This window comes from Perissodus microlepis, chromosome 3 (genome assembly GCF_051167445.1).
Source record: "Perissodus microlepis isolate ML-2025 ecotype Zambia chromosome 3, ASM5116744v1, whole genome shotgun sequence".
Classification (NCBI taxonomy): domain Eukaryota; kingdom Metazoa; phylum Chordata; class Actinopteri; order Cichliformes; family Cichlidae; genus Perissodus; species Perissodus microlepis.
Window position 1 is genome coordinate 22,850,071 of NC_140463.1, and position 71,411 is coordinate 22,921,481.

The 71,411-nt window shown below is 40.8% G+C and overlaps 5 protein-coding genes and 1 pseudogene across 5 annotated transcripts; 2 read left to right on the forward strand and 4 right to left on the reverse strand.

Moving 5' to 3' along the window:
* Positions 1–355: 355 nt before the first annotated feature.
* Positions 356–4,887, reverse strand: LOC146390544 (butyrophilin subfamily 2 member A2-like). Its single transcript, XM_084923607.1, has 6 exons — positions 4,745–4,887; positions 2,703–3,041; positions 2,316–2,529; positions 2,033–2,097; positions 1,739–1,852; positions 356–1,486 (listed from the first exon to the last, which is right to left on the reverse strand). The coding sequence occupies exons 1-6, from the start codon at positions 4,848–4,850 to the stop codon at positions 1,068–1,070; spliced, it is 1,257 nt and encodes a 418-aa protein (XP_084779733.1). The 5' UTR covers positions 4,851–4,887; the 3' UTR covers positions 356–1,067.
* A 763-nt stretch (positions 4,888–5,650) lies between these two features.
* Positions 5,651–15,045, reverse strand: LOC146390545 (butyrophilin subfamily 3 member A2-like). The gene is made up of 6 exons (XM_084923609.1): positions 14,863–15,045; positions 12,362–12,700; positions 11,817–12,030; positions 11,560–11,624; positions 8,770–8,886; positions 5,651–8,654 (listed from the first exon to the last, which is right to left on the reverse strand). Exons 1-6 carry the CDS (start codon positions 14,912–14,914, stop codon positions 8,152–8,154), a joined length of 1,290 nt encoding a protein of 429 aa, XP_084779735.1. The 5' UTR covers positions 14,915–15,045; the 3' UTR covers positions 5,651–8,151.
* A 19,775-nt stretch (positions 15,046–34,820) lies between these two features.
* Positions 34,821–36,374, forward strand: LOC146390546 (uncharacterized). The gene is made up of 2 exons (XM_084921871.1): positions 34,821–35,666; positions 36,093–36,374. Exons 1-2 carry the CDS (start codon positions 34,968–34,970, stop codon positions 36,372–36,374), a joined length of 981 nt encoding a protein of 326 aa, XP_084777997.1. The 5' UTR covers positions 34,821–34,967.
* Positions 36,375–42,470: 6,096 nt separating this feature from the next.
* LOC146390547 (uncharacterized) lies at positions 42,471–43,177 on the forward strand (annotated as a pseudogene).
* Positions 43,178–46,056: 2,879 nt separating this feature from the next.
* Positions 46,057–47,106, reverse strand: LOC146390548 (uncharacterized). The gene is made up of 2 exons (XM_084921895.1): positions 46,387–47,106; positions 46,057–46,293 (listed from the first exon to the last, which is right to left on the reverse strand). The coding sequence occupies exons 1-2, from the start codon at positions 47,104–47,106 to the stop codon at positions 46,057–46,059; spliced, it is 957 nt and encodes a 318-aa protein (XP_084778021.1).
* A 14,463-nt stretch (positions 47,107–61,569) lies between these two features.
* LOC146390549 (uncharacterized) lies at positions 61,570–64,169 on the reverse strand. Its single transcript, XM_084918229.1, has 2 exons — positions 63,464–64,169; positions 61,570–63,015 (listed from the first exon to the last, which is right to left on the reverse strand). The coding sequence occupies exons 1-2, from the start codon at positions 64,118–64,120 to the stop codon at positions 62,896–62,898; spliced, it is 777 nt and encodes a 258-aa protein (XP_084774355.1). The 5' UTR covers positions 64,121–64,169; the 3' UTR covers positions 61,570–62,895.
* Between the last annotated feature and the right edge of the window lie 7,242 nt (positions 64,170–71,411).

Below are 71,411 nucleotides of genomic sequence, written 5' to 3' on the forward strand. Positions count from 1 at the left end.
CAACAACATCAACATTTAACATCAGCCTTACAACAGGCTTTCTAAAGGAGTTTTCCATACACAGAGGAAAAGCAGCAGCTTCTTCCAGAATTGCACGATTATCTCTGTAATCCAGTCACATTTAAGCCCAGATGATAGACCACTCCAAAACCTTCATTTGTTTTACTTACTTTTACTCTGCTGCAATGTGAGGAATATTTAGCCCATTTCTTTCTGAGGTTTTGGAAAAAGAAGAAAACTGAACTGGCTACAAATAGTTCATTTTTACCTTGAATCGTTTGATATGAATTCAAATATGACTGCTTTAAGTGAATACTGAAGAAAACTTGCTTTAACCAGAATTAATCGACAGCTGTAGATTCACAAGAACAACTTTTATTGTTCTTAACATTACAGTTTGTTTTATAGGTGTGTGTGTTTATATCAGAATGTCACAAACAGTTACATGATACATGACGTGGTTTTCACTGTCACTGCTGTCCGTGTCGGAGTTTTACTTTGGCTGGAGCTCAGCCAGCTTCATACTCACATGCACAGCAATCCAGGTGAAAATAATGCAAATCGTGTGGTTGCAGCTGTTCCAAGAACAGTAATCAACAAGTTAAAACAGCACTATTACATAATACAATAATTACAAAAATCAAAAAAGATTACAGCAAAGCTCTAAATACATATCCCAATATATTACACAAAATTAATGTGGATAAAGTTTGAATTGAGGTGCCTCTCTTATAAAACCGTATTACTACCTACGATGATAATCAAGAAAAGCAGATATTGTGACAGGCTGAAAGGTTCAGCACATTAAAATGACAACTTTGACTGTATTTCAAAACAAAAACTATCAAATAAGTATTTAAAACGTTGGTATGTTTATAAAATGCAATGCTTTTCTATAAAACTCACTTGGATGGCGTCCTGAAATAAATGACAAATCAGTTAACAGGGAATTCAGCTGCAATAGCAAATACTTAGAGGTCAACTCCCGCCTCACTGACAGCATGAGTCCATTTCAAACGCCGACCTCAGATATTTTTTTTTTCATTTATCTGATTATGAAACGTTCCTCATTTAGTTTCAGGTCCGATCTCCATCAGCGGCTCTGAGTCTTCAGAGATGGTGTTTCTGTGCTGAACACGTATACTGCCTCTCACAGACCGACGAGTGGACGAACGGCGAAGACGCTCATGTGGAATGGACAACACTGGAAGTGAACTGCTGTTATCACTGTTTCTTTTCATCTCACCGCTGGTGTCCAGATGTGATGAATCTTCTTCTGTGGTCTGTGAGGAGCTGACAGATGTTGTCAAGGCCTCTGGTCTGGGGTTGTCGTTGTTGTGATGAGACTTTGGAGAGGAGGGGATCGTGGGATTTGAGATGCTTGATGAGGATTTGGAGTAATTTGTACAGTCCCTTGTCTGGATGACTGAACTCTGCCTTTCATCATTTGTACCATGATTATCGAGACTCCATTTTTGACTTCTCACTGTATGAACACAAAAAAACAAAAATTATTGATATCTGTTTCATTCCTGACATTTCGTTGTTCTTATTACACACACACACAAACTGTTATGACAAAGCCAACCTAAATTCAGGCTAAAATCCAGGTGCTTCTTACCATATGTATATTTTTTCCTTTTATTTTTTATTATTTGTTTTGCTTTTCCTTCACTTGTTTGATGATTCATTGAACTGAATTAGCAGTTTTAAAAATAACGCCTAGAAACTGACTTACCAGGGCAGCTGTGTTTCTTCACTAAATGCACAATACATGAACAGATGACAGTGGCTGTTAAGGTGGTTAAAACTGTAATTACAATGGTTACAGTGAAGGATCCCTGGTATCCATCTGTAATGACAAAAAAAGAGATTGAACCTGAAAAAGCATTTCGATAAAAGAGGAGGAACCTGCATAATTTCATAGCTGCTTTATCAGCACATTTTACCACTCAATAAATGTTGTGTGTCTGAATAGCTAATGGATAGTGAAGCATAGACACAGCTAATCCAGGTGTTTGATTAAAGCTACCTGGCAGGTAAATCTCTGAGTCCCTCGTCTGATGTATCTCCGGCTGGTGGACCCTGCAGGTGACCCTGGGACCAAAACACACACATTTACATCTTATTCAAAATGTGCACCAGTGGGGTTAGCGTGAGAAGGCATCAGTTGAAAGATGTAATTACACACTAATCAATGTATATTTACAAGTACAACTTTTTTTGAAGTAAACAAACTAAATGATCAAGATAAAAATTCTCCAACACATCATTTAGAATATAAACTTTTGGTAAGTTTTAATTTGATATTAAACCTGTTGGTAGCAGTCTGCAGAAACACTCTTCCTTTGACCGTGAAGCATCGTGAAGACTCTTCATCTCTCTTTGGGTCTTCGGCACTGATCTCATTTCCCTGATTGTCAAGAAATGTAATCTTAGGCTCAGGGAACCAGCACTTAGCTTCACATTGCAGAGTCAGTCCACCTCCAACACCAGGAACAACTGAGAGTTTCGGCTCAGAAACGGCACCTGCAGAAATATTAATTATTCACATTGTAGCCTTTGAACTTTCCAACCAACAGTGTTATAAAATATATCAGTGTGGAAACCTTTCAAAGAATATATATATATATATATATATATATTTATTATAGAAATCATTAAAGAGATTAAATGCAGCTCTGATCTTTGAGTGGACGTACCTACAAACAGCTCCAGTGTTGTGATTACTTTTTTCTTCTTCCTGATAATCGCACACTGGTATTTTCCACTGTCGCTTATCTGCAGGTTGGATATCACCATTGACAGGTTTCCGTTGTGAAGTTCGTGCCTGATGAGGTTTGTTCGGTACCGAAACACTGGATTCTTCATCTCAAAGGTTTCACACCCATCTCGGTACAGGAAGGCAATATCTGGAAGTGAACTCTCCTTAGTCCATTCCACTGTTGGGACGTCTCCACTTGGGGTGATGTTGCAGGGCAGGAGGACAGTTTCACCTGCAAAGGCCACGATCTTTGGTACGACAATCGCTGAGGGTTTTCCTGTGGATAATAGAAATAACAAAACACAGAGGAACTAATTACTGTGTTTATTCAAAGAACTGAGTCTACTAAAAAAAATGTTTGTGTGTGTGCAGCAGCAACCTCATTATTGCTTTATGCTTTAAAACTTGCTCAGAAAGCATTCATACAAATATCAGGTCTCATCACAAGTGTTTATTCTCACGATACAATATAGTCCAACAAATCTGAAGTTTTCTTCTGTTTGTGAAAACTGTGAGACTCTAAAATAAGTACAGACTGTGTTGTAGGTCAGTGATAAGCCGTATGTGTAATTTCATTTATATATTTGTAATAGCTAACCTCTTCACCACAGATTACCCAAGCAGGAGTCTCTGTGGCTGAAAAACGAGGCCAGCGCAGAAATGCAGCCTACTGTCGCTATTGTGGCAAATTAATGCTGGTTACAAAAGTGTGTCAGTCCCCACAGACTGCACATTTACATGCCCAACTTTACCATATAAGAAAAGCATGTTTTCAGCCTGTATATAGCGAGAAATTACAACAGCTAAAGGTGCTTTAGAGTGTAAGAAACTGGGAGCTGGTTCCACAGAAGGGCGGTCTGAAAGCTGAAGGCGCTGCCTCCTCATTCTGCTTTAAATATCAGACGAACCACATGTCTGAGAGCGATGTTAATCTGTTAGTGTGATGTGGTGTCTTTAAGATAAGATGTCTGTTTTGTCTGAAATAAGGAGGAGACAGTTGCAGTCTCTGTGGATAGTTTATCCCTGCATAACGTCAAACGAAAAATCAGACAAAATGTCATAATAATTTTTCCAGCAGTAGACTCACAGTTCCAGGCAGGTAAAACGTCATGCACAAATACACTGAAACATTTCTGTGTACGTGCAAGTAGTAAATTTACTTCCATTTTTGTTTTGTTGCCTTTTTTATAGCATGCGCAACAAAGGAAATCCTGTCATGTGAGGCAGATTCTTAAACTTCCTGCATAACGTGAGTCAAATAAATGCAGAACAAACATTTGTAGGAAACTTTGCAATAAAACTGAGGGACAGTTATAAAGAAAACACATTTTTTAGCACAAAACCACACTGTTAATCTCTGCTGCAACCGTGACAGCAAAATCACCGATAAACGTACACAAAAAGTACTCTGAAAAAAAAGTTACTGTACGGGTGTCACACATTGCGCACACTGATGTCACAGTAAATCGCTGTATTTTGGAAACTGTGGTCATTTGCTGTTTGCACACAAACATCAGCAGCAGTGTGATTTCCCTGCTGACTGCAGTCGGTGCTCTACAACAGAAATGATCCAAAAATAAACTTTGGAAGTTAGTGAACTTCAACTTGAACTGAGAATTGAGGAACTGGATGTCAATTTAGTCGAGTCATGTCGGTCAAAATGAACTTCCCCTAAACGTAGAAATGAACTGCAACATTCAGATTGTGAGAAACATTTGATGATATCACTCAGCGTTTCAAGTTTAAACACAGAGAAGCTCTTTAAATGACTGACACACAGATTTTGAGCTTGTTTCCTCAAAATGTAAACAAATAGTCTCCACGTGCCGAACATCCTGCTTTTATCGTCAGATATTCGATACAGAATAATACAGAAACTTTAGCAAAGGCATTAAAGGTAGACAGATACACACTTTTACAGCGACTCCGTGTTAACATTTGTAAAGTGACTCGCTGAAAACATAAATCCATAAATCTCACCTGTACAACAAGATGAGGACAGGACAGCGGCGAGCAGGAGCAGGCGGACAAACCACAGCGACCTGTTCAAACAGGCATCAAAACAAACTTTGTTGACTTCGTCCATGGTTCCTCTTCAGAGAGCAGGTCGACACAGACGAAGCGGGACAGTTTCGACTGTTGTAGTTCAAGTCGCAAACCGAGAAGAAGGCGGGATCAGGGCCATGTGAGAATTGCATCATGTAGTCTGGTAATTTTACACATTTATAGCGCTTAGTAGATCAACAATCAAAGTACTTCTTCTTATACAGGTAGGTTTCCTTACATCATCTATTATAAGCTCATTAATAATCATTAAATTGAAATTAGCTTTGTAATGCTGGATGGTATAGCGCTTTTCTACTATACCTGACCACTCGGAGGCTTTATATAGTACAATATATTGTACTATATGACTCATTCATCCATTCACACAGTCATACACGCAACTTTTTTAACACCTAAGTGCTTTCGGTATTTCTGTCTGCTTTCTGTTTAAACGCTGGTTCATCTCTTGATTTTGGAGCCTTATAATACTTGAATGATTTATAGGTCAGTGTTAAGTAAGGTCAGTTTCTTATAGTTTGCACATCTCTTGTTGACCAGCGTGCTGCGACTAAAGGAGATGTCCACATTTTAACTGGCTTATGAACATGATACATTTTCTATTATTCCAGAAAACAATTATTGAGTCAATCTCATTAACATTATACCAGTGCAGCTGTTCTGCTATCAGCAGCTTGAACTTAGTGTGAGGCTTTAATTGAACTCACGGGCAAAGCCCTGTGCAAACCATGAGTCTGACTCTGAGGTAAATCACTGCTATAAAACAATACAGTGAAACTGAGCGAGTGAAACTGAAATAAGAAACAACACAGACACTGAAACACTGAGAAGTGTGACACCACTTTTCTCTCTCACACATTTCTCTGTCAGCTAATTAAACAGATGCAGTAAATGTTGACAAATGATTTCTTAAAATTATTGTATTCATGATTAAAGTATTGTTGTGTGAAACAACTAAAACAAGGTTGGTTGGCACACAGAGAATGAACGGCCAGATTTAAATAATATAAGCAGTAAATTCACAACAGAAAGGGTTAATATTTCAACCAAATAACATTTTGTATCATGTTAGTGAGTGTGAGTGTGAGCACTCTCTCTTCCACTCGGTGTCAGCCTGACATCTACTGACAATATTGGCTTAGTGTCCAAAATGCCCACTGCAGTCCAGCTTTAATGTCCACTGAGGAGTTTTTGATGGGCGGTCATAGAAAGAGAGATTCTATTGTTACCTCATTACTACTGCCTTTAGAATAATAGGCAGTGGTAATAAGGTGCCATAAATTCATTTTCTGACATGATGCTAAGCTCAACTTAAAAAATGTCCATTTAATTTTTTTGAAGTGCCTTAAGTTCATTTTCTACATAATCTACATAATAGTTATTTCCTGGAGAGGACTGAGCATATAAGACTGTGAGTCAGACCAAATCTCACCCTTTTTTTATCCATTTCATACTAAATAACTTCAGTGGGCTCATTGTTTTGTCCCTCAAAGACAGCTGTCAGGACTGAGTATGAAAATCTGAGAATGAGGTTTGCAGTAAAACTTTACGTTAGAGATTCCTGTTTATTTTTCCTTAAGTTCTGTAGTTTCCAGCACTCCTACAGCACCTGTCTGTCTCGTACAGTGTCCTCCTTGGTCTTGAGGCTGTGCTGGGAGATGCAGAAAACCTTCTTAGAATGGCGTGTAATAATGTGCCATCCTGGAGGAGCTGAACTACCTTTCTAACCTTTGCAGGGTCCAGGTACACTAGCAGTAGTGAGGCTGACCTTAGCTGAATGCGAAACAGTCAGAAAAGATGAAGAAGGAAAAATATCAGCAGCCTCCACCTGAAAAAAACATTCCTGTTTTCCAGTTGACTCTGATTAACGACCTCCTGCTACTTAACTGACCAAATTAATATCTCACAAGTTGAACTCACTTGATGCTAAACTCAGGTTAAAAAGTGTCCCTTTAATTTTTTGGAGCACTGTAAATGTAAAAAAAAAAAAAACCTAATAAAACACACAGCACCCTTAGTCTCTAAATGTGGAAGACCTCAATCCTTACAGAGTCAAAGATGATCAAGTGTTTGATCCTATTAATATAATAAAACTTCAAACTTTTCAATCTTTGTTCCACAGCCAGCAAAGCTTTTAATAATATACTGCTCATAGACAGGAAGCACTCTGATTTTATTTAGTCTCCTTTTAATGTACAAAGACTGCAGAATGATCCATTTGTTTAACAAATTTAATTTTTATACTAGGAAGCTGTACAAAACCCCACCAGTCAAATCTCTGTAGTCAAACACAAATGCAAAATAACATCATTTATAAACATCACATTAAAGAGAAAAGTGCGAAACAATAAGAATTTCATTCCCAGCAACAAAGTCCCAGGAGTGAAAAGTAAACACTTAAAGCATCTGTGCTTTCCATCAAAGTGATGGAAAAGCAGTAAGGCTGCAGTGACAGAGGTTCTGAATATAATTCACACTTTCATATTATTGTAGGGTCTTTACAGTATAAAGCACCTTGAGTCAATCTGTTGTTGTGATTTGACACTATATAAATATAAAATTAATTGCTTTGAACTGAGACATTCACTGTGGCTCAAGTAAAAAAAAATATATGTAGTGGTAGTGGTAAAATGCTATTCATCTTAAATGTTTACATTTCCTATGGCAGTGTTTGATTTTATTTGTTCATAAAGTATGAACAAACTTTATGGAAATGGGGATAAATCACTGATTTGTGTGTGAAACACACATACACACAACAGATTTGTGCCTACATGCTGTTAATAAATTTGTAAATGAGGGTCAATCTGACCCATAAACTGCGACTGAATGTCAGCGTCTTGCAGGAATAGTGGTGGTCAACAAGCACTTAATCCAACAGGTGTAACTGAGAAAATACTTTAAAAAAATTAAAGGTCTGTGGAAGTTAAGACTATCAAAATAAGTGTTTATAACAAGGTTATTTCCCCAACTTATTGCAAGTTTCTGTTTTATAAATAGACTGCACTAAAACTTTTCTTGTGTAAAGTCTACTACTTGTGTAGTAGGTATTAAAATATAGATAACTCAAGATCAACTCAAGCTGCAAATGTTTAGAGTAATCTCCTCTGATCTTAGCTGCTCAAAGCTGATGATTCAGCCGGCTTTAGCGGCTCAGTGGGAAGAATTTTGTACACGTACATTACTTTTCCTTTTTTTGTTTTCAAACCACCCAAACTCCGATCTAACTGACAGCTTTTACTAAGATTCAATCACTAACCTGAGATGTTTTGTTTCATTTATACAAATATAAAAGCTGTCTGATCACATTTGGTTATCCCTCTTTATCCAATCAGCGGATTGTCATCATCTTCTGATAAATCTGCCAGGACACCGTAGGGGTTGTTGGAAATGCCTGAGAGAGTATTCCTGCGTGGAGACTTTGCAATGACATTACGAGGCCGTTTCTCAGACAGACTCATCGAACGGGGAAGAGGTTTGTCTTTTGAATCTGGAGGAGGATTGAATGACGCAGCACCATTAGTTATTGAGACAGCAGAACTGCTGCCGTGACTGCTTCTTCTCATCTGTGGGCTGTGTGCCGGATTTTGTCCTGAAGCGACAGGACTGTTGTTGTTGGTTGAGGATGTTGGCTTAAGGGGCTTGCTGTGGTAGGAAGACTTTGGTGGGAGTGGGATGTCACGCTTTGAGGTGCCTGGTGAGGATCTAGGGTTATTTGTAGACTGGCTGGACTGTTGTGCTGGACTCTGCCTGGATTTGAGGTCTTTCAGCTCTTTAGTTAATCGTTTGATCTCATCTTTCTCCAAGCTTGATTTTTGTCCTCCCACTGGAGGAACACAAAAACATATACAGTTAGCACTTTCTCCACACAAAGACAAAAGTTAGTGAATGAAATAGTACTTCGTAATAGTTAAACATAGAGCCAAAAAAAACTGACTTACCAGACAAGTAACCTCTCTTGACTAAAAAGAGCACAAGAGCACAGATTAGTGTGCACACTATGATGGTCGCCACCACAGCAATTGCGATGATTCGAGTGGAGGATTTCATGCATTCATCTGAAATGATTTTTTAAAGAAGATCAAGCATGAACAATGGGATAAAAAATAAAAATCATAGTTTGTTTTCTAAGCTGCTTTTAACTGAAATGTTACCAGCAAAGGTTTACATATCAACACATAGTAATATAAATATAAAAATATGACCTAGTCTTTACCAGGTTTGACAATAATTTAATTACAAAACGTGTCTTTATTTATTTAACAAAAATAAGACAAAATGCAAAAGCAGTCTGTGGGAAACCAAAGTATGCTCTTAATGCCTTCATAGGAATTAAGAGGGTAAGTAGCCAACTGCTCCTGATCAAATGCACTTGATTAATTGATCGTAAGCAATAAAAGTTTGCAGGTCTGGAGCATTCAAGTGTGTGCTAACACAATGCAACAACTCTGCCACAAGTAGACATCCCAGCAGATTCACCCCAAGGTCAGATTCATGCGCAAAAAAAAAAAGGACTCCAGCAATGAGCTTATTGAGGCAACTGTTGTTGATCATTAATCTGGGATTAAAAGGCGATTTGCAAATAAACTTAAGTCCTAATTTGACAGTGCAAGAGATTATTGACAAATGGGAAAAGTTCAGGACAGCTGCCAGTCTAACAGGAGTAAACGTCCCTGCAAATTCACCCCAAGGTTCAGATGGTATAATTTGGGTCATGCAATGGGATAATGATCCCCGACACAGCAGCAGATCTACCACAGAATGGCTGAAAAAGAAAAGACGTTGCAATGGCCCGGTCTAAGTCCACAAACCCAACTGACTCAAATGCAGTGGTGGGACTGTAAGACAGCTCTGGATATACAACTGACACAACATAGTGAAGGAGAGTGGACCAAAACTCCCCCACAACAGTGTCAGACACTGATAAAGTTATACGAAGAGCAATTACACCAAGTTATTGTTCTAAATGTGGTTTATAAGCTACTGATTCATGGACTGTACGTTGTTTCACGCTGCTTATGAGTCTTAATTTCTGTTAACATGTCATGTTGCTGTTTATCTCTGGTTGTATTTAAATACTTTTAGAAATATTAAAATAAATAATTAGAGATTGTTTATGTGTAGTCCGTATACATGAGGCCAAAGCAGTAATGCAATGTTAGAAGATATATTAACAATTTATACATGTTTGTTTCTTAACCTCCAAAATATACTTAAGATTGATGGTAGAGATGGACCGATCCGATATTACGTATCGGTCCGATACTGACCCAAATTACTGGATCGGATATCGGCGAGAAATAAAAAATGTAATCCGATCCATTAAATATCAAAAAAGCACCTCACAAAACTTGCTACACGGCGTAACTCGGCTCATAACCGTAGCACGTTGCAGCAGTATGCATCACGTGATAGAGCGGCTGTGTGTATTTGTAGCCTTGCTAGCAATCCAGCATTTCATCTCCGAGGAAGTTATCCCAGAGAGAAGTAAAGCAAGTGTGTAAGTTCATCTCTAAATGTTTGTAAAGCATTCCCACGTTAATCTTAACAACCGATATATGGAGCCACTGCCTCTCTCTCTCTCTCTCCTGCTGCTACTTCAATCGTGAAACTGCTTAATGATCAGCTGATCGGCTTTTCTGTCGGGAGTCCGTCTCTCTTCTTTGTTTTTGGCCCACTTCTCACCAGAAAGAGGAAACCAGCGGCTGAACAACAGCAGCACTATTAAGCTTGATAAGCTGTTGTTAGAATTTATTTAATATTACTTTCTACACCAGGATCTTTTTCTACCTAGCTGACGGCTGGTAACTGTGCAGGGCCGGATCTAGCAAAGTTTAGGGCATGAACAGGGGGGGCACAAAGACATACTTTTCTTTCTTATTCTCATTTAAAATGTCGAGCTTTTAATAAATAATTATCTGACTCTTACACCCAAAGTTTTAATCTGATGTAAAATATATAGAAGTCCATTACTGTATATAGTAACTGTTAAGTCTAATATACCCTAGTAAGCTATAGTACTTTTTCCTTTGGGAAAGTACCATCTGTGAATTCTGCAATTCTGTTGAAGAAAGATGTTGAATCTATTTAATTATTCTTGAAAAATAATTTATTTCTGTGCATTTTTCCACACTGCATCAAATTAAATTTGATTACATCGATTAAGCATCATGAGGTGGAGGGTGGGGGGTGGTTCCCTATTTGTTTTTGCTGGGAGCTTGCAACCCTATTAGTTAGGTTGCTTAATATTTCTGCTAAGTACTCTTTAAAATACCAGAATAGGGAGGATGGAGTAGGTTTAAGTTTATTAGATTGATCAGTGTTGCTGAACTATGAAATATTTTGGGCGCAGTGTATTTTTTACATACAGGTATAACAGAATAGCTTTAGTGTTGTTATTTATTTAAACTTGAGTATGAACTTATACAAAATGCAGCAAGATATTAAAAAAACGTTTTATTGATTAAAAAACACTATATCGGATTCATATCGGTATCGGCAGATATCCAAATTTATGATATCGGTATCGGACATAAAAAAGTGGTATCGTGCCATCTCTAATTGATGGTTATTTACTGAGATTCAATAAGTAATAGTCTAAATATAAATTATTTATTCATCGTTCTATATTCTTTGTGTCACTGAACAGCTGGATGGATTATAAAGCATATGCATTAATAATAATGTTTGTAATGCAGCTGATGCAGATGTTTGTTAAAGCTCTGGTGTACCTGGTATGTAAATCTCTGACTCCCTGGTTGTGTTTATCTCAGGCTGGTGGACTCTGCAGGTGACCCTGTGATCAAAAGACACATATTTAAGCTTTATTCCTTTGTTTTTCTAGAAAAATAAGAGTGTGTGCACATGAAAAATCTTCTGAAAAACATATCCCACTTAGCCTAACTAACTAACGCAGATTAAGCCATTCTCAGAGATCTTTTAGAATATAAATTAAATTCAGGCTTGAAAATTAAAATTGAATTGAAACCTTTTGGTAGCAGTCTGTAGAGTCACTATTCTTGTGACTGTGAGGCACCACTGGGATCCGTCATCTCTCTTTGGGTCTTCAGCACTAATCTTATTTCCCTGATCATCAAGAAATGTAATCAGAGGCTCAGGGAACCAACACTTAGCCTCACACTGCAGAGTCAGTCCTCCTCCCTCATCTGGAACAACTGAGAGTTTCGGCTCAGAAACAGCACCTGCAAAAGTAAGAATTATTCAGGTTGTTGTCTGTGACCAAAATTTCAGTTCAAATGTTATTAGAAAACTGTGGGAAACTATTAGGAAATCTCATCCGAGCTTTAAGAGAGATACATGACTAAAGAATCTGCATTTGAACCCAAAAGAGTCTTTGTCACAAATGATGTGGGTGAAAATGCCCTCTGTTACTGCTGCTTAGAATAAAGAATGAAATCTGTGAGATGAACTTCTCAGGGTGTTTAAAGAAACCTAAGCATGTGCAGATCTCCAAAGTGAAGAAAGGGACTTTGAGGGGGGTTACATGCAGCTCTAAACTTTGAGTGGACGTACCTACAAATAGCTCCAGTATTGCAATGACAGTTTCCTTGTTCTTTCGAATCGCACACCGGTATTTTCCACTGTCACTTGGCTGCACGTTGGATATCACTAATGACAGGTTTCCATGGTGAAGTTCATCCCTGATGAGGTTTGTTCTGTACCGAAAGACTGGATTCTTCATCTCAAAGGTCTCACATCCCTGCCGGTACAGGAAGGCAAATGCGGACAGATCATCCTTACTCCACTCTACTGTTGGTACATCTTTACTCGCAGTGGTGCTGCAGGGCAGGAGGACAGTTTCACCTGCAGAGGCTACGATCTTTGGTACATTGTTTGCTGAGGCCGCTGTTCCTGTGAAGAGAAAAAGGTATAAAACATGGAGTAGGTCATTACTGGGTTTTAAAAAGAGTTATCCTAACACCTTTTATCTGTGTAGCAACAATATCGTTACTCATCACACAAACCTTTTTATTCAATTTAAAGCATGTACATTTATAGGGCACAGCTTCTTATTAGTAACCCAGAGAATAGCATATTAGTCATACATAAGAGGCGTGTTTGTATGAGTAATCCCTGTGGCTTCAGACGCCACTGAACACTTAGTTTAAGGCAGTTTCTCTGCTTGGCTCTGTTTGATGTTGGAGAAAACTGACTAAAATAGATCAAGAAGCTGCAAATAAGGGATATTTTGTGTGGAAAGGTGCTAAAACACTTCAATAACCAAACCATGAAGATAAAACTCAGAATTGTAAACCCTCTTTAACTTTTTTAACTAAAAGAGGGACTACAAATCTGCTAGTACCGCCCCCTACACATAAGAAAGATAAGGGACCACCAATCTGCTCTAAACACATATCTGTATTAGAAAGAAAGGATGTGGAAATGATCTTTCAAGGGTTATTTTTTTCTCTGGTTTGTAAATCGTTAAAGCGATGTATAGTCACGCACATGTGCAGTGAGGATACGAAAAGTACATTTACGTCTGTTCGATGTCGACTACTTCTGCACTTTTGTCCTTGTGAAACTGCTGAACTCTCTGGAGTTTCACAAGTCTGTCTGCACAGCACGATCACAAGCTGAGCAGAGACAAACATTTCCAGCTACCTTCAACTTCTTCAACAGAACTGGGAGACAATTACAGGATGCAACATGAGTAATATGACAGGTCACGTTTAGTAGGAAGGGGGAGGTGTGTTTACCAAACATGCCACTGATATACTCTAAACATCCTGTGAACTTGACCCTGAAATCTAAAGGATAAAACTCGGGCAGTGTTTCAGCAACAAACATATGTTGAGCTTTGGTAGATCACGACTTTAACTGTTAAGTCAACATTCAGAGCAAACACTGTCTAACTGTCCTGCACACGCCCATAAAAACCAGAGCAGTCACATACATACAGTACAAGAGAGTACAATGTTTTTTCTATATTGTTATGGTGTCATTGTCCTTAGGATAAGCTAATCTGTATTTAATCATATACTGAGTTTATGTTCTTATTATGTTTGTTCAATCTGCTATTAAAACAATGTTACTTTCTAATCTCTGCGAATAATAAAGACTTTACTAGCTTATCTTTTCTTATCTTAATCGGTTTCACACTTGGCAGCAAGAATTGCAAACAAGCGTTTGTGATACATTCATATCCGATTAACATGCTGTGACGCAACCAGCTGTTCATGCTGGGAAACCCTCCAGTCTGACGGGATTAAAACAAAACGCCAAACAAAGGTGGGCCACAATTCCCCCACGGCGAAGTGAAACTCTCCCTGCCAGTCATCGAAAGCTAAACACTTCCTGTTTTTACCTTTTGATCCTTTTGACAAATGCAAACATCTGCTCACTGAAGTCGATGCTAACACATAATAGACGACACAAGATCACACTCATGTTAGCAGCATTAACACAGAACCAGCAGGGACAGACCTTTAAAGCCTTAAAGCCCGACTTCACAGTCGTAACTTTTAAACACAGGCCTGTGAGATCGTTATCTCTGTTTCTCTGATATACCGACTTCTCTTTTCGAAACATAGCGCTGTAGTCTCGCAATTATGGGATGTTTTATGATCTTATAAATTGTGTCTTTTTTTCTCAGACTAATTAGGAGATGGGTTTTTCCCGCCCTTACCTTTTCTCCCCTTCTTTACACTCTTTTTGTTGCGCTTCTGTAAAGTTACATTGTCACTCCTCAATAATAACCTATACCTTGCCTGCATTTTTGGAGAAGTACATCGACTTACACATTAACAATTCGTTTTTTACTTTGTTCGGTAATTCCATCTAATGGCAGCTTTACGTGAATCAACTGAAGTACGAAGAAACCTTAAAAACCTGACTATTCAGACAACTTCTGCTTCCTGAACGGGTTAGTTTTGACCGAGCAGCTGCTGCACGGAGATCGTCCCCGGCAGCTTTTATAACAAATATATTAATGCCTGGTTTGGAAACTGGAGAGTGGAAAAGCCATCCACACCCGAAACACTCTTGTACGCTCGCCTTTATCCAAATCCTACCTGTGCAAGAAGAGTGTGAGGCGACGAGCAGCAGGAGCACAGAGATACTCATGGATGAAACACAGAAAAAGTGACCTGCTGGTTCCACGGGATTTTAAAAAAGGAGGTAAAAAAGAAAAAAAAGGTCCCAAACTTTCTTAAACTCTTTCGTACATCCTCTCCAGGGAAGAGCCTGAAGCAAAATGACGAACTACAGTTTGGCAAAACAGGAAGTAGGAGGGTCGGTAAGAATTTTACCATATGTTTTTAAATTGTATTTATTTATTTCTTACTGAGTTTGGGAGATCTGAATCACTGAACTCCTTTGGAGATATTTAGAAAGGCTTAAAATAAAATACAAATTTAACTCGAAACTCAACTGACTTCGTCTGCCTCTAATCAGCTGACTGAAGGAGGCGGGCCGAAGGCTCGCGGGCTGCGGCTCCTTCAGTACCGTGCAAAAGTCTCGAGCCACTCCTCGTTTCTTTATATTTTGTTAGGAAAGTGTGAAATAGGTGAGTTAATGAAACACATAAAAACACACACGCAAAACAAAAACAAAAAAAACCCAAATGACTTCTAACGAACTTGAAAGTTAATATTTAGGATAACCACCTTTATTCTTCGACACAGTCTGAAATCTCTTTCTTCTCATTTCGTTTAGTAGTCTTCAGTAATAGTTCTCCAGGCGTCTTGAAGGACATTCAAAGCTCTTCTTTAATAGATGGTTGCTTTTTTAGGTTCTTTGTCAAGATGACCCACACTGCTTCAATAAAGAATCTCTGGGCAAGTCACTCTATGATAGTGTGTGTTTTTCGATCCAGCTTTGCTTTTTCTGCATTGGGAGTTTTTGGGATCATTGAAACGAAGCTCCACTACTGATTGATGTGAGTGGCCCTGAGAACTCAAACGAGCTGTAATTTAAGAATATATAACACAGAGGAAAATGCTGCAAAAGGACAAAATAATCACTAAGAAACTTGAATAAAACACAACAGAAGTAGAAAACACTGCAAAACAGAACAAAAAAATGCTTCAGCGTCACAGTGCCAGTTTGACTGTCCTTATGGCAAATATGTTTTTAAGAGTTTCGATTTCAGGAAGAGAATATTTAAATGAGCCACAAATGTGAATTACTGCGGACAGGGTCTGTTCTGCCTGTTTGGTGCCCTGGGCAAACACTCCCTCAAGTTTATCCAGTCTTATAAACAGTATATTTCAAGATTCAAGATTAAAAGTGTTTATTGTCATGTGTACAGAAGAAAGAGCATTTCTCTGTGCACTGAAATTCTTCATTTGCCAAGTTAGGTTGAAAGAACAAGATAAATAAGTATAAAAATAAGACAAGATATTAAGATAAATAAAGATAAAAAATAAGGATAAAATAATGAAAGATAAATAAATAAGTGCAAAAATAGGTAAGTGAAGACAAGTGAGGTGTCCAGATGTCGATGTAGATGTACAAAGGAGCTTAATGTGCAAAATGAATTAGTGTGCAAAGTGCCCTGATGTGCAAATTGCAGTTGAGGTAGGTCAGCTGTTCAAGAGTCTGATAACTGTGGGAAAGAAGGAGTTGTTGAGTTGGGACATTCTGGATTTCACACTTCTAACATTCGTCCTGAGGGCAGAAGTGTGAACAGTCTGCGTTGGAGGTGTGGGGGGGTCTTTGAGGATGGAGGCAGCTCTCATCTGGACTCTGCGATGGTAGATGCTCTGCAGAGAGGGCAGCAGGGTCCTGGTTGTTATCACTCTCTGCAGGCATTTGCGGTCCATATTTCAATGATGCAGCTGGTCAATGTGCTCTCCACAATGCAGCTGTAGAACTGTCAGGTTCATATAGTGGATTGTCATTTATGCTTAGAAATATCTACTCATATATGCTTAGAGTTTTATAATCAATGTCATGTTGAGTGCGAGTGTTGCGTGATATTCCAGTGCAATTACCGCAGTGTGAGGTGTAATGTGTATTTTATTGATCGTTTTGTTGGAATGTTTCGTCATATATAATGCTTAAGGACTTTATTGAGAATATTCATTTATGTTTGTATTTCTTTTTAGTTCTGACGGCATTGTATCGGCTGTGGTTGGACATCATTACATGTTGAGGCATGTCGAAGAATCCTCGTGTCCGAAATAAATGTCAGTTAAAACGCAAAGAACAAGTTTAGCTTTATTAAGACTCCAGAGGAGTAACACAGGGATTTTTGGTCATTCTGCGCTCCAAATGGATTAATTTTATTTTAAAAAATTAATTGCGTTAATCGTGATGACAGCGTTAACATTGACAGCCCTAGTTTGTTGTTTTGTTTTATTTTGCGAACTGGTTATTAAGTGTTGCAGCCAGCCAAAGAATCCCCCATCGCCCCGCCCTCTCCTCTCTGTGTTTGGCAAGCAGGTGGCGCACCTCACAAACGGAGGGTGCCTTTACTCCAAGCAAATGGGCAATAGAAAACCGATTGGTGCCCACGCAATCCCCAAAATGCGCTGGCATAATATCGGGGCAGCATCGGTGCAAGCAACTTTTTTTTTTGCCGATGCCATGATGCTGCACCCCATCCCGCCCATATCAAAAACCGGAGCAGAATTTACTGGAAATTCCACTCTGGTCTTGTATCTGTTGTGGTTGCGATAGTTTTTACTGCGAGTGTATTTTTAGGAGGTAAGATGTTATTATCTCTCTCTCTCTCTCTCTGTGTGTGTGTGTGTGTGTGTGTGTGTGTGTGTGTGTGCGCGTGTGTGTCTGTGTGTGTGTGTGTTCTCAACCAGCACCGGATATCTGCTTTAACCTTGGAGAATCACATGTTGTTGTTGTTTTATTTTCTTCACAAAAAGAGCAGGACTTTAAACTAAGCTGTGCACAATCACTTCAATGGAAAGTTCAAACCAGCAACCCAGGGAGCAGCTACACAGACCTGCGACCATAACCGCTGCTCTGTTGAGTCAGGCCTGTTGCAACAGCCACATCCTTATGAAATCCAATTCCTACATCCAATGAGAGTGCAGTGGCATGCGAGTAACAAGCCAAGGGTCTAAATCTGTGCAGAAAACTTCACAGAACGCAACGTGTGCATGCGTACACATATACATATATCCTTTGTAACTTTCAACAATAGGAATCCTGCAGAGGAATCCATCTTCTAAGGACTCTGAATGTTTAAAATGTTCATGATGTATTGTTAAAAGAAAACTGTGAATCAGTGGTTTGTTATGCAGATTATTGAGAGTTTGTATTAATCGCCAAAGAAAATATAAGCGGGAAGAACGGGGAAATCAATGCACAGAGACTGACGCATTATCCCGACGCCTAACATACCGCATTCGACGATTTGTCACGGTCAGATGCAGGTCACGGTAAAAGGTATCCGCATCCTCATGAGACGCTCTGGATTATTATTCAGCCTGGTGTAGTTACGAGACTGAAAGCACCGGAATATATTTAATTCTGAAGGAATGAAAAGCCAGGACTTTGTGGTGTGCTATTGTGAAGGAGTCCACTTTAAACTAATCTGTGACTTTTTCACAGATTTCACAGATTTGCACTACATGATAACACTACATAGCAACAGGATTTTATCACCCGAAACTCACCCGAAACTCTGGCTGATTGGGACCCACACCCAGTTTCACACCTTGGCTCAGGCGATTAGAGGATCATCAGGGGGTCCTTTTGTCCCTCTGTGGGGGGATACTCCCACTAGGTTTATATCTAGGACTCTCCACCATTTGACCTTAGAACTGAAGAAGCTTCTTGGATGAGAGGTGAAACGTCTTCAAGTAACTTAAAGAAGTCCAGACGCTTTTCTTTGCAAGCTCCTTTGACTACGATGACCTGGATGACTGAGAACCTTCACAGACACAGACAGGATTTTATCACCTTCACTGTTTTTTGTCCTGATGTATTTCTTGTAAAGGGAACAGAAGATTGCACACCTTTCACACTTGCAGAATTAGGTGTGAGGTGACACACGTAATAGATAGATTGCAACTGGGCCAATCAGTGCTCACAATCTTGCTCCAGGGCTTGACTGGGACAAAAAAATCGGCCCGAGCATTTTGACTAGAGACCAGCCCCCCAGGCAATGTTCCCTCTAAGCTGCGCACGTGCGCAATTGCGCACTGCTGGCACGGTCTCTGCGCACAGAAAATCTGCGTTGTGTGCAAAAAAAATCTAACCTGAATTGAAATTAAAATAAATACTTTAACAATTCTGTTTTGCAGTGTTAGTCAGTAAGTGACTGGCTGCTCCTGTATGTGTTTAGAACGATGCCGCCTTATCCCATAGTGCAGCCAATAATGCGATTCACATTCGTATATACGCAGCCAATCAACGTGGTTGACAGGCTATGACAGCGTCCTTATGTGCCGACACCGGTGTTTTAGCTAGCAAAGCGGCTGATGTGGAGTGAAGCCACGTTAATGACAACGTGTACAACCATTGGAGATGTGAGCAGGACAGACGGAACAATTGACGGAAAAAGTGTGGACTTTATACCAGTTTTTAAATTGTGTTGATAGGCCACGTAAAACCAGAGTTATGATAAAAAAATATATATATATATATACGCAATGTTTGGTTTTCTTCCTGAATACTATCGTTGTTTATATTTACTGCGTGAAGAAACGGTAAAAACGGCGTTTTATACGGAAAACGCTCGAAAGCCTGTGAGCAAAAACAAAACCAACCCCCACCCTTTCCTATTGGTCGAAAAAAGTACCAATCAATCTACCAATCAAAAAATGATATGGCAACGTGGCATCTAGTTGTTAAGACACGGGGGGAAGTTTTAGGAGTGACGGTGGTGCTTTGAGATGCCACGTTTAGCGCAAATCTTGTGTAGTTAGTGTGTAGTGTAGTCAATAGTTTTGTTGTGTGCGTCAGAACAATGAGGCGACTGCTGAATGTTACATGTGTTACAGCAGTGATACATCTCCTGTTGTCAGGCCTGCAGGTATCAGGCTGTTGTTCTCCTTTATGTCATAGTGGACAGAAATTATTTTTTGGAGTGGCACAAATAATTTGTGTGGCATCAGATTTGATGCAGAACAGCTGATTGTTTGGTAAATAGTTTGAAATGTTTATTTAAAAACGGCTTGGCTGCATTAAAAAAAACTGCAAAAAACTTTGTTGTTTGCCAAACTCAGTAACTTTTTTGAAGAAGTAACTATATAATTAATTGCCCAGCAGTGGTCATTATATACTGTATTTTGTAGACAGAGAGTTACAGGACTCTCTCCCAGACCACAGACTCATGTTCATAATACAAGTCAGAGCTTTATTAAAAAAAAGAAAGAAAGTTGTGTTTTTAAAATTGGAGTTCAAGTTATTTTTCCTTCCAATAGTGTTAACATACTACACAGGTCATGAACTAGATTTTTTTACATTTCCATTGTAAGTGGGCTAAAGCAGTTAATTAAAAGTAGTCTAACATAAATGTAAATGCTGTAATTTGATTATTTTAATAAACCATGTAACTTGGATGGATTAGATGCTGGAGTGACCACAGTGTACACGTCTGATGTCGCTCACAGTGGTCCAAGGGATCGCTCAGGGAGTTTGTGCGTTCGCTCAGACACATGAAAAATTAGAGGGAACATTGCCCCCAGGTATTATAGGAAAAGCCATAAAGCCTTTGAATGAAAACAGACGCTGTTGTGAGAGTGATGTACACTGTCTTGTTGGTATATGTATGATATCTATACATTTTACATTAGATAAAAACTTTGGTTGTAAGCTTCAGATAATTATTTAATAAAAGCCAGACATTTTAAATGAGAATAAGAACGTATTTCTTTGTGTCCCCCTCTCTCTGTTAATGCCCTACTGGCCCCCTGGCAAAACTTTGCTAGATCCGCCCCTGCACAGTTACCAGCTGTCAGCGTAATCCTGGTGTTATTTGTCTCTCAGAAACAGTTCATAACTTCCCTTCAACTCATTCATATCACCTAAAAGGTAAACCTGTTTCTCCATCACCTGTTCAGCTCTGATGATTCAGTAAGGACATCTCCTGGTTTCATCTTCATGTTTCCCTCTCACCACATATCGAAACCAACATCATGACCAGCAGCTTTTACAGCTGTGGCTCCAGCAAACATCAGCTGATACTAGAAATTAATATTAAATAAATTCTAACAACAGCTGATCAATATGTCTGTGAAGGTTCTCAGTCATCCAGGTCATCGTAGTCAAAGGAGCTTGCAAAGAAAAGCGTCTGGTCTTCTTTAGTTGTTTGAAGACGTTTCACCTCTCATCCGAGAAGCTTCTTCAGTTCTAAGGTCAAATGGTGGGGAGTCCCAGATTTAAACCTAGTGGGAGTATCCCCCCGCAGAGGGACAAAAGGACCCCCTGATGATCCTCTAATCGCCTGAGCCAAGGTGTGAAACTGGGTGTGGGTCACAATCAGCCAGGGTTTCGGATGAGCTCGTTGTGAAACCTGGTCCCACCTTATCATGCGAATTCCTGAGGTCAGATGGCCCAGGATGTAAGTGGGCGTTAAGGCGTCTGGGGAGGGAACTCAAAACTGGATTATAGATGGCAGACAGTTGGTGTCGTAAACCCCCGCCTCTTTTCAGAGATGGTCGTTCACAGTGGACATAGATGGCTCCTTTCACTCCTCTTTCAAACCATCTGTCCTCTCTGTCCAAAATGTGAACATTGGCATCCTCGAAAGAGTGACCTGTATTCTTAAGATGCAGATGGACTGCTGAGTCTTGTCCTGTGGAGGTGGCTCTTCTATGTTGTGCCATGCGCTTGTGAAGTGGCTGTTTGGTCTCTCCAATGTAGAGGTCTGGGCATTCCTCGCTACACTGTACAGCATACACCACGTTGTTCAGTCTGTGTTTTGGGGTTTTGTCTTTCGGGTGAACCAGTTTTTGTCTGAGCGTGTTGCTGGGTCTGAAATGTACTGGGATGTCATGCTTGGAGAAAACTCTCCTGAGTTTTTCTGATACACCGGCTACATAGGGGATGACAATGTTGTTGCATCTGTCCTTCTTATCCTCCCTCGCCGGTGTCTGATCTTCTTTTCTGTGCCTCTTTGCTGACTGTAAGAACACCCATTTAGGATAACTGCATGTTTTGAGTGCTTCCTTTACTTGTGTGTGTTCCTTCTTTTTTCCTTCAGGCTTAGAGGGAACATGTTCTGCCCGGTGGTGTAGGGTCCTAATTACTCCAAGTTTGTGTTCCAGAGGGTGATGGGAGTCAAAGAGGAGGTCCGTGTGCGTGGGCTTCCGGTAAACTTCAATGTTGAGGTTGCCATTCTCTTCAATGTGCACAGCACAGTCCAGGAAAGGCAAACAGTTATCCTTTGTGTCTTCCCTGGTGAACTTGATGTTTTTATCCACAGCATTAATGTGCGCAGTGAAGGATTCCACTTCTTGTGTCTTGATTTTGACCCAGGTGTCGTCTACATATCTGTACCAGTGGCTGGGTACTCTTCCTTTGAAAGAGCCAAGAGCCTTCCTTTCCACTTCTTCCATGTAAAGGTTGGCTACAATAGGTGACACGGGGGAGCCCATGGCACAGCCATGTTTTTGTCTGTAGAAGCCTTCGTTGTATTTGAAGTATGTTGTGGTAAGGCAGAGGTCTAACAGTGTGCAAATCTGATCGGGTGTGAAGTTGGTCCTGTCTTCCAAGGAGCTGTCTTCTTGTAGTCGTTTTCTGACAGTCTCCACTGCCTCCGTGGTGGGTATGCAAGTGAAGAGAGAGACTACATCAAAGGACACCATGGTTTCATCTGGATCCAGGGTAAGTTTCTGGACCTTGTCAGTGAAGTTGGTGGAGTTCTTGATGTGGTGTGGGGTGTTCCCCATGAGAGGAGCAAGGATGGTAGCAAGGTGTTTTGCAATGCTATAAGTGGCTGAGTTTATGCTACTGACTATGGGTCTGAGTGGGACAGCTTCCTTGTGGATTTTAGGAAGTCTGTAAATGCAGGGTATGGCATCCCCTGGGTAAAGGCGGTGATATGTAAGGCGGTCAATGATTTTGTCCTTTTCAAAGTCTTGAAGGCAAGACTAAAATCCACAAGAAAGCTGTCCCACTCAGACCCATAGTCAGTAGTCCTTTTCCCATTCCTCCTTGTACTTTTGCAGCCTTTTTTTTTTCTTTCTCTGAGGGGAACAAACGCTGGGCTTACACTGTGCGGTTTTTGGCACATTTTGAGCCGATTTTTGAGTCGTGCAACCGATTTGGTGATTGGCACGATTTTGGCCTTCATCGTGCATCGTGTAGTATACGTGGGGTAACGAGAAGTGATTAACACCTCATGACCAGCTCCCGATCATCAATCGCTCGTGAGGGTGTCACCGCAGCCGCTCACACTGCTCACGCGCAAACACGTAAACGTCGGTGGAAAAGACGGAGCAGCACAGCTGTGCAGTGTGTGATCTGGACACTAGTGATGGAGGCACAACTTGTAGAACTTTGGAAAGCTCATCTGAGCCTTTTCGGTGTGGCCTCACAAAATTATCACGACCACAACAACTGTGAAAATAGTTGGATTTACACTGCTGCTCTATCACAGCTGCCTGATCAATGTTTTTGATTTAGCAAAGTTGATGGTGGCGGTGTGCGTGTCTGTGTGAGTGAAAGACAGACACAGAGGGAGAGCGAGCGACAGAATTTCTGTTACAATCTTCATATTATGGAGGCACAGTGTGAGCACTCAGGTCGCATCAGAGCATCGGGCGGAGTTAGAAAGCCCACTGTTTACACGTTATTTTCTTGGTTGAAGTGTTGTGGTTTGTTTATAGATAGTGTTTGCGCTCTGGAAATTGATATGTCCTACGTCATTAAACTCACCATATCTATGCTGACGCTCCTTGAATGCACCACTCTGTGCAGTGTGCTGCTAGTCTGCCTTTGTAGCTGTGTACTTTTGTTTCTAAATACGGGACGATTCCGTTTTTCAAGGGATGGCTGGCAACCCTAGGTCTCTCCTTCTCCTGCCTCCACTTTCTCTCATCCACCTGCTGGCCTCCACCACTTGCTAATGTTACCGAATCTGTGGAAGCGCCACGATAGCCACCACCAAACAACTGGGTTATTTTTACACACCGGTCAGCATGTGGCCAATCCACCACCTCTCATTGTTTATACCTGTAGCCGAGTGGTAAATTAATAATAATATTTTCCATTTAAGGTTCAAAAAGGGGTCTTAAAACGTTGTTTCTTTGTTTCCATGTATGGTAAGACAAGAATGTTATTGGGTAATTTAATGTTATTGCTTGTGCTATTTCTTTTGTTATCTGCATGTTGTGTGCACTTGAAGCTGTTAATTTTATAGGTTGGTGTAGTTGCATATTGTGGTCACTGGGAGGTGGCAGTGCTTAAGGGTTAACTGCAGTTTTCCAAAAAAAACTTAACAAGAAATGCATCTTCGGACTTCCTGTTTGCTTTTTTGTTGTGGATGTGGAACGGGAATGTTGTGAAGGAGTTAAATTGTTGGTAAGGAATTGTTAAATATGCACATAACTCATTGAAACATATTGGTATAATTGTAGTGCAGTGGTAAAACGTCAGTATTTTAACAAGATGATGTATTTCTTAAATGTATGATGCAAAGGACCTGTATGTGCAGCGTGGAGCGGCCATTTTCTCCATGCAAGGGATAAGTTGCGAGATCGTCTGTGTGCTCCAGTATTGCAAGTGAGCTGAGATTTCTGTGGAATGTAAGTGTTTATAAAAATGTATGTAAGACTTCCACATTTTTTAAAGGAGCCTTGTGTGATTTAGCTCTTTGTATTTTGTTCTGCACAGACAGAGGCCACTGCCGTATTTTTGTGTTTTGTATTTCATTTCATTTCCTTTATTCCTCGTATTGTATTGGCGCATCTTTGTTTAGTCGGTTATTCTGTTACTTCGCCACGTTACCTCTCGTGCTGTTGATGTTCAGTACAAGTCATATGGCCGCTGTTTGACAAAAGTAAAGGTCAAAGGACATTATATTGTTTATTTAGTTGTCATTGACAATAAAACTGCACATTAAGAACCCCAGTAATTGTGTCCTGTGTGGCTAACCATTTCCCAGGCTACATACGTTACCAAAAAAATAAATAAAATAAAAAATCATCAGCCCATGAGTGTTCTTAGTGAGGGGAGTATACTATATGTGAAAGTGATGTTAGGAGACTCGTTTGTTCTTCCTGGAAACTGTGAGAGTGAAGAAGAGGGAAAACTTAGCCAAATACAGCCTCAGTCCCGGGATGTCGCTGCGCACCAACACGGAGTTTGTCCAGTATTTTAATCTTTTTTTCACCAGCAAACACTGTGAAAAACTACGGTGAAATACAAAATGAAAACACAGATAAACAATGTTCATATTTTCGTTTTATACACGGAGTCCTCAGTCTCTGGTGGAATATGTGCTTAACCCTCATAATGTCCTCCCGATTTCCATACACCTGTGGTCCTCAGGGGTCAAAAATGTCCCCACTTCATTTGAGTGTTTTTTAAAATATAAAGTGTAAATTGTCAATCAATTCAGTGTTACATCTTAGTTTTACTTAAGACCAACACATTGACACAAAATTTAGCCTACATTATACATTCTAGGGCCACCAGACCTTGTTTACATAAAGTACACTCTGTTTTTGAGCAAAAATAAAATGAGACAATAAAATATTTAATTGTTTAGATAATTTTGAGTATTTGTCTAAGTGCAGAGTGCTGTATGTTGAACTTTAGTGAGAAAGTTTTCTTTTTGGAACCATTTAAATGTTTTAAATGGCAGCACATAATCACACCTGTGGTCCTCAGGGGTCAAAAAATGTCCCCATCTGGTTTGATTGATACTTAATTAATATGAAGTGGATTTCCCCCCCCACTTTTAATTAAAACTTAATTCAAACATTTTGACACAATGGTTTTATTCCATTTCAAATTTAAGTCTGATAAAAACCTCATAAAAATGAATTTTTTCTTTGTTTTCGGGTAAAAAATTAATTAAATCATCAGTTATCGTGGGGATCGTTTCACAACCAGAGTCAGTTGCTTTAACAGATGATCACAGACGGGTTTATGTCAAAGTTAATTTAGAAAGCTGTTTTTAATCTACTTCAAGTTTTTTACTGGCAGCAAATAATCACATCTGTTGTCCTCTGGGCTCAAAAATGACCCCGTTTGCTTTGACTGTTTATAAAGCAACAAGTATAAAATATCATCCATCTCTGTGTTTCAAGGTTTTATTCAACTTTATTCCAACTCATTACCTGACAGTTTTCTATATTTTGGCGTGGTAGGAACACCAGGGCATGGGTCTTAGTGAAGGCAAACTTTCATGAGAACAAAGGCGTGTCCATATTTGACACAAGTGCAGGAGGAAGCTCATGTTTATTCCTCTGCACTGGTCCCATCATGGACAGCTTTCTTTTCTGCAGTTGCAGGCCAAGGGTCATATACAGTAAACAAGTTGTTAAAGGTGATTGTTTTCTTTTGGAAACCTGCAATGTTAGGGACAACTCGCGTGTCCTGACTGCAGGCCAGACGGTTTGCCATCGTACACGAGCATGTTCCATGTACAGCTGGACCTGCATCACATACTGCCCATGTTTTTATCTCATAGTTCCCTGGTTTACTTGGGATGTTCTGTTGGAATGGACAGAGTCCTCTGAAGGGGACTTGGTGCTCATACAGTCACATCAGTACCAGGATCTTACATCAACAGCAGGAGAAACATCCACTTGTTCCATACACCTCAAATGGGAGCACGTTTGTGTCATGAACGATGATTATCTATTGTGTCTTTATCAAGAAATTATATCCTTTTTGTGCTTCTATGATTAATCTTGTGTCACCTTTAAAACTTCTCTACCAGACTCAGGATGTCATAAACTGGCCGTAGCGACTCTACTGGATGCGCGGCAGTAAGAATCAACACACCCACATATGCCTACAGCTGCATTCGGTCCATTTTTCTTCCTCTCTCGTTGTCCCTCCTTTTTTGTCATTGAGTTGGCTGTAGAGCAGGTCATCTGCTAATTGGATGGTTGTTGGTTCAATCTCTGTGTGATCTAGTCTGGAGTTCTTACCAAGGTGTCCTTGGGCAAGTTACTGAACCCCAACTTGGTCTCTGATGCATCCATTGGCATGTGAACGTTAAAAAGCATAAAACAAGCAGAATACACTGTGTGTAATGCTTTCAGTGCTCGAGTAGAAAAGCAACTGAAGGAGTATGGGACCTGGCATATGTGCTTGGACTGTGGTAGATTGTCTTTCTCTGAGGCACATGAGAGAGTCATGCATCGTCTGTCACTGGGAAGGATAGAAGACCAGATCAATGTTTCCTCACATTACTGCAAATATTCCTCTGTCTCAGCTGACTCCTCTTTCTTGCTTGATTCTTTGTCTTCATCATAATTGAAATGGAAGATGTGTAGTCCTCTGACACATCTTCTATTTCAGTTTCACATTCTGAAAATTCAAGAAACTTCAAGAAGCCCAGTCACTTTCTTTCCAAGCTCCTCAGACTACCATGTCCTGGATGCCTGAGAACCTACTTGAACATAGTTCAGATTCTTCATCACTTTTCTTCACTTCATAGCCTTCTTCCACTTCTGTGGGTGGGTGATGTGCTTTTTCAGAGAAAGGGTAGCATGTGCTCTAAATATTGGCAATATTTTCTATATCTTCTAACCCTGGATCTTCCTGAACATTGATTCTCCCTCCTCATTATACTAGAGGACAATATATGCTTTGTCCTACTGGTCATTGCTTTGCACAACATGGTAAAAAAAAGTATGCTCATCAAAGTATGCAAATCTCTAGTGCAATGGAGGCTTGTGAGCATACTTTCTGTGTATGCAGGGCTGGACTGGGACAAAAAATCGGCCCGGGCATTTTGACTAGAGACCGGCCCACCAGGTATTATAGGAAAAACCATAAATCCTTTGAATGAAAACAAATGCTGTTGTCACAGTGATGTACACTGTCTTGTTGGTATATATGTATCGGTCTAATAAACTTAAACCTACACCACCCTCCCTATTCTGGTATTCTAAACAGTACCCGAAAGTAGACTGCTTGGTCGAGTTAACCTCCTGAACTATCTACAACACATGGTGAAAACCTGAAATTAAGACAGAGAAGACTAGAGGTGAGACATGATCATTACTGATTACTGATGACAGATTTAGATATATTTTCATAAACCATTCATTTGCCACATCAATAAACAGCATGGCAGGGCAAAATATTTTTTCTAACATGGCAACCTTTAATAAGTGAAAGGAGACAGAAAGACAGATGAGAAAGAATAAAACTTAATTGACTTTTTGATGGCATTTTACACACAGTACTGGTACAGAATCTAGAAAATGTGGGAAAATACTGGCATCATATACAGTACTTAGCTACTTCTGAAGAAATTATGATGGGACCCTGAAAAAAATTACTATGTACAATAATGGATTTCTATACATTTTACATCAGATGAAAACGTTTGTTGTAAGATTCAGATAATTATTTGTTAAAAGCGAGACATTTTAAATGAAAATAAGAAAGTATTTCTTTGTGCCCACCTCTCCCTGTTAATGCTCTACCTGGGTCCCTGGCAACGCTTTGCTAGACCCGCCCCTGCACAGTTACCAGCTGTCAGCTACTTAGAAAAGGATCCTGGTGTTATTTGTCTCTCAGAAACAGTTCATAACTTCCCTTCAACTCATTCATGTCACCTAAAAGGTAAACCTGTTTCTCCATCACAGCTCTGATGATTCAGTAAGGACATCTCCTGGTTTCATCTTCATGTTTCCCTCTCATAACATATCCAAACCGATATCATGACCAGCAGCTTTACAGCTGTGGCTCCAGCAAACATCAGCTGATACTAGAAATTAATATTAAATAAATTCTAACAACAGCTGATCAAGCTTAAACGTGCTGCTGTTTAGCACGACATCCGCCGGTTTCCCCGTTCTGGCGCAAAGTGGACGATAAACAAACAAGAGAGAAAAGCCAATCAGCTGATCATTGAGTTTCATGATTGAAGTAGAAACAGGAGAGGGAGGGGGGAGAATGAGAGAAGAAGAGGCAGCTGTGCAGCAAAGACACAGAATAAATCCAGCTTTGTGTCTTTTTCCATTGTAGCTGAAGTCCGGGACAAACTGTGTTCCTTTTCACCTCAATACCAAACGCTCAATATTTTCTCTGAATACGAGATGATTCCGGTTTTTACGGGACGGTTGGAAACTCTAATAACTAACCTTATAAATAAAATAAGATAAAACAAGTTCAACATCAGTAACATCATAGCACCCGCCCAGCAGTATATAAACTCTGTCATGCTAGCTAGCACACAGTACCAGTTATTGTAACTGACTGTAAAAAGTCAGCATAACGAAAATAAACTCCACCTAAACTTGGTTTATATCTGACCCAGATAGACTGCAGTCGTAACTTCGTACCTGAAGTTCAGTTCACTGTCTCGGGTCTCTGCTCCTCCTGCCTTTCCGTCATCTACCTGCCAGCGTGTTGCATCTGCTGGCCTCCACTACTTGCTAATGTTACTGAATCTGTGGAAGCTCCGCAATAGCCACCACCAAACAACTGAGTTATTTTTACACATCTCCCAGCATCTGGCCAATCCACCACCTTTCAGTGTTTATACCGTCACGGGAAAAAAACGAAAAAAAAAAAACAGCAATACAAAACCCATCGGCCCATTAATACGAAAAATCACCATCGGGCATACCGGGCAGTCCAGCTATGTGTGTATGTATTATTGTAGGGTCTCCCTTACAGTACAAAGCACCTTGATGCGACTGTTGTTGTGATTTGGTGCTGTATAAATAAAATTCCATTGAATATAGAGCACCTTTCTCCTCATTGTGCTGCCTGTTGTTGTTGTGGTTGTTATGACCAGTGCTTGACCCCACACATCAGTGATCCAAGATCAAAGATGTTTGAAAGCAGTATGGTGTGAAAATATGACCCTTTGCAACACTTTGTACTTTGGGGTCATTTTTGTCCACAGTTGTTATAAAATCCAATAAAAACCCCATAAATAAATCAAATTACTTAAAACTTATTCCAATCATGCATAGCATAGTAATGAATAACTTCTGTTATTTTCAGACCATTTGATGAAAAAAAAACAACACATTTTTGATAGCAAAAGATTTCTTTAGAGGACAAAAATGACCCAAGGACAACACAAGGGTTAATTGAACACCCGCCAAAAGCATGCGTGCCATAAGCACAACTCTTAAGTCCACCAGTAGGTGGCGACAACACAACATGAAACCAGTTTAAATACCTAATTTTGAACTTGAAATGTAATTATGTGACTGCAATGCAACAGCTACAAATACTTTAAATTGTATTTTTTATTTTATGAATATTTACGTTGTCAAAAGAAAAGTGTCTTTCAATCAGTGGTTTGTTGTGCTGATGACCAACGAGGATTTCTGATTAAAGCTTTAATTTACTGTTTTTATTTAAACTTCTGTCATTTTCTGTTTACATCATTAGCATTTATTTGTATGCATGTAAGTGAATAAATAGATTTCTTACAACGCTGGGATGCTCGTTTCTTCTGTCACTACAGCAGCAGTCCACTCCACAGTGAGTCAGGCTGTGACGTTACTGTCAGTCCTGAAGCCAAACAGGTTGAAGGTGAAGATGCTGGGAAACTTTCTGATTCTCTCTGCATTTCTTATATCTCTGATTTGTCTGTGAGGGGTTTTCTCTTTAAGTGGCACTCCTTTGCCATCTTTTGACTCTTTGTCCTTCTTCATTCCTCAGCTGCATGTTTCTGGCCTGCTGTGTGTGACAGTGCTCATATCTTGGCTTTGTTCTTTGCAAAGATAAAAAAAAAATCTAACCTGTTTGTCCACATTCAAGGCCCTGCTGCTTAGACAACGGCACACTGGGGGGAAAACACTTGTGTGTGTATAAAGTCAAACAGGAGAAAATCACAGATATTAACAGATCAGGGGTAACCTTCTTCAATGATGTTAATTAAAGCGACATCCAGAAAACCTCATTAAAACCAACATGTCACATTTCACAATATCGCCCAGCCAAGTTCAAACATGTAGCCACTCATATGCTTCTGCCTGAAGCAGCCCAAGCAGAACTATGATGATATCAGAGAAAGAAAGAAAAACACTTTACGAAAATGAATCATCAGAAACACAACTACGAGGGCAAAGTTCTGGAGTCTCATTGAGGTTACTAAACCAGTGCTTAAACTGTTTAGTACCCTTGTTAGAGAGTTATCTCTGGGATGCTGGGATGATAGCTCCCTCAGGACTTAAACTCCGGTCAGAGAGTGGGGCACAGAGAGTGATGTCCGGATATACTTTAATGGAAGTCAACAGCAGCTCAACAGTACAGCAGTGGGCATACTTAACAAATGTGGGAGGGGTGGACAGACGTGTGGTTCTGAATAACAAGAAACAAGGAGAAACAATTTTCACATGTAAATATAACAATCGTCACTTCCCAACATCATGCCAATATAATGAACTGTAACACAAATAATCAGCTGAATGCTCTGACATAAGAAAGTCCCACAATCCCATTTGAACAGGCAGGAAACAAGAATATCTGCATATCTCAGACAACAGAAAAGACCTAATGCCCCCAAATTAGGAAAGGTCAGCAATTACATGGTCTTCAGTGCCCTCTAGTGGCTAAATAACACAACTGCGGTACACAGATCCAACCCGCAACAAATGCTACGGTGGTAAGTCACATGCCTCTACCAATCTCGATAAATCTCCTAGCATAAACCCCCCTGTAATTAACGTCAAAGTACAACCCGTGCTATAAGTGGAAATAGACTCGTAGAACTGGAGGGATTTTGACTCACATTTGCACAGGAACGCACACGGCTGGAGATCGCTATTCCCCCACACTCATGAAGAAAAACATGCCTAGTGCTCCTCCGACTCGTGATACGGCAGGACCGTCGTAAAAGCATGTGACGTCATCACCGCAGCAAACAGTAAGAACAAAGTGCAACTTATCGGCAGAAATTAACGTTGCACTTATAGCGATGCGATTGAAATATAAGGAGACTTTCGGACAACCCTACTGTTTGTGACAGTAAGGCCACGTTTGGTTGTTTTTGTGGACAATCATCTGCACAGCAAACACTAAACGCTCACTGGTTGATAGTTTTCTTTCGACAATGTAAAAATGCATAAAATAAAACAAACAAAAATCCCTACACCTTAAAACATTAGATGGTGGACTTTCTGTGGGAGTGCTGAGAAGGTGCTGTGATTGTTCCTTTTAAACTGTGTGCATTCCCACTGTTTGTCTTCACTACAAACAGTGATTTAAAAAAAAGAACAAGTCTTGACATAACCGATGAGGTAAATCCCAGTTTAGCACCAGCTGTGTATGAGAAAACCATCAGTAGCTATGATCTGGCAGCCTGTCACATAGTCCCTTTTATCACCTGAACTCAGTGAACGTGTCTCTGAATAGTTGATGACCTTGAAAATAAAAACTGGACTTCAGACTCGCTTTACAAAATCCCACAACAAAGGGAACAGAATAATCACTGTGATTGAGACAAAGATTTATTTAACATGACTGTTACTGCAGCTTACTGATTCACTAAAAGATCTTCAATCTTCTTAGTATTATTGACATGGAACTGACACATGTGATGCAGAATTACAGATGAAGGGTTTGCACTGTGCAAAGCAGCTAATGAGCCACATTTAGCCCTCTCCACCTCAGCCTCTCATTAGCAGATACACAGTAACTGTGAGATGAGCTGTGATACCTGTTATTTTTATCTGAGGTTTTAGATTTTGTCACAGCAGCTGATGAAAGGAAGCAAGGTTGGTTATATCTGACCAAATCTGCACTTCATGTTCTGTGGCTAAACTCACCACCAAGCTGTTATTATACATATTAATGGGTACATCACTTTACCTGTAAATAATAAATAATGAAGTATTTGAGTAAATGTACTCAGTTACATCCCACAGCTGGTTCTGTTCATGCCTGAAGGGGGCCAATCATATTTTGAGGGGCTTGTGGTACCGCACAGTGTAGCAGCACCTCAGATTTTACATGTTGTTTTATTTCCTGATGCATGCTCAATCATCCAGGTAAGTAAATCTCCAAAAGTTGATTCTGTTCATCTGGACGTAGCGTTTTATAAAGATGAACAGAATCAACTTTTGGAGATATTGTTTGGCTAAAACAACACTAACACAATGTTTCCTGTTAGAAATAAAGGTAACTAATACTCCAACTATAAGTTTGATTTCCATCAGTGTTGCTTACCTTCTTTGAAACCCTGACTTCATTTTTCACGGAGCCATCCTACCATCATCAGCTGGCTAAGCGCGCGTGCACCTTGGACCAAACCAAAACAGGAAATAAAAAGGTGGATGCGAGGTCAGACAGTCAGAGAGACTTTATTTATCCCCAAGGGGCAATTAAGATAGACGTACATACAATACACAAACATCACATTGGGGAGACAGGCCAGGCTAGGTAGTACTGGCAGCGACCTGGTCGGAAGAGGATTGGATTTTATTCTTTATTACCAAAAATAAAAACTGATGCTAGCAAACAAACATGTTGTTTGTGAAGCAAACATACAGCGATAAGCTTAAAAAAAGAGTAATTCACTTTTGTTTTGTTTTTTTAGGGTTCCTAGACCATTAGGTCTGACATTTATCTCATATATTCTGTGGTTACTCTTCAGTGGGACTTTAAAAACTTTTAAATCTGAATCATTATTTCAGGAAAAGCGATTAATAACATTTGAATAATTTGATTTGAATAAAACTATGATCATCAGGCTGGGAATACATATTAGCTGAGCAAAAAAAAGTTCTTGAAAAGTTTTTGAAAGTCACACCAACATGAATTCTGTCATCCCCGTCTGCATTCTCACTCTCAGCACGTTATCTCTGGGAGTGTGTGTGTGTCTGTCTTGAACCTGGCTGAGTTATGAAGTCACCTGAATCTGTCACACCCTTGTGCTAAACCTGGCTGTATTTGTGTGTGACCTGTGATGTGATACACTCTTTGTAGTTTTTGGCATCTCACTCCTTGCTTTGGCCGCACTTACTGTTTCTGTAGGTTATAAGTTTAATAAGATAAAATCAGCTTTTCTGCCAATAAATATCTGAGACTTGAATGTTTGATTATGTTTGTGTCAAGTTTTCGTGTCTTCTAGAAGGTCTCTTTGCTTCTTCTCCTGAAATCTGAAGTACATAAATAAATAAAAAAGCTTGTAAAAACAAAAATCAGTCAGGTGGAAATTTGGAAAAACTGATCTAAGAAAGAAATCGGAGAATTTTACTTTCAAGCTAGAAATCAGTGTGACGGCCTGACAACGTTGCTTTGGTCGAGCTGGAGGCAGCCACACCTGCCGTTTGTCACCCGCAGCCAGCTGTAGTGGATTTCTCTCATCAGGAGCAACCTGTTTAAGAGTTTGGCTGAGCCCCAGGCAGTGTAGTATTCTTGAGTTAAACCTGTTGTTCACTTATATGTATGAATGAGTAAAGCGCTTGCTTCCAATTGTGGATTACCTGCTGAGCTATGTATTTGTGTGTTTTTGTGTCACCAGGAGTCGGGAGAGGAATGTCTCATCACGGAGAGAAGTCACGGGTTAGAATTGGGGTTTTGAAGTTGCCATCTTTTGCTTTCAGGAATATTTGCACTGTGTGGGATTCATGGAGATATTGCCACGGGTGCCTACGTTTTGAATAGAGATGGCACGATACCACTCTTTTATGTCCGATACTGATGTCATAAATTTGGATATCTGCCGATAAGATGAATCCGATTTAGTGTATTTTATAATCAATAAAACTTGTTTAAAAAATATCTTGCTGCATTTCGTATAAGTTCATACTCAATTCTAAACACTAAAGCTATTATGTTAAACCTGTATGCAAAAAATACAATGCACACAAAATATTTCATAGTTCAGCAATACTGATCAACTCCCAGCAAAAAAAAAAAAAAATGCTTTCAGTGTGACGTAACTCCAGACCGCCTTCATATTCTAACCCAAACACACACACACACAGGCACTAGCATTAATGAATGACTCATAAGAAGGGCGGCGCACAGAGGCTGTCGTAAGTAAGGCATTAGCAGATAAAAAGCGAGTCAGCTACTGTGCGGCTCACTTTGCTGCCACACTGACAAGATGAAACTTTCTGCCTTCTTTGTGCTCATTCCTCTTTTTATCAGGGGCGTTTCTGGGAAACTGATTCAAGCCGCTGCAGGAGACGATGTAAAGTTTCCCCTCACAGAGGAGTGCATGAAAGGAAGAGGCACGCTGAAACGTGGCCTGCAGGACAACAGCCTCCATTCAGTCGGGGATCTCGACGGCAGCTGGAAGCCGGCTCCAGGTTATATTAACAGGTTTTTCCAAAGCAGCGACTCTGTGATACTGACAAGTGCAGATATCAGTGATGAAGGCTATTACGAGTTTGACTGCAACAACAAGAAAGAAGAGACTGCACAGCTGCAGGTATTCATACCTTCTGATGTTTTTGTACGCGAGGGCGAGGATGCCATCCTCCCGTGCCGGTCCATCACAGCAGGTCAGTGGGTGAAGTCTGTGCGCTGGAGGAGAGATGGAGAGAAGGTGCTGGAGCTGGATGTCCGGTCGGGGAAAACCACATATGGGAACGGCTTTGATGAAAGCCGGGTCTCAATACCATCAGACTGGCACCAACGAGCAAACCTGTCCCTCATCATAAAGCGAGCCGAGGCAAGAGACGGAGGAGTTTATTACTGTGACATCGACAAAGTGGAGAAACACCGCTCCGCTGTCCGCCTACACTTCTCCACACCACCAACACCACCAAGCACCACATCCCAGCCTACAACCACAGAGAGGGTAAGAACACAGACTGCATTTAAATGGTTCACATTTGACAGTAAGCATTAAAAGTCCACTCAGTTACTCTTCCGCATGCAAAATCCCACATTCAGAGACACACAGTGCAGATAACAGCCCAGATCAGCAAGCACACAGACAACAGTGACTACAAATGTAGTTAGTCACTGCTGAGCTACTAGAAGGTTGTAAAGTGCATGACAGTGGGTAGTGCAATGCAGGTGCACAGATCTACTAAGGCGAGGCGGGGCAGGGGGTGGGGGTGGGGGGGGAGACACTGTAGGAATGAGTTAATATAGGTTATGAGGGTAGCCAGGTCCCTGTAATTTAGTGGAAGCTTTAGCAGAGCCTCACAGTCCACGTCACAACAGACGCCAGTTAAAACTGCTAACTAATATTTCTGCTCCGTCTTCTTGTCCTCTGCAGCCATCAGAGTGCTCCGACTGGTCGTGGAGCACTTTCTCCATAACGGCAGCTGTATTTGTGATCGTTGCCCTGCTTGTTTGGCTCTGCTGGTTTCTGAGGAACAGGATATTAAACGTGTGCTCTCGATGTTTTGGTGGAGGATCCTCAGAGCAGGAAGAAGAAAAAAACGTGAAATATATTACCATCAGCAACGGTGATGCACATATCTGCAACGGCACAGAGGAGGAGGAGGAGGGGCTGAAGAGGGCAGAGAATCAGACTGTGACCAACAACACACGATAAAGTGAAACGGGAACCCTGACTTTAACCACAACTGATGAATAAAAAACAACAACAGCTCATCCCTTTAAGTATCTGAACTCGCCACCTTTATGACGGTACCACTGTGCAACTCCACTTTCTCAGGTTTAGAAATCCTCCGTTTTCCTTCTGCTGAGGCTGACTGCTGTTACAATGTTTGAGATTGTCTTTATTATTTTGTCTTCCAATCAATCAAGTAATGCCTGTAAATCGTCTACTTACATAATCAGTGGATAATTTAGCTTCAAGATGGATAAATGAGATCTCTTCAATAATAACAATTATCCCTAACACAAAAAAATATGAGCTTCACACTTTTGTGCACACAACCCTAAAATGTAACAGCACAACAATCTGTGTCAAAACCTCATGGAACAGTTAAATTATTTGTTATTTGTAAACTTTAATAGCACTTTTATTCTGCTTATATTATTATATACTCAGTATATTGTCCTGCTTGTTTGTACAGATTTACAATCTTTCCTCTGTTTACTTTTCTCTTTGTAAAAAGCCAATAAAGTTTTGAGTTGGTAACAAAGTGACGCTCTAACCTGATGCAGATGACAAGTGAGAGAAAACAATGAATCCTTCATTGTTTGTTTGTCTGCCGTGACGTCTATGAATAACTCTTTTGCACTAGCAAAAAGAAGGGAGAGGCTGCCATCCCGAGCCAAGAAACTTTCAGGCTGATCGCTTTACAAACTCGTGAATCCTGTGATGTGACATTGTTCATCCTGTCACAGCCTCTTGCCATCCCTCTCATATGTCATTAGCCCTCACTCTTCTGAAGTAAGGCCAAGAGGTGTAAACATAAGGTTTACCAGAGCAAAGAGGTGAACGGCGCTGTTTTAAAACATAATAATTAAAATATATATATATATACAGGAGATTTTAAAAAAGGGAGAATTAATACATTTTCATCTGATCCCAGTTTTGATAAGTACAATATACAAAACAGACTTATTTACCTTGAATATGACTTTTTTTTTAGTAACTTGTTCAAATAATGCTAGAGAATTATTTTACCCATATTATTTTACAAAAATGCAAAAGAATTCTGCAGAAATCTTTTGCATTTTTGTAAAATTCTGTTTTACTGTTTTGTTTTTTTTTACTTTTTGATGTATGTATGTACGCATAGCCTTTGTATTGCACATAAGGATGAGAGCGCGACGGTAAAGGGAGATTGCTCCAGGACTGATACAACAGCAGTATAATGTTAACGCAACTTGCAAGCACCGGCACAGACAGCATGCTAACGCTAAGGTAGCCAGAAATCCAGATTGGTGTTAAAGCTCAGTAAATGCTGATACCAGAGCAGTAACGTGATAAAGTGATTTGCTGTAAAACCAGACGCTGCTGAACTTCAACAGGTCGAAGAAATGAACTTCTAATCACGTCATCTAGAATTACAAATGACTGCTGAGCTTAAAGACAATCAGCACACACGCTGCGTGAGTGATCTGTTTCACCGCTGAGGCGGAATTTTGCGGTGAATCTTAACAAACACAGAGGAGTGTTGTAGGCTAAGAGTTACGATAACACCCCGAGGCTGTTCTGGAGCTTCAGTAAAGATTATACGGTCTGTCAGCGTATACTTAGTAAAATAATGTGACTTAAAGCATAGGTTAAATATTTTAATATGAATCATTCATTCTAAAGAGGAATTAAATCAACAACTGAAAAAGGGATTTAAAAGTAAAAACATTAAATCGTCTATCCCTCACGCCACTGTTTGTGTGTAGTACAAAGCCGAACACACACAAGAGGACGGAGAGATCATTACGAACAGAAGGAGCCAAAAAATGTTATCGTTTGGGCTTGATGTCACGCTTTGATAAAGACTGGCAGGATGCCCGGTAAGAGAGTCTGACTGAAAACAGTGATCATGCTCAATGTCATCAGAGGAGGTTTGTGTTGTTGAAAAGTGGCATCCACAAAGCTTTCTATTATGTTAACCTAAGTGAGCCAAGAGAACAAGGCCATATTTGGTGTTGTGACAGCGTCATGTTTCCACAAGTTGTGTGATCTTTTTACTGTGATGGATGAGTAATTTAGAATCTGCACTAAAAGGCACTCCGTCAACATCATTTTCTGTTTTTTGTTTGTTTGTTTGTTCAAAGGTTTCTTGTCACTTTGGTGAAAAGTGAGTTTACAAGGACATGATATGTAAACGATAATTTAAATGAACCATGTACCAAACACAGAGGAAGCAGTTTGTGACAAAAGTACTGATAGCTCAGCAGACTGCTACCGGACATTGAACTAAACTTGAGGGAGAAGAAATCCCCCCAACCCCCGGTGAAATTTGTGCTCTGAGTTTATTTCAAGCACAGACAAAAATCCCCCAATCTAAGAGGACAACACTGATGAGAGAGAGATTATCACAGCCTAACCCACGGCAGAGTGCAGCATGCATCTCTCAGGCTGGTGCGTCCCTTTGCTTTTTCCCTTTTAGTCAAGCAAGTGTCGTCAGTCCTCCACGTTTCTCTCTCTCCGTTACTCGGTGACTGTTGGCGACTTGTGGTTGTTTGTCTGCACGCTTTGTTAACCATCAAGCTCTGCAGGATTTAACTCGCACACGCCCAACTTAGTTCAATAAACATTCCTACGTCAGGTATTTGACAGGTAACCTGTCATCTTATCTGGATTAATTACATCAATTACGTTTCATATTTGAATGTGAATAGTTTAGACTGAAGAGGATTAACAGCTACAGTTACAGCAAGATTACCGCCCATCCCTCACTGCTGCTGTTTTTCTATTGTTTTTAATCAGTAAAAAGAAAAACTTATTGGAATGTGAGCAAAAGAAAGCGCCAAATGTCATCACTTAGTCTTGGTAAACCTTTGATAATGACTCTGGCAGGCTGCCCAGTGAGGGAGTGGCTTTGACTGAGAACAAGCAATCGTGTGCAGGAGGTCACCGGAGACATGTTGTTTTGTTGTGTTTTATTTATTTAATTTTGTATTTGATTCATTTATACAACAGGGACAATACATGTTAACATGACTGCTGCATTGAAAGCTAATTAGAAGACCTTGTTGCATTTAGTGACTCCACATCAACAACAATTCACAAAGATAACAGGCGAGGAAACATGAAACCCTCCAGGCAAGTATTCTGAGCAGTCTCAGTCTTCAAGGTGTCTCAGGTTGGATTTCTAGGCCCGGGTTAGTGAAATAAACATTGCTGCTTCATCTCCTTGGCTGTGAAAATGAGATGACATATAATGTCAGCTCAATAGCGCTGTAATAAAACATACACCGAGACAGACATCGCTAAAACATGCTTGAGCCAGGGGGGGAGAGTGAGTGTCTAAGATAGAGCACATGTATTTCTTGAAAAGGGGAGCAATGGATGACCCATGTAGTCACAGAGAAGGTACAGAGTACGACAAATGAAGCAAGCACATTCCTCAGCAGCTCTAACACCGCATGGATTTGCAGGTGTGACCTGCACGTCAATGAATTTGAGTTTGTTGTTGTGGCCAGTGCTGTCATCTATGCTGTTGCATGCTGGGGGACCCGGTTGAGGATTGCTGATACCAACAGACTCAATCACCTGATCCACAAGGCCAGTAACAATAATAATAATAATGATGGATTGCATTTATATAGCGCTTTTCGGAGACCCTCAAAGCGCTTGTGGGGATGGAGCTGGTCTCCATTAGGGTGGTGTCTGAGAGGTGGATGTTGTCCAAGATAAAGACAATGTTGGAAAATACCTCTCATCCACTCCATGATGTGCTGGCTAGCCACAGGAGCACATTCAGTGAGAGACTGAGATTACCAAAAAGCACCACCACGACATACGAAATCATTCCTGTACAACTCCTCCATCTAACACACTGCAAACACTGCAATAGTTACACCCTTTTTTAACACACTCTAGTGCTGCTGTAAGTATTTTTGACATTTATTTATAATCACATCTGTCAGTTCTTGATATTTATTATAGAATGGTTTGTATATATTATTACTATTTCTTAAATCTGTAATACAGGGAGTGCAGAATTATTAGGCAAGTTGTATTTTTGAGGAATAATTTTATTATTGAACAACAACCATGTTCTCAATGAACCCAAAAAACTCATTAATATCAAAGCTGAATGTTTTTGGAAGTAGTTTTTAGTTTGTTTTTAGTTTTAGCTATTTTAGGGGGATATCTGTGTGTGCAGGTGACTATTACTGTGCATAATTATTAGGCAACTTAACAAAAAACAAATATATACCCATTTCAATTACTTATTTTTACCAGTGAAACCAATATAACATCTCCACATTCACAAATATACATTTCTGACATTCAAAAACAAAACAAAAACAAATCAGCGACCAATATAGCCACCTTTCTTTGCAAGGACACTCAAAAGCCTGCCATCCATGGATTCTGTCAGTGTTTTGATCTGTTCACCATCAACATTGCGTGCAGCAGCAACCACAGCCTCCCAGACACTGTTCAGAGAGGTGTACTGTTTTCCCTCCTTGTAAATCTCACATTTGATGATGGACCACAGGTTCTCAATGGGGTTCAGATCAGGTGAACAAGGAGGCCATGTCATTAGTTTTTCTTCTTTTATACCCTTTCTTGCCAGCCACGCTGTGGAGTACTTGGACGCGTGTGATGGAGCATTGTCCTGCATGACAATCATGTTTTTCTTGAAGGATGCAGACTTCTTCCTGTACCACTGCTTGAAGAAGGTGTCTTCCAGAAACTGGCAGTAGGACTGGGAGTTGAGCTTGACTCCATCCTCAACCCGAAAAGGCCCCACAAGCTCATCTTTGATGATACCAGCCCAAACCAGTACTCCACCTCCACCTTGCTGGCGTCTGAGTCGGACTGGAGCTCTCTGCCTTTTACCAATCCAGCCACGGGCCCATCCATCTGGCCCATCAAGACTCACTCTCATTTCATCAGTCCATAAAACCTTAGAAAAATCAGTCTTGAGATATTTCTTGGCCCAGTCTTGACGTTTCAGCTTGTGTGTCTTGTTCAGTGGTGGTCGTCTTTCAGCCTTTCTTACCTTGGCCATGTCTCTGAGTATTGCACACCTTGTGCTTTTGGGCATGTCTTGTTTCTTTATATTGTTGTGGGTTCTTAAGAATGACACCATTACTTGAAGAGAAGGTATTTTATCGAACTGTGGTTCACATGTAAACAAAGCTTCGCCATCACAGTCTACTCCCAGGTAACTCCCTCTGCTCTCTAGCTCCCCCTACAGTCTAGGAGTATTGACAACATAAAACATGATACTAGGCAAATAAGGATTTGCTGTTATCATTACAGGGCACTCCAGTGATGTTGCAGCTCTGAAATATGGCCAAACTGGTGGCAAGTGGCATCTTGGCAGCTGCACGCTTGACTTTTCTCAGTTCATGGGCAGTTATTTTGCGCCTTGGTTTTTCCACACGCTTCTTGCGACCCTGTTGACTATTTTGAATGAAACGCTTGATTGTTCGATGATCACGCTTCAGAAGCTTTGCAATTTTGAGACTGCTGCATCCCTCTGCAAGATATCTCACTATTTTTGACTTTTCTGAGCCTGTCAAGTCCTTCTTTTGACCCATTTTGCCAAAGGAAAGGACGTTGCCTAATAATTATGCACACCTGATATAGGGTGTTGATGTCATTAGACCACACCCCTTCTCATTACAGAGATGCACATCACCTAATATGCTTAATTGGTAGTAGGCTTTCAAGCCTATACAGCTTGGAGTAAGACAACATGCATGAAGAGGATGATGTGAACAAAATACTCATTTGCCTAATAATTCTGCACTCCCTGTATATTGTATTGTTAAATAATCTGTTTCTGTTACTGTACTGGAGCGACCGTAACCCACATCATTTCCATAGAGATTAATAAAGTATTCTGATTCTGATAGACTGCAACTGGGCGTTTACAATCTTGCTCCTGACAAATCCAAGAGCTGCCAGATTCTTACATGAATATATATGTGGCTGGGAGACCGACAGGAATCGATACAGGACACAGAGAGCACCGTTATGGAGCTGCTTCAGCTGCTCTTACCTGCGCTCGTCTTCGTGAGTGTTTTCAGTGAGGGGAGTATACCATATGTGATAGTGATGTTGGGAGACTCTTTTATTCTTCCTGGAAACTGTGAGAGTGAAGAAGATGGAAAACTTCGCCAAATACAGCTTCAGTCCCGGGATGTCGCTGCGCACCGACACGAAGTTTGGAGACCAGAGGAAAGTTTCAGAGATCGCATGAGTCCCAGCTCTTCTCCCGTCTTTAACCGCTCAGTTTACACGGACAGTGGAGTTTATGGGTTCATGTGCGGTGGTCGGGAGGTGTCTGCTGTCCATGTGGAGGTTGTCGTATTCTCAGAATCATCCGTCACAGAGGGAGAAGCGCGCAGCCTGTCCTGCTACTATCCAACTACAGATGGCACCTGCTGGTCTGTGCGCTGGGTTGGAGACGGGGAAGATGTGTTAAGGGTTAGGGAGAGACTCGTGCGGTGGTAACAGTAACTGGGCTGCTGATGGTCGACTGTCTGTCAGCTGATTGGCTCTCACACGGAGACCTGTCCTTAAACCCGCAGCGGGCTCGGAGGGAAGATCAGAGGGATTATTTCTGTTACATCCAAAAAGAAGTTAGAGGGGAACAGAGGGGGACACCAGCTGCTGCGAGGCTGAAGGTCAGTGAGAGAAGCCCGGATCAGACCACCAGCACTCCTCCCCCTACATCTGTGTCTGCGAGTATTCACACGGACCCGGTCTATGCAAAAGTATCTAACAATTCACCGTCTGAAGAATTTTAAGTTTTAAATACTTTAAATTGTATTTTTTTTATTTTATGAATATTTACGTTGTCAAAAGAAAAGTGTCTTTCAATCAGTGGTTTGTTGTGCAGATTATTGACAAGAGCGTTTGTATAAATCACAACAGAAAATATTCACAAATCAGTGAACAATGACCAAAGAGGATTTCTGATTAAAGCCAGGGGCGATTCTAGGATCAGAGCTTTGGGGGTGCTGAGCACCCAGAGAGCTGCCCAGCCAGGCAAGATAAACCTGTCTCTGTCAGTCCCTGCATCCTTAAATGTTGTCCCGAGTTCTCTCTGACTGTCACTTTGGTGCATTTAAACCCCTGTTCCTCCCTGTCCTTATCGTCTGTTGTCTTCATCTCTGTTATCAGTCATCATAATTTTACCATCTCTGTGCAAGTCTGCAAATTTCTTTATTAAATCATAAGATTTTTAAATTCATCAAGTCTCTCTGTGCCTGGGTCCTCGTCACAAAACATGACATCACTGTTTTGTGCATTTTAACACAATTTAATCCCCACATTTGTGAAAGAAAAGAAAAACACTTTTTTGAAAAGTCTGTAACAAAACCATCAAATCTGATAAAGGTTATTTAAATGCTGCAAAAGAAGAAGGGATTGGAATAGAAAAAATACATATCCTAACCTTAATTACTGGGGGAGAATAATGAATGATGCTCATAGTGAGTAAAAAGTAAACTGAGTGCATTTTTTGGACAGAGATTCACTTTAAATGTGTATGTATAATATAATACAGATACATAAAAAACCCTCCCAAAACAGAATAAATTATTACAAAATATTAATAAAAACTATAAAAATGGAGGCAACTTTGCCTGTGTTAGAATGTATACAATGTATAAAAAAATCTTTATTGCAGATACTAATTTTACTCATTTAATATTAATAATTTTGTGTTGTAAGATTTATGACTTTCATGCTTTCATAGTGGTACTTAGGAGAGCTTGACATTTTTATCAGGTGGTACACACTGTAAAAAGTTTGAGAAACACTGATAAGTGTATGTGTGCTTTTGGAAAACATTTAAAGCTGCTGTACCGAATCTTTGAAACAAGCTTAAAACATTTTTAGAATATAAACAGAGCACTCTGCTTCTCTCTACAGCTCCTCACTCCACCAGGGCTATTTGGCACTTTCTGTTAGTGCGCAAATGTGATGTACGTACTGCAGCAGTCATACAGACAAGTGGACGGTTGAAAAGTTGGCCTACCTATTACTGGCTGAGGTTTTTGTAGAGTTGTGGCTGAACCACATAAAAATATATCATTAATTTTAATCTCCCCAATCAATGATAATGTTATGTTGGAATGTTGTTAAAGAGGGTCAAAAATGTTTCAACCCAGTTTGTTTTGCAGATTCTGTATAGCAGCTTTAATATAGGGAGAACACAACTTCCTGATTGTGTGAGTAAAATTAGTTGGGTTTTTTTCTCTTTGTCAGTTTAACAGTTTCTGTTGTGCCTGTCACTGTTCCCTGTCTGTTTTCTTACCTGCTTCTTCCTGACCTTGTTCTTTCTCTCCCTCTTTGGACTGACAATCATACACAAATAGATTGTATTCAATTAGATAAAAAATTACATTAACATGAAAAAAATTCTATTAAGATCACTGATGAAAAAGTCCTCTCTCAGTGTACTTTCAACCAAAAGGAAAATAACCAAACCACATGAACAACCAATTAAAGATATAAACATTGAAACACTGATCCAACATTATTCTTGATTGACGGATCATTTGATTTTACACTTTTACCTGAATGTGGCTCCTTTTTTTGAAAAAACTTCCTTATATCCATTATGAACCTGGCTGTCTCACTGTACACAAACACACACACACACACACACAACAGGAGTTATAAGGTTAATGGGCATTCAGTCAGTTAGCTAGTTAGTATCCATTTAAAACAGGACAGTGGTAACAACAGCAGGCTGCGGACAATTATAAGTTTTAGATTTTAAATAGGCTGTATACATTTCAATGGGAGCAACAGGACGGTCAAATGTCACTGAATTTACTACAGAGCAGGACTAAACACAAGCAGCTTCAGTAGTTCCCGTTTTTACTTTTTGGCTGAGTCCCAAATACATTTCAGAGAGACAGGGTGACTCACCGTGGGACGAAAGATAATGCAGAAAAAAAAGAGTAAAGCACAGACAGCTACATGCACATGAACCGGTTTGCTGTAAATTTCCATGCTGTGGTATCATGAAAGCCGGACGTTTAAGTCACGACTGTTTGTTGTGAAACTGACGAAGTCTAACTTCATTTCTGCAGAGCTAAAATTCATTATCGAAATGTATTTACTCATTCACAGCATTGGTTAAAGTGAAAACAATTAACGAGAGGTTTTGATGGCAGAGCTCAGCTGGGAGATGTTTTTGTACTTTCTGACCTAATATTTGGTCTGATGACGTCATACCAAGCAACCTGTTGTCTGGCCTTTTCTCTTATTCTTAGCTTGACTTCTGTTTGTTTATTAAAACAGTTTTTCCACGTTTCCATTTAACTATCTTCTTGTTTTGTCTATGTAGGGTACTTAGGGTACTTAGGAAGACACGAAAACATGACACAAACACGATCAAACATTAAAATCTCAGATATTTATTGGCAGAAAAGCTGAGATTTATATCTTATAAAACTTATAAACTACAGGAACAGGAAGTTAGGCTAAAGCAAGGAGCGAGATACTAAAAACCCAAACCCCATAATATATGTGTGTATATATATATATATATATATATATATATATATAGGGAGAGAGAGAGAGAGAGAGAGAGAGAATCACAGCAGAGGTTGTGTTTGTGTAGAAACCACACACACACACACACACACACACACACACACACAGGCTTCAGTTATCCGATGAACGTCCCTCTATCAGGGCTCCTCTCAGTGAAAGGTGTCGTCTCCAGGTCACTGGCAGGTCTTCCATCAACGCCTCCAGGTGTGGATCCTGATCTTCGGAACTTCCTCCTCCAAACCAACCACACAGCAGCAGCAGCAGCAGCAGCAGAGAGCAGCAGGGTTATGACGGCTGTGATGATGATGGGAGTGTCACAAGCTGTTGTGTGTGTGTCTGCTTCACGCGTGGGCTGCAGAGAAACAAACATGAAATAATGTGAGACCCACTGCGCTGAGTCAGCAGCTGTGATGTGCTTCAGTGTTTAGCAGAGAGGTGTACTTACAGGAGCAGAGCTGCTGCTGATGATGGTGCTCCTCTCATTGACCGTCACTCTCACAGCGGCAGGGCTGCCCCTCTCTCTCCACTTCCCGCTCTTTTTTTTGCCTTTATTAACACGGCAGAAAAAGTCACCTCGGTCCTCCAGCTGGACCCGCTCCACCGTCAGTGACAGGTCTCCCAGTACAAACCAGTCAGACCTCACAGACGCTCTCCCCCCAAACCCAGTCCCATATATGAGCTCCCCGGAGGAGAGGCTGTGGTTCAGCACCAGTTCCCCGTCTCTTTCCCACACAACAGAGTCCACGGAGTCCCCCTCAGTGTGGAAATAACACGGCAGCGTGAGCGTGTCTCCTTCAGGCACAGAGAGGTTGTTGTTGGAGATGATGAGGACCTCCAGCTGGATGGTGGTGACAACCTGGCCAGCGCAGATGAACTCGTAGTAGCCTTGATCGTTGTAGTTCACACGGGTTAGCAACAAGCTGAGCGTGGATCTGTGCTCCACAAGCTCTCTGTACCTCTCTCCCGGCATCCAGACACCGTTTACCAGCTGGGCCACAGTCCGTGGACTGTCATCCCTCAGCCGGTAGATTAGACTGAATTCCTGCGCGTCACACTTCACATCAGCTTTTAACTCTACAGACTCTCCCAGAATCACCGGTTTTCCACAGCAGCCAACAAAAAGCACACAGAGAGCAAAAAAGACGGAGACTGCACCACCTGACATCGTAGCTCTGTTCGGCGCGTGGTGTGAGCTCTCGCTTGTCTTAGGAGAGGTGTGTCCCTCTGGTCTCACGTTACAGTCTGAGAGGCGTAACATGAGTTTGACATTTGGGTTATTTGGATGTGTGTGGGTTTTAACCAATCACTTCCAGAGGCTTGTGGTAAAAAATTAGGACTACACATGATCTGTTTTCAAGCATTTTCTGTGTTGTTTTTTAATTATTTACTTTTTTGGGTGCTGCCATTTCCGCATTAGGCCTACTGATTTTACACAGACTGTACAAAAGGCCAGCCAGTCGGCAGAACTCACGAACGGAGCCACATCTGCTGAGTAAAGATATCAGCATACTGCTGCCGGTTAGCCAATGAGCGGTGAGGCAACCCATTCTCTTCACCAATCAGAAGACACAATTCTACCTCATCATTACGCACACGTCGACGCAGAGAGTTCGGTTGGAGCTGCAGTTGGGAAGAGTCAACAGAGTTTTACTCACCGTGTGGATTTTCGTTCCTTCTAATGCTGTTAGCGGTGTGCGTCCATGAGACTAAACCACACCATAACTTCACCACACGGCATATAGCATTTTACAGCCTGTTAAATCCCCTCACTCACATTATGGATGTGCGCTTCGGATTCTTGTTAAATAAATGAGTGAACGACAGATACCTGAGTGGCAGTGGATTTTGTGGATACGTCATCTGTTCTTATCGGACAACCCTGTTGAGATTGTGGATTCATAGAGTCAGCACCTTATTATCTACATTATTCATAGTCAGGAGGTCAAGTCCATCCCTCTTAAAGTGACAGCCTCCATTACATGGTCCTCCGAGCCGGATTTACAGTTTAACAGGCAAGATGGCTTTCTCATCCACTCCTCGTCCTCGTCGCGATGGTCATCGGCCTCGTTATCTTGATGACTACACAGACTATGTTTTTTTGTCAGCGGGCTTCGCAACGCAAAGCCCGCCCATTTCTTGTCTTATGCAGCATTCCAACTATGGTAACATGAATTGCAATTAAATATATATAGCTATAACGAAAAAAAAACATGACAAAACAGTGTATCACATCAGAGGTCGTGTACGTGTAGATACCACACAAACACACGCACTCACGCACACAAACGCACGCGCGCTCAGACAGAAACGAACTCGGGTTGTTTATTGACTATGTGCACGTTAGCATATGCTACTTCCGGTGCAGAAACTCCTGTGGGGAGCTTTGTTTCCGGTGTCCTATTCGCGCCCGGTTTACGGTCCAAAACAAGTTAAGCAAATGAATGAATCAAGCGGCGATTTACATTTCTATAGATGTCTTGGGCATTTACCCAATATATCTGTAAATGATGTTCATCGACTTGTCGATATTTTCCCCCGCGCCTCAGAGCAAAAGAGAAAAGGGATTCAAATGTTATATTTCTCAGCTGTCCCTCATTTATCGCGGGTGTTATGTTCTAAAAATAACCAGCGATAGGTGAAATCAAGTAGCCAATTTTATTTTTTGACGGTGCAAAACGTTTTGTGGACATCGTGGACATACAGTACTGCACTTCAGAGTCACACTGCTAGCGATCGATGTAGCGATTCTGTACTGTACAGGAGAGACGTCACGAAGGAGATCGTCTGCAGCGATCCAGACGCAGGACACAATGTGACGTAAAAAAAATAAGCATGCAAACTTGCACTAAAAAATCTGAGAAACAGCGAGGTGAAAGGTGAACCGCGTTATTAGCGAGGGACCACTGTAATTTTTAAGGTAAGTCACAACATACCCTTCGTACATACTAATGTATAGAAACCCTTACCAGCAATCATTCATTTTTGTGTGGCTTTTTTCACGGTTTGTTAACATGCTGTGTAGGTGTGTACTTGGCTAGCTGATATCGACATAATGGGGGAAACATCTGGTTTGACTATTCTTCACCTGTAGTTTGAATGATGAACATTTGCCTGTTTAAATCATAAGACCAGTCATTATACAGAGATGTGCTTCTGAATGTGGACGATGTGTCTTCTGCTGCAGTAATGCAGTTCTGCTTGTGTTGAGTGATGTAAACAACTGATCGATCTAAACTCTTTAAACGTCAAAATTGATCATTAGATTTTTTTATGACACAACAGTGGTGAGTGTCCCCACCTTCTCCTCTTTGTAACTTAACGCGATCTTTCCGTTTTCGAGTTTTGGACATGATTTTGGAGTATATCTTAGCAGTAGCGATTGGCCGCAAAGTAAAGCTACCGGAAATGTACAACCCCACATCCGGTCTCAAACCAGGAAGTTAGCATTTTCTCGTGCACAGGGTCAATTGAACTAGCCTGGGCTTGAAGGCAAACAATGCGGACACACCTCAGTGTAGCTGCCTGACGCGTGTGTTCAAAGGCGCGACACACGCCTTCAATCATGTGTTGGATTCTGTCCATAGAGGAGCTGACGGATGGATGAGACGCAGTTTTACAGATAATGAAAATAATGCTCGGCTATTTAAAACAAAAAAAGGCATTCGTTTAAACTTCATAAAGAGTTGACTGCTGAAGCCTTTTACAGCTGCACTAAAATGGAAAATGATGGCATTATCTGTAGAACTGTTACAAGTCTGATGTTTGATCTTCATTTATTCTTTTTCATTTTTCTACAGTAGATTTATTCGCAATCGTGCTTATATTTGAAGATGTTTCTTACTGAAAAAATAAATCGATTATTCTTGGTGGGACACGAAACTCGAGTTGACACTTTGCTACGCATGCTTGCCACATAAAGAAAACATTCCGTAAAACACGATCAAACATTAAAACTTGTAGGCTACTAATGTTTATTAGCGGGAAGAGTCCACGCTCCCCAAAAAAGGAAAACTAAGACTAAGAAGAAAGCAGGCGTGTAATGTCCCACGGAGCATGGTTTCACGGAGGCCTGCAGGGAGAAGGGCCCTGACGTGTGCTGCTCATTTTGCATCATTGTTCTGTTCAAACTGGGTGAAACTTCAGCAGGACCACAGCTCCACCGCACCCTTAAAAGATCCAGCAAAGGATGGTGTAATGCTGGCTGCATCATTCCACTAAGTCAGTGATGCGTGATCGATGTCAGCTTCATAATGTCGTTTTTCTCTCCCATGCAGGATAAAGAGGGGGAGACGAAACACTCACGGAGATGTAATCCTCGATTTTCTACCTGCACATTTTCATCAGTCATGTTCAATAATAACATTTATCCCTCACACAAAAAAATATGAGCTTCACACTTTTGTGCACACAACCCTAAAATGTAACAGCACAACAATCTGTGTCAAAACCTCATGGGACAGTTAAATTATTTGTTATTTGTAACCTTTTATAGCACTTTTATTCTGCTTATATTATTATATACTCAGTATATTGTCCTGCTTGTTTGTAAAGATTTACAATCTTTCCTCTGTTTACTTTTCTCTTTGTAAAAAGCCAATAAAGTTTTGAGTTGGTAACAAAGTGACGCTCTAACCTGATGCAGATTACAGTCATGATTTTATTCATTTTGCACATTAAATGACTTCAAATGTTTGATGGAATAAACACTGAAAACCTTTAACAAAACCACATTAACATACAATTAATATACAACAAAGTAAGAAGCATTAATCTGCTGCCATAATCCCAGTTAAACCTGAAGCTTCATCTAAACTCAGTCCAGGTGTTTCTCTGCAGTCGGCTCTGTTATCCTGACAAAACTGTTTCCAGTCAGAAAGGCTGCAGGTATTTGTGTGAAATAAAGACAGCGAGGGAAAAATTCACACCAAAGACATTTGAATAAATAACAAGTGAGAGAAAACAATGAATCCTTCATTGTTTGTTTGTCTGCCGTGACGTCTATGAATAACTCTTTTGCACTAGCAAAAAGAAGGGAGAGGCTGCCATCCCGAGCCAAGAAACGTTCAGGCTGATCGCTTTACAAACTCGTGAATCCTGTGATGTGACATTGTTCATCCTGTCACAGCCTCTTGCCATCCCTCTCATATGTCATTAGCCCTCACTCTTCTGAAGTAAGGCCAAGAGGTGTAAACATAAGGTTTACCAGAGCAAAGAGGTGAACGGCGCTGTTTTAAAACATAATAATTAAAAAATATATATATATACAGGAGATTTTAAAAAAGGGAGAATTAATACATTTTCATCTGATCCCAGTTTTGATAAGTACAATATACAAAACAGACTTATTTACTTTGAATATGACTTTTTTTTAGTAACTCAAATAATGCTAGCGAATTATTTCACCCATATTATTTTAAAATTGCCATACATGTAAAATAATATGGGTACAGGTAATCACAGAAATCTTTTGCATTTTTGTAAAATTCTGTTTTACTGGGGTTTTTTTTACTTTTTGATGTATGTATGTACGCATAGCCTTTGTATTGCACATAAGGATGAGAGCGCGACGGTAAAGGGAGATTGCTCCAGGACTGATACAACAGCAGTATAATGTTAACGCAACTTGCAAGCACCGGCACAGACAGCATGCTAACGCTAAGGTAGCCAGAAATCCAGATTGGTGTTAAAGCTCAGTAAATGCTGATACCAGAGCAGTAACGTGATAAAGTGATTTGCTGTAAAACCAGACGCTGCTGAACTTCAACAGGTCGAAGAAATGAACTTCTAATCACGTCATCTAGAATTACAAATGACTGCTGAGCTTAAAGACAATCAGCACACACGCTGCGTGAGTGATCTGTTTCACCGCTGAGGCGGATTTTGCGGTGAATCTTAACAAACACAGAGGAGTGTTGTAGGCTAAGAGTTACGATAACACCCCGAGGCTGTTTTGGAGCTTCAGTAAAGATTATACGGTCTGTCAGCGTATACTTAGTAAAATAATGTGACTTAAAGCATAGGTTAAATATTTTAATATGAATCATTCATTCTAAAGAGGAATTAAATCAACAACTGAAAAAGGGATTTAAAAGTAAAAACATTAAATCGTCTATCCCTCACGCCACTGTTTGTGTGTAGTACAAAGCCGAACACACACAAGAGGACGGAGAGATCATTACGAACAGAAGGAGCCAAAAATGTCACGCTTTGATAAAGACTGGCAGGATGCCCGGTAAGAGAGTCTGACTGAAAACAGTGATCATGCTCAATGTCATCAGAGGAGGTTTGTGTTGTTGAAAAGTGGCATCCACAAAGCTTTCTATTATGTTAACCTAAGTGAGCCAAGAGAACAAGGCCATATTTGGTGTTGTGACAGCGTCATGTTTCCACAAGTTGTGTGATCTTTTTACTGTGATGGATGAGTAATTTAGAATCTGCACTAAAAGGCACTCCGTCAACATCATTTTCTGTTTTTTGTTTGTTTGTTTGTTCAAAGGTTTCTTGTCACTTTGGTGAAAAGTGAGTTTACAAGGACATGATATGTAAACGATAATTTAAATGAACCATGTACCAAACACAGAGGAAGCAGTTTGTGACAAAAGTACTGATAGCTCAGCAGACTGCTACCGGACATTGAACTAAACTTTAGGGAGAAGAAATCCCCCCAACCCCCGGTGAAATTTGTGCTCTGAGTTTATTTCAAGCACAGACAAAAATCCCCCAATCTAAGAGGACAACACTGATGAGAGAGAGATTATCACAGCCTAACCCACGGCAGAGTGCAGCATGCATCTCTCAGGCTGGTGCGTCCCTTTGCTTTTTCCCTTTTAGTCAAGCAAGTGTCGTCAGTCCTCCACGTTTCTCTCTCTCCGTTACTCGGTGACTGTTGGCGACTTGTGGTTGTTTGTCTGCACGCTTTGTTAACCATCAAGCTCTGCAGGATTTAACTCGCACACGCCCAACTTAGTTCAATAAACATTCCTACGTCAGGTATTTGACAGGTAACCTGTCATCTTATCTGAATTAATTACATCAATTACGTTTCATATTTGAATGTGAATAGTTTAGACTGAAGAGGATTAACAGCTACAGTTACAGCAAGATTACCGCCCATCCCTCACTGCTGCTGTTTTTCTATTGTTTTTAATCAGTAAAAAGAAAAACTTATTGGAATGTGAGCAAAAGAAAGCGCCAAATGTCATCACTTAGTCTTGGTAAACCTTTGATAATGACTCTGGCAGGCTGCCCAGTGAGGGAGTGGCTTTGACTGAGAACAAGCAATCGTGTGCAGGAGGTCACTGGAGACATGTTGTTTTGTTGTGTTTTATTTATTTAATTTTGTATTTGATTCATTTATACAACAGGGACAATACATGTTAACATGACTGCTGCATTGAAAGCTAATTAGAAGACCTTGTTGCATTTAGTGACTCCACATCAACAACAATTCACAAAGATAACAGGCGAGGAAACATGAAACCCTCCAGGCAAGTATTCTGAGCAGTCTCAGTCTTCAAGGTGTCTCAGGTTGGATTTCTAGGCCCGGGTTAGTGAAATAAACATTGCTGCTTCATCTCCTTGGCTGTGAAAATGAGATGACATATAATGTCAGCTCAAGAGTAATAAAACTGTAATAAAACATACTAGAGCAGAAAGGGGAAATCAATACACCGAGACTGACAATGCTAAAACATGCTTGAGCCGAGGGGGGGGGGGGGGGGGGGGGGGGAGTGAGGGTCAAATTTTGAGTTTGTTGTTGTGGCCAGTGCTGTCGTCTATGCTGTTGCATGCTGGGGGACCCGGTTGAGGATTGCTGAAACCAACAGACTCAATCACCTGATCCACAAGGCCAGTAACAATAATAATAATAATGATGGATTGCATTTATATAGCGCTTTTCGGAGACCCTCAAAGCGCTTGTGGGGATGGAGCTGGTCTCCATTAGGGTGGTGTCTGAGAGGTGGATGTTGTCCAAGATAAAGACAATGTTGGAAAATACCTCTCATCCACTCCATGATGTGCTGGCTAGCCACAGGAGCACATTCAGTGAGAGACTGAGATTACCAAAAAGCACCACCACGACATACGAAATCATTCCTGTACAACTCCTCCATCTAACACACTGTAAACACTGCAATAGTTACACCCTTTTTTAACACACTCTAGTGCTGCTGTAAGTATTTTTGACATTTATTTATAATCACATCTGTCAGTTCTTGATATTTATTATAGAATGGTTTGTATATATTATTACTATTTCTTAAATCTGTAATATATTGTATATTGTATTGTTTCTGTTACTGTACTGGAGCAACTGCAACCCACATAATTTCCTTAGAGATTATTAAAGTATTCTGATTCTGCTTTCATTTCAAAGCTTTTATTTAGTCTGTTTTTATTTAAACTTCTGTCATTTTCTGTTTACATCATTAGCATTTATTTGTATGCATGTAAGTGAATAAATAGATTTCTTACATCGCTGGGATGCTCGTTTCTTCTGTCACTACAGCAGCAGTCCACTCCACAGTGAGTCAGGCTGTGACGTTACTGTCAGTCCTGAAGCCAAACAGGTTGAAGGTGAAGATGCTGGGAAACTTTCTGATTCTCTCTGCATTTCTTATATCTCTGATTTGTCTGTGAGGGGTTTTCTCTTTGCGTGGCACTCCTTTTGCCATCTTTTGACTCTTTGTCCTTCTTCATTCCTCAGCTGCATGTTTCTGGCCTGCTGTGTGTGACAGTGCTCATATCTTGGCTTTGTTATTTGCAAAAAAAGTACAGTCTAACCAGTTTGTCCACATTCAAGGCCCTGCTGCTTAGACAACGCCACATTGGGGGAAAAACACTTGTGTGTGTATAAAGTCAAACAGGAGAAAATCACAGGTATTAACAGATCAGGGGTAACCTTCTTCAATGATGTTAATGAAAAGCTCATTAAAACCAAAATGTTACATTTCACAATATCGCCCAGCCAAGTTTAAACATGTAGCCACTCATATACTTCTGCCTGAAGCAGCCCGAGCAGAACTATGATGATATCAGAGAAAGAAAAAAAAAAAACACTTTACGAAAACGAATCATCAGAAACACAACTACGAGGGCAAAGTTCTGGAGTCTCATTGAGGTTACTAAACCAGTGCTTAAACTGTTTAGTACCTTACTGTTTGTGACAGTAAGGCCACGTTTGGTTGTTTTTGTGGACAATCATCTGCACAGCAAACACTAAACGCTGACTGGTTGACAGTTTTCTTTCGACAATGTAAAAATGCATAAAATAAAACAAACAAAAATCCCTACACCTTAAAACATCAGATGGTGGACTTTCTGTGGGAGTGCTGAGAAGGTGCTGTGATTGTTCCTTTTAAACTGTGTGCCTTCTCCCGGGTCTTCCAATGACCTTATTTATTCTCTCATCCAGACAAATCAAGCAGGTGACATTAAAAACACAGGCAGGGAGAATAATGTTACACACCAAAGGATTGTTATGTGTAAATCGGTGTTTGTTCAATGAGAAGCTGGAAGATTGCCATCCACCCAAAGGACTTGTATTTTATTGATATCAACCTGTTGGGCCACTTTCTCATTCCTCTCTGCATTTGTTATCATATCTCTGAGGCGTGGCACAGTCCCTGCACGCTAAATTTCCGCTTGCAGTTTATTTCAAGCATAGACTAAAAAACCCCAATCCAGGAGGACAACGCTGATGTGAGAGAGATTATCACAGCATAACCCCCTTGGCCTTTCCAGATTAATCAAGCACAACGAATCATTTTAAAATAAGAAAGCATGAAAACAGCCGCGAGGAAATAGAGACAGGTCATTTTTAGGTTCTTTTCATATTCTTATATGGGTGCCTAAGCTCAATTCTTGAGGGGGGGGGGGCTGTTGACAGAATAAACTTCAAAGCACGTGTTTCATTTCAAATGAATCATTTGAAATTAATCATTTGAAAGACTGCTGAGTTTAGGCAAACAGCAAACGCGCTGCATGAAATATCAGTTTCACTGCTGACGCGGATTTTGCGGTTAATCTTATAACAACACAGGAGTGTTATGAGATTAAGACGTGGATCTAGAAAGCTGTTTTGCAGCTGCGGTAAAGATTCGTGGTGCATTCCTGACGTCCACGTCTACTGATTACATTAACGTGACTCAGGTTGAAAACAAGGGATCGTGTTTGATGCCAGGTCATAAGTTGTTTTGTTGGGTTTTATTTATTTATTTATATATTTTATTTATTTATACAACAGGGACGATACATGAATGTTGTATCGAAGGCTAATTTGAGCACCTTGTTGCATTTAATGACTCCACAACAACAACAACAACAACAATAACAATTCACAAAGCTAACAGGTGAGGAAGCATGAAGCACTCCGGGTAAGTATCCTGAGTGTTTGAAACCAGTGAGCCCCACCCGACCAGCTGTTTTAAAAATAAAAATTCCAATATGCACTCATCAACATAAATTTACAGTCAAACCTGGAACATTTGCGACGATTATAAACATCCTTATTTTTATTCTCACTGATCGACCTATCGGTCTTTTTCTGTACGGTATCGACGCATACGCTATTGTGCTAATGCATCACACGAACCTAGGGCCTGGATCTCCCTCCTTCCACAACCAAGTTCATTCAATAAACCTTCGCAGTTCAAGTGCATCGTCTGATCGATGTCATCACATCTCAGTTTGAATCAGTGAGCAGATAGCTCAGTCATCCAGAACAGTCAAGCAGAACCTAAGCACATAGAATAGAGAAAGTTACACAACAAAGGGAAGTGACGCATAAAAGTGGCTCAACAAGATTATATCAGATTATCGTCCACTGAAAGGACTTTTCTATTTGATTTATTTATATAACGGGGACGATACATGTCGTCTGCTTATCCCAGCTGACTTAATGATGGACCCTGCAGTAATAACAACTCTTTTTACGAGGATGAAAGTCGAGGGAGCACTTAACACTTCAGGTGAGTAGATCATCCTAGATGTCTGTTAACCTGTGAGCCCCTGCCGACTGGCTGAACTCCTGGCCACATCATTTTTAACACAAGTACAACATTATTTCATTTCTGACAGAGGAAATTTGTTTGGGTGTTCAGGAACAACAAGGCTCAAGCCTGCCATGAACTGGAAACTGCTGGAACACCAGCGTCACCGTCCACAGTGAGTTTTACATCAAGATCGGCATCCATGCTCCACTGAAGTTTTCAGCTGATCACGTGAACGAGCCAAGTGCCTTCTGTAGAAAAAATGTGCAGAGACGAGACAAAGACTGAGCTATTTGGCCACAGTGATAACAGGTGTGTTTGGGAGAGTGAAGGTGAGGCTTTGAGACTTCAGAACGCTGTATCAGCTGTCAAGTATGGTGTGTTGTAATAGTAATTTTACAATGTATGTTGAAGGGATATTACTGCCCTCTGTCGGTGTGTCTGTGCATTACAGCAATAAAAGGTGTTCGTTAAAAACATCAGGTTATGGGCCCAGAGGTCCGTAACACGTTTTTTGGGAGTCATAAACAGAGTTATGGGATTCACAATGGAAGATAGACTGTTTAATGACAAGCTGAGTGGACCGGAGAATTGGGCAACGTGGAAATTTCAACTGGAGCACGTGTTGAAGGCAAAAGGACTGTGGGGTATGATACAGGAGACGGAGCAGCTAGCTGCGGATGCTAATGCCCAAGCACGAGCTGAATTTGAACGGAAGAAAGAAAAGGCATTTTCAGTGCTGGTACTGAATGTAAGTACACCCCAATTGTACTGATAACAAACTGTAAGACCCCCAAAGAAGCATGGGAGATGCTAAAAGCACAGTTTGAAAGAGATACTGTTGTTAACAAGCTATTTCAAGGCTAGGTGTATAAGGACAAAGAGAACTCATATGAGGGAACCTTTGTTGTAAATGAGTCATGTAAAAGTGATGCACAGCAAGAAGAATGGTTAATTGATTCAGGAGCATCAAAACACATGACATGGAATAAAGAAGCACTACAAAACTACCAAGAGTTTTCAGAACCACAAACGGTGAAACTCGGTGATGGGAGAGTGGTTGAGGCTTTAGGTCATAACAATGAAAATGTCATTCAGAGTTAGTGATGGAAAAGATGTCACAATGTATGATGTGCTGTATGTTCCCAAATTATCACTGGACCTCTTCTCAGTGAGAGCTGCTGCCAAGAAGGGAAACACAGTGAAGTTCAAAAGGACTCATTGCTGCATAAGAGGAAAGAATGGAGCTCTCCATGGAATGGGAACACAAAGATGTGATGGATTGTATCAGCTGAATATCGAGGGAAACTACACAACTTGTCATGGAGCGTCAACTGCATCAGTTCCAGCAAGTATGTGGCATCAGCACCTAGGTCACACTACAAATCTCAAAAAACTCAAAAACTTGGTAAAAGGAGTTAGCTTTACAAAAGAAGAGGAGGACACTTTTTGTGAAGCTTGTGTTGAGGGCAAATTATCAATACAGCCTTACAAATCAGTGGGAAAAATACGATCAAAACGCAAGTTGCAATTAGTGCATTGTGACATTTGTGGTCCTTTTCAAACTGAGTCACTAGGAGGAAAAAAGTACTTTGTAACTTTCATTGATGACTACTCCAGATGTAGTAAAGTGTATTTTATAAGGGAAAAAACGGAAGTCCTGAGCAAGTTCAAAGAGTTTGAAAGAACCTTCTCAAATGAATGTGGACAGGGAGTAATAAGACTCAGAACTGACAATGGTGGGGAATACACATCTAAAGAGTTTCAAGAATATTTGAAAGCTCAAGGCATCCACCATGAAATGACTGTACCACACACACCACAGCAAAATGGTGTTGCAGAGAGAAAAAACAGAACTCTAGTGGAATCAGCTAGAAGTATGCTGTCACATGCAAAGTTGCCAAACACATTCTGGGCAGAAGCTGTTGCTACTGCAGCTTACATACAGAATAGGCTCCCAACATCTGCTTTAAAGAACGAAACACCCTATCAGAGATGGGATGGGAAAAAAACCCAGACATTAGCCATATGAAAGTATTTGGTTGCGTTGCTTATGCTCATGTTCCAGACACAAAGAGAAAGAAACTGGACAAAAAGGCAGTGAAAGTTCGTTTCCTGGGATATGCAACCAATGCAAAAAGCTACCGACTGTGGGATGAGGAAAAAGGAAAAATACTGATTCGACGAGATGTGGTCTTCAATGAAACAGAGTTTAAATGCAAACAAAGTGAAAATGATCTCTGTTTGGGTGACACTACACACGGGTGAAAGACAAACAAGTACTGAGGAGGCTGTCGCCTGTTAGGCTGCAAAAGGAGATCAGCGGATCAGAAGACCTCCAAAGAGATATGGATTTGAGGAGTTTGCTGACATAGTTAGAGTTGATCATTATGCAAACATCTGTTGTGTCACAGAACCAAATACAGTGGAAGAGGCTATGTCAAGTCCAAATGCAAAGGAGTGGAAAGAAGCAGCTGATTTGGAATTTGAGTCACTGCTGGAAAATGGCACATGGGATTTAGTGGATCAAAATGGGTCTTTAAAGTTAAGCATCACAGTGATGGACAAGCAGAAAGTGCAGACTTGTTGCCAAAGGCTATTCACAGATTTATGGTGCAGACTATGATGAAACATTCTCTCCAGTTGTACGATTTGGTTCAATTTGTACATTGTTATCATTTGCTGTGCAAAACAATCTAAATGTGCATCAAATGGATGTTGTGACTGCATTCTTGAATGGACACCTGGAAGAGGAAATCTACATGGAGCAGCCAGAGGGTTACATCAAACCTGGGCAGGAACATCTAGTGTGCAAACTAAACAAGTCAATATATGGACTGAAGCAGTCTCCACGTTGCTGGAACAAAGCTTTTACAGAGTTCATGAAAAGTATTGGTTTGACACACAGTACTTCAGATCAGTGTGTGTTTGTTAGAACAGGTCAGGAGTTGGAAATATTGGCCGTGTATGTTGATGATCTGATTTTGATTACAGAATCAGCAGAGAGCATGAAGACCTTAAAGGACACTCTGAAGAAACACTATTAAATGAAGGACATGAGTGAGCTATCCTACATTCTGGGCATCTCAGTGATCCAAGACAAGGCCAAAAACCATGTTATGCTTCATCAGAGACAGTATATTGAAAACATACTACAAAAGTATGGAATGGACAGTGCCAATCCAGTAGCATCTCCAGCTGACACAAATGTCAAATTAAGAAAGAGTGATGATGTCAGTCAACCTGTAAACCCAAGCATGTATCAGTCAATGGTTGGAAGTTTATTGTATGCTGCCATGGCCACACAACCAGATATAGCACAAGCAGTGAGTGTGGTGTCAAGGTTCAATGCAAACCCAAACACTACACACCTGACAGCTGTGAAAAGAATCCTGAGATATTTGAAAGGAACTCTAAACCTGGGACTCAAATATCAAAGGACAGAAACAGGAACCTTGGTTGGGTATTCAGATGCTGATTGGGCAGGTGATCCGGACAATCGACGTTCTACAACTGGAAACATCTTTCTACTTGCAGGAGGTGCAGTCAGTTGGCTTAGCAAGAAACAAGCAACAGTTGCACTTTCAACTGCAGAGGCTGAGTATATTGCTTTGAGCCAAGCTGCACAAGAAGGAGTTTGGTTAAGACGACTACTAACTGAGCTTGGAATGGAGACCACAGCAACAGTGATCCTGGAGGACAATCAAGGGGCAATTGCAATCGCAAAAAATCCAGTTGATCATGCAAGCACAAAGCACATAGACATTGGCTACCACTACATTCGTGAATGTGTGCAAAATGGACAAATCCAGCTGAAGTGTTGCTGTACAGAAAACATGAAGGCTGTCATCTTAACCAAACCACTGCCTAGACAAAAGTTTGAGTATCTCAGAGAGAAAATTGGACTGTGTTCAGTTTAAAAGGGTAATCATATGCTTAACATGCCTATACTATGCTTATGTTAAGATGTCGAGCATTTAACTGTAATGAAGAATAATAGTTTTGTCTAAGATGGACACAGTACATTTTTTTGTGTGAGTTCAAAACAAAAAAAAATGTTTCTTTTCTAGTAACACTGTGATATATGGGGGGCATATTTTTTTGAAGGAAATAACCAGTGGCAGTCAAGTAAGTGAACTCCATGGTAAAATTAAGTGGGAGTGTTGTAATAGTAATTTTACAATGTATGTTAAAGGGATATTACTGCCCTCTGTTGGTGTGTCTGTGCATTACAGCAATAAAAGGTGTTCGTTAAAAACATCATAGTGCTGGTAGCATCAGGGTCTGTTCAAAGAAATAATGAAAAGACTAAAATTGTCATGACATTTATGCCCATGATGAGTGGATGTAAAGTCCTGACTCCACATCTTCAGGTCAGACGTCTGTCTCGCCCTGGTTGTTGCTCTCCTTTTCATTAAAGATGTTTCTGTCTGTGTATAGGTTTGTTGTCCTGCTGCTCCCTCATGGTGCTGATTTTCTTTGAGCAGTTTATTGACTGATTTTGACATTAATTTAACAGGAATATTCATGAACCTAAGTGCTGTACTTTATTGAAGATATTTTATTTTACAAGAAGCTTCTTGAAGTTTTTATAAAGAACAAAGTAAACAGAGTACAGACTAAAAAACAGAGCAGGACAAGTGCTCACTGTAAATGAATATATTTATTGTTCAAACTCTACAAACATGCAGGAAATATCATGTGGGCAATAAACAAATTGTTTAAGGACACTAACGGTTCACTCTGGACTCTAAGAATCAGTTTAAAAGCAGTTATTTGGCTCCAGCTTCACCAGAAACTCTATTGGCTGATTGTCTGAGTTTCAGACTCCTCTATTTCTAAAAGATGCTGAGTTAGCTACACATCAAAATCACACAGATTTACTGCGTGGTAGAATTATTAAAAGTGAACTTGATGCAAAAGAATGTATGTGTAACTTCATTATATGGAAAAAGTAAAGTCACAGTTATTAAATAAAAAACAGAATCCCTTAAAGTTCTAGACATAGAAAGAAGTCCAGCTTGAACCTCTGAGGGTGTTTGAAGTTGAACTGTAGTGTTTTCATCGTGCAAGCAAATTCATCACATTTTGTCACTGTGGCCTGTAAACAACCCTAAAGCAAACAAATGAAGGACCCTTAAACTGTAAATCTTTATTTAGCTAGAAACTGAAACCATGGCTGGTGGTTTATGGTTTCAGCAACAGCCTCTCGTATTTACTAGCAGCCCTCATAGACTGCAACCAACTGACCCACAAACCACAGCAGCGCACAGGGTGTCCTCATCAAATAAACTAGTGAACTAAATTAAACTTGGTAGCATTAAATCATAATAGAAATCTTACCCTACAGCCAATAATCTAAAATGAACATTTATATCTACATTCAGTCTCCTGCTCAGTCACACTTGGTGGCACCTGGAACCTTTAAAAGGTCTTTTGGAGGCCTGAAGACTCTTTTGTCCTCAACACAATGATAATAAATTCAACTACTCGACCCATTCATTAACCATAAGCTTCAGCCTCTTACAGATCAATGAAGAAATCATAAAAATTGATTATTAGCTGTTGCTATAACCAAGCTATACCTTCTTTCTCAGAGCAGACCTTCAACTGTACCAAGTCAAGAGCTGCCAAGAAGAAGAAGACACAAATAAATAAGTCAAAAGTCAGAAAGAAATCTCTGTATCTGTGCATTCTTTTATCTTTATACTGTAAGTTAGCAGTGTGCAGATATCTGCTGTTTATTTTGCCATGAAGACTTTCATTACACAGTGAAACAAGGGTTTGGGTTTGGACTTTGGTACTAAAAGCAATGCACTACAAAAAGCTATTTCTATTCATTTTTATAGGCAGTATAACATCAGAAGGCTTGGCAGGGCAATTTTTAAAGATGTGCTTTTCTCCTGATTATAAATGATTGGTCATTTAGTGGACTGTTTCGGACACTGTCTCCTCTGCTCTCTTCATGCATGTACACCCTTGGTCTTCTCTCTCCAGCCCCAAAAGAACTTGAGAGTAAAAACAATCACAGATGTCACAGCTGCTGTTATGATGATTGTGATCCATATCCAGTGGGAGGACTCCTGCAGAAGGCAAGAAAACATGAAAATCAGTGTTAGTCAGTGCAGTTTGTTTAAACTTTAAATGCCTTTCAGTTTACAGCAAATCAAAGATCACACAGTTTACAGCAAAACATCAAGACGAACAGTTCATGTGCAATCTGTGATCTGACTAGAAAAAAGGGGTTAATCCCAGTTTAAGCCACAAAATCACCTGTAGGTGCCTGTTATCTTGTTAAATTCCTGAATGACATAGTTAAAACCTGAACTGTGAGTCTTTGCTGCCAGGACAGAGATCAGTGTTGTTGTAATTACTGTTGTCACAGCAGAGTCACCCTGACACAATAACATTAGTGGTAAAGTTATTCACACTCAGAAAGTCATCAAGGCATCAAGTGCAGATGTTGTATTTAAAGCGTTTCTGCTGTAAATCAATCGGTTTGCAAGATAGAGCAGGGTGTGGTGCACTTACCGGTGGTTTGCGCACTCTCAGGCGGACAGCAGAGCGATGTTTCTCGGCCTTCTCTATGTCGCAGTAATAAACTCCTCCATCCTGTTGCTGAGCTCCCTTTATGGTGAGGGACAGGTCTGCCCGTCGGTCCCAGTCAGATGGTATCGATACCCGGCTTCTGTTAAAGTCATTCCCGTATGTGATTTCCCCCGTCCGACCATTCAGCTCCAGCAGTACTTCCCCGTTTCTCCTCCAGCGCGCAGACTTCACCGACTGGCCCGCTGTGACAGAGCGACACGGGAGGATGGCATCCCCACCCTCGGATACAGCAACTTCAGAGGGCACAAATACCTCCAGCTTGTAAGCTTCCAAGTGTTTCTTGTTGCAGGTAAACTCATAATGTCCGTTGTCATTGAAGTTAGCATTTGTTAAGATTAACGAATCGCGTCCTACGACCACACGGTCAGTGTAATCTCGCCCTGGCTTCCAGTAACTATTTAGAGATGCGATGAGCTGAGTGCTGGCATCATCCAGCCGCTGATACAGTGTGCCTTCTCCCTTCCTGCACTCCTCTGAGAGCGGAAACTCGACATCTGCCCCCACAGTGGTTTGGATCAGTGCTCCCAACCCCTCACAGATAAAAGGAAGAAAGAACACAAACACTGATGAAAGGCTCATCCTGACGATCTGACAGTGAAGTGTTTCCGTTATCAACCTTCTTCTGCGTTATCGCGAAGTTCCGTTAGGTTTAGAAACTGAGAGAAATGCTTGCCACATGCGCATGAACTGATGTGATGTCAGGGTCCGCCCAACCGGCATACACCGGCATTGTAAATGGTGTTAGCCTAAATAGATTTCTGCCCCGTGTAACTGAAGCTGGCAATAAGACATAACTACATGTACAAGGTGCTGAAATCCAACAAACATCAAGTCGAGTCAAACATATTCTGATCATCCCTTTTTGTTTGGTGGTGCTGTAGCCACAGAACACTCCAGTGTCCATAACATTCTTATATTGTTCATAATATTTTATTATCATTAATTTACGTGGGAAAAATCAAAGTGAGCCAAGTTGTGAAATGTGTTGGGCAGAAGCTACATGACAGGAGGCTGTGTGAGAGTGCTGAGCAGTTTAAACAAGTGCTGTGTGGACCTGAGAGGTTTACTGTGAGGTCAAAGGTCAGCTCAGTTTAATTCTGTTTTTTTATACAGCCTGAAATCAACAGTTGCCTAAAGGCTCATTTTATTGTAAGGTAAAGACCCTACAATGATGCAGAGAAAACCTCCAACAATCAGGTTTCCCCCCTATGAGCAAGCTCTTTGGCAGCAATGGGAAGGAACCCCCAGCAAGAAACCCAGGCCCATGGTGGGGAGGCCATCTGCTGTGTCTGACTGGGGTGAGTCAGGACAAAGGCACACTGTGGAAGAGAGACAAATATTAATATTAACTAATAATTAAATAGAGAGATGTGTACAAACACAAATAAAGGTAAAAAAAAAAAAACCCAAAGGGGACTGAAGAAGAAACACTCAATGCATCATGGGAATCCCCCAACAGCCTTGGCCTATTGCAGTGTAACTAAGGGAGGACTCAGGGTCATCTGATCCAGCCCTGATTATATGCTTTGTCAAAAAGGAAAGTTTTAAGCCTTATCTTAAAAGTAGAGATGCCATGGTCCTAATCCAGAAGAGGGTGGTGTGCGCACTCCAGGTCATGGAAGAGTTCCTGCCTTAAATGGAGAAGTTTAAGCTCACGAGTGAGAGGAGAAGGGAGCGGGAGATCGACAGATGGATTAGTGCTGCAACCACAGTGATGTGGACGCTGTACCTTCGATTTACCGGTCAATAAGTGGAAGAAAATGGATGGATGGAAGACTGTTTACTACTAAACAGGACATAAAATTATTAATTAGGTTACAAAGTCATTCATTTCAGCTATATATGAAATAAATAAAAAAGGAAAGAAAAACATTTTCTGTACTTTTTGTTATTATTGTTTATTTCTTTGCTATTAAGCCAAGATAACTTTTTATTGTCATTGCACAGTCATACTTAGTACAACAGTACAACATAATTGGAATATTATTCATTTTTTTACATGTAAATGTTAGTGTGATTTCATTTTTCGTACTTAACTTTGGACGGGGCCTCTATGATAGAGGCTTCTGCAGCTCTTAATCAGGGTCTCCTCATTAATAGCTGCTAGTCTGTGTGATGTCTGTGTGATGTCTGTGTGCAGCTGTTTTATGAAAGCCATTCAAACTTTTAGAAATCTCTAAGAATGATGAAGAAGAAACACTTCCCCACCCAGGGAGGTGGAGGTGGCTGGAGGTGCAAGGTTTTTGGACACCTGCTCAGGGCGGGCTCAAGATGCATCAGTGAAAACGCCTCCATTGTTTTCAATCACGCATTTTGCAGTGATAGTAGTGATTTGTGTTAAGATGTGGCACCCGGAAGATGCATCTCAAAGTTAAAGTTCTGTTTCTCTTTAGCGTAACTGCTGAAGAGGAAGAAAATACCACTCTTCTGTTCTGAGTCTGCTGATGCAGATATCTGTGACAGAGCTTTTGCTTAAACGTGGCACAGGATACGGAGAAAAATGGGGGAGATTATTTTTGTTACATCCAACATGAAGAGGAAAAGAAAGAGAGGTGCTGTCCATGAAGCTGAAGGTCAGCAAGACAAGGTCTGAATCATCCACTCCTCCACCTTTGTTAGTGAGCATCCCTCTGTGTCCACTTGTGTCTGAGTCAAAATTTCTGAATTTCTCATTTATGTTTCATGGTTTCCTAAAATTTTGTCATTAGAAACAACAACTAACCTGAGCTGCTGTCAGGCGCTTTGGATCGTCAGTCTTGTGGAGTGGATGATGAAATCAGTGCATCATATAGACCCGGTGCTGTACAACATCCAGAAGTGATGAAGTCACATGGACCTTCATCTTCTTTCTCTTCAGCTCAAAAGTGGCTCATTTCAGCATCTAAAAAACATCCAGGTGTGAAGTTTGAAGTACCAGCCTTACTTTGAATGGGATGTTTAGTGTGAAGCTTAGAAGCATTTTTTCAGAAATATTATCATAAGAAACGTGTTCTAACAGGAAATTCACATCTTTTCATATTCTACTCATTCTGTTTCTAAATAAACTCTTTGGTTTCTCCAGTGTCTTCTTTGGTGCCTTCAGTCTACATACAGTCCTTCTCTTTATATTAATAAATGAGTTTCAAAGCCTAAAGTGTGTACTTGTAGCATTACAAAACTACATGTGTGTTTTCTGTAAAAAAAAATAAACTATAACCTAACCCAAACTCCTGTACATCCCAAAGATGAACATAAACTAAGCATCTTAGAGTCATAGTTCTTTACTTTTAGCACTCAGAGTGAAACATCTACAGCTGTAAGCTCCATTATAGTTGAATATCAAGCTGTTATCATTTCAGACCAAACGGGGGAGCCCTTTATATATTTTTTGGACTATAAGCAGTTTTGTCTAGCTGTGAACATGTGGGGAGAGAAAACATCATAATCCTTTATTTCTGTAGAGGTTTCTAGTCATCCAGGTCATCTTAGTCTATGGAAAGAAAATCTGGACTTCTTTAAGTTTCTTGAAGACGTTTCACCTCTCATCTGAGAAGCTTCTTCAGTTCTAAGAGGAACTGGTGGAGAGTCCCAGATTTAAGCCCTATGGAAGTGTCCCTAAGAGGGTCATGGACCCCCTATTGATCCTCTGCCTAAGCCAAGGTGTGAAAACGGGTGTGAGTCACAATCAGCCAAGGTTTAGGATGAACCCTTTGTAAGACTAGCATCCCCTGGGTATAGACGATGGTATGTAGGGCGGTCAATGACTTTGTCCTTTTCAAGTTTTTGTAGGCAACTGATACGTTATTTGTGCTTGCTTTTGGGGTCTCGTTTTAAGGCTTCATAGGTATTGAAGTCACTGCAGAGTGTAGTAATGTTTGTGTAATAATCTGCTGTGTTTAGAACAACAGTGCACCTCCTCTTATCGGCTGGACAGCCTTCTTGTCTTGTATTTTGAGGTTGGACAGAGGAACTTTTTGCACTGTAGAGGGTGGCTAAAACTTTCCTCCTTATTTGCTCTGATCCTGTTTGTGTTAATTTATTAATCATTATGGTTGTTTCTGTGTCTGTTTTGAAGTCCACTATGGGTAACTGTTGAGGAGAAATGGCAAAATTGAGTTCTGTGGCTAGGACTTCAGTGAGATTCCTGTCTGAAAAGTTCTTCACTCATTTTTCCTGACTGTCTTTGGTTGTGAAGTCCTCCTGTTCTTGTCAATATTGTGTATGTGTTGACTGGGAAGTATAAGTTTTCATTAGCAAAGTAGGGAATTTCTAGAGTTGTCTTTCTTTTCCTTTAGAGTGTTGGGCCCGCTGAGCCCTGGCCACAAACTTAAAAAATGAAAACTCTTAAATAGGGTAGGGTAGAAGTTTTTTCAGTTCTAACTAATCTTGTGCATCTATAGTGAAATGAACCTGTCTTATCCTTTCACTTGGAAGTTGATTTTGTGCGCTCCATAGAATCGATAAAACTCTGCTCTGAGTTTGTTTCAAACTCTTTGAAACAAGTCTGCTCTGTCTGCATCTTAGATTGAAACTGACATGCTGAAGACTTGTCCCTGTGGAGCTGTACATCAGAAAACTCCACTTAGTCACATGAATATTCTGGATGAGTTTCAAAAGATTTACTCTTTTTTTTTTCTCATTTTTAACAGAAACAAAGGTCAAGATATCCAACCACCAATTTTGTTCTGCTTATCCGTGGCTTGATAACAGAGGCAGTAGCCTAGGCAAAGACGCCCAGACCTTTTTCTTTCCACTGAGGCATTCCTAGGCCAGCTCAGAGATGTCATTTCTCCAGCACGTCCTGGAGTCAGGTCTTGGGAGTGAGCAATACAGAGAGCACCTGGTGGGCTGGCCTGTAATGACAAGATACGTGACAGGATATGTTACACTATTTATACGTGATTCAGCAAGGTCTACAGAATATAGCTGGTCACATGTTCCCAGAGACTTAATACTTTAGCCATTAGCTGCACTAGGTTTTAACCAGCAGCATTTCTTTAACTTCCATTTGTCAAATAATGCATTTGGCAAAGTGCACCACTATTTGGAAAGCTCGTCTTTCCTCTTTGGTGCTGTTCCAATACTAGGTGCAGATATTTCCCATCAGGATGCTCTGGATGGTGCATGAGTAGAAGTTCTTGAGCAACTTCGGAGGTAGGTGGAAGTCTCTGAGTTGTCTGAGGAAGAAGAAACGCTAGCAGGCTTTTTTCACCAGCGTGTTAGTGTGACGTGACTAGTTTCTTTCTAACAATTCTCTCCCTTTGTAAAGGTACATCTTGAACAAACAGCATAAACTGATCTCTGAAGAACTATTTATGATAAGGGACACTAGAAGGATCACTAGCAAACATGCATCAACTGCATCAAAACATCTTCTGTATAACTTCCCTTTTCTGTTTACTTTCATAAAACCATTGCTGAAGAGTGAACACTTAATTTCTCTTGTTATACACACCACCCTATCAAATGCTGTTACACAAGACTGCAATTTATTGAGTACTGGAGATGATCCTCCAGCTATTGGGGAACTAGACCCAGAGGGGGTAAGCTGGCCCTCAAAGATATTCAGCTGCTCAGATGAGCCAAGGCTACTGGAAGTGTTTCTCTCACTACATCTCTTTTAAATGCATAATTTCTTGTTCAGACATTTTAAAAAACATTAAAAAAATCCATATGACGGTCCAACAAAACTCACTTGGATGGAGAGCACACCTTATAATGGACTTGAGGACGTAGAAACACTGCAGTGAAATCTTAAAATGTAGTGTTTAAATATCAGCTTTTATTGCTGATATTATTGTTAATAATAATAATAATAATAATAATAATCTACACCTCTTCATAGTCAGGATTTTTTTTGAACCCCTATATCTGAAAGTATTTCTATTTTTGTTTATGACAAACAAACACACGGTGGAGCATAAGAGTTCACTTAATTACACCAGTTGGATTCTAATAGACTAAATCACTGGGATTTTTACTTCCCAGAATAATTAGTTAGACAGTGAAAAAAACCTTTTCATGTATTTTCAAACGGGAATGTGAATGTGTCTGTCTTTAAACTTTAGCTCTGTCTCTATGCTGGGGGTATGTGTCTGTCTTGGGCAGTAGCGGTTTTTGATACGGGCGACACAGGCGGTTGCCCGGGGCGGCATCGTGGTGGGGGCGGCATCACGGGCATCGGCAAAAAAAATAAAAATAAAAAATTGCTCGTACTCATGCTGCCCTGACATCAGCCAGCGCATATTGGGAATGGCATAGGCACCGATCGGTTTTCTATCGCCCATTTGCTGGGAGTAAGGGCGCCCTCCGTTTGCGAGGTGCGCCTGCTGCTTGCGGCACAAGGAGGAGAGGGCGGGGCGGCGGGGGATTCTCTGGCTGGCTGGAGCAGCATCTAATAACCAACCCGCAAAATAAAACAAAATAAAAACAAACCAACAAACATGAAAACACCAGACATCATGATACAGACTTATAATTTGCACCAATGTTTTTTCGAAATTCTATACGCGAAAAGTGAGTGCGAGAGCCCTCGGTGCGCCTGCTTGCTGCTGAAGTCAAAGCAAACTTTATTGTCATCTCCGCTACATACAGTCCAGTATATAGAGAGACGAGATGACGAGGCTCCAGTTAAGTAAACAAACAATAAATATAAGAAGAGTAAGAAAATAAATATAACTTTAGGACTCGGGGTAAAGGGATCAATAACAATTTAAAATTTATAATTTACAGTTTGATTTATACGTGATTCGCTACCTTATCGTGGTGGAGGGGTTTGTGTGTCCCTGGGATCCCAGGGGCCATGTTGTCTGGGGGCTTTTGCCCCCTAGTAGGGTCTCCCATGGCAAATTGGTCCTGGGTGAGGGACCAGACAAAGAGCGATTCAGAAGACCCTTATGAAGAGAACATCAAGGGAACAGTTTACCCTGCCCGGGATAGGGTTACCGGGGCCCCGCCCTGGAGCCAGGCCCGGGAAGGGTGCCCGAGGGGGGGGGGGTGCTGGAAGGTGCTCCACCTGGAGACTCTGTTGTCCTGCTGGGAGACTTCAATGCTCACGTGGGTAACGACAGCGAGACCCGGAGGGGCGTGATTGGGAGGAACGGCCTCCCTGATCTGAACCCGAGCGGTGTTTTGTTATTGGACTTCTGTGCAAATCACAGTTTGGCCATAACGAACACCTTGTTCGAACATAAGAGTGTCCATAAGTGCACGTGGCACCAGGACGCTCTAGGCCGTAGGTCGATGATCGATTTTGTAATCGTATCACCAGACCTGCGACCATATGTTCTGGACACTCGGGTAAAGAGAGGGGCTGAGCTGTCAACTGATCACCACCTGGTGATGAGTTGGATCAGGTGGCGGGGGAGGACGCTGGACAGACCTGGTGCACCTAAACGCGTAGTGAGGGTGTGCTGGGAACGTCTAGCAGAGGCCCCAGTCCGCGAGATCTTCAACGCACACCTCCGGCAGAGCTTCAACAGCATTCCGAGGGAGACTGGGGACATTGAGTCCGAATGGACCATGTTCAGCGTCTCCATTGCCGAAGTTGCTGCATTGAGCTGCGGCCGCAAGGTGGTTGGTGCCTGCCGTGGTGGTAATCCCCGAACCAAATGGTGGACACCAGAGGTGAAGGGAGCCACCAGGCTGAAGAAGGAGTTCTATCGGGCTTGGTTAGCCTGTGGGACTCCGGAGGCAGCCGACAGGTATCGACAGGCCAAGCGGAATGCGGCTCGGGCAGTGGCTGAAGCAAAAACTCAGGTGTGGGAGGAGTTTGGAGAGGCCATGGAAAAAGACTTTCGGACTGCCTCGAAGAGATTCTGGCAAACCGTCAGGCGTCTCAGGAGGGGAAAGCAGTGCTCTACCTGCACTGTGTATAGTGCTGGCGGAGTGC

Excerpts from the sequence above, each read along its gene's own strand:
- LOC146390548 (XM_084921895.1), bottom strand. The coding sequence starts at position 47,106 with ATGTCAGGTGGTGCAGTCTCCGTCTTTTTTGCTCTCTGTGTGCTTTTT. Across the intron at positions 46,294-46,386 it reads TCAGCAGCAGCTCTGCTCCT|CCCACGCGTGAAGCAGACAC; the intron begins GTAAGTACACCT and ends GTTTCTCTGCAG.
- LOC146390546 (XM_084921871.1), top strand. The coding sequence starts at position 34,968 with ATGAAACTTTCTGCCTTCTTTGTGCTCATTCCTCTTTTTATCAGGGGC. Across the intron at positions 35,667-36,092 it reads AGCCTACAACCACAGAGAGG|CCATCAGAGTGCTCCGACTG; the intron begins GTAAGAACACAG and ends TGTCCTCTGCAG.
- LOC146390544 (XM_084923607.1), bottom strand. The coding sequence starts at position 4,850 with ATGGACGAAGTCAACAAAGTTTGTTTTGATGCCTGTTTGAACAGGTCG. Across the intron at positions 2,530-2,702 it reads AACACTGGAGCTGTTTGTAG|GTGCCGTTTCTGAGCCGAAA; the intron begins GTACGTCCACTC and ends ATATTTCTGCAG. Across the intron at positions 1,853-2,032 it reads CTCAGAGATTTACCTGCCAG|ATGGATACCAGGGATCCTTC; the intron begins GTAGCTTTAATC and ends TTGTCATTACAG.
- LOC146390549 (XM_084918229.1), bottom strand. The coding sequence starts at position 64,120 with ATGAGCCTTTCATCAGTGTTTGTGTTCTTTCTTCCTTTTATCTGTGAG. Across the intron at positions 63,016-63,463 it reads TGAGAGTGCGCAAACCACCG|GAGTCCTCCCACTGGATATG; the intron begins GTAAGTGCACCA and ends TGCCTTCTGCAG.
- LOC146390545 (XM_084923609.1), bottom strand. The coding sequence starts at position 14,914 with ATGAGTATCTCTGTGCTCCTGCTGCTCGTCGCCTCACACTCTTCTTGC. Across the intron at positions 11,625-11,816 it reads CTACAGACTGCTACCAAAAG|GGTCACCTGCAGAGTCCACC; the intron begins GTTTCAATTCAA and ends TTTTGATCACAG. Across the intron at positions 8,655-8,769 it reads CAAGAGAGGTTACTTGTCTG|TGGGAGGACAAAAATCAAGC; the intron begins GTAAGTCAGTTT and ends GTGTTCCTCCAG.